This window comes from Manis javanica, chromosome 10 (assembly GCF_040802235.1).
Source record: "Manis javanica isolate MJ-LG chromosome 10, MJ_LKY, whole genome shotgun sequence".
Classification (NCBI taxonomy): Eukaryota; Metazoa; Chordata; class Mammalia; order Pholidota; family Manidae; genus Manis; species Manis javanica.
In genome coordinates, this window is record NC_133165.1 from 104,068,801 (window position 1) to 104,140,889 (window position 72,089).

The window sequence follows — 72,089 nt, forward strand, 5'->3', positions numbered from 1 at the left end:
CACATCTATAACCGCAATTCTAGCTCCAGTCATACATCTCATGTCTGGATTATTGTGCTAACCTACTAACAAATCTCTCCTCTCAGTCATGTTCCCAAGTCCCTTCTAATTTACTTACATTATTGCTTCTGAGTTTAAAATAGAAGTGATACCTATCTCCTTCTGCTTGTTCGATGACATCCCACTGCCTTTAGGATGAAGTCCAAAATATTCAGCATGGCATTTGTGGCATATACTGTGAATTGTCTACCCACAAGCTACTTCTCTCCTCTTCCATACCATCAGAATCCAATTTAAGGTCTGACCACCATGTGCCTAGACCAAGGTGATAAACTATGATTGTTCTAAGCCAACTAACAGTGATCTCATTCCTCTTTGGACTAAGGGTGAGCGTGTTACCCAGTCCTGGTCAATGAGCTTTCAGGGAAAGTCCACTGGTGCTTTAGAGAAAGATTATTTTCTTCTTGATAACAGGGAAGTATGTGAAAACATGGCCCATTTTCTGTGTGATGCTTGGGGCTGTGGCAGCCATTTTGTGACTGAGAGAGGAGGTATTAAGATAACTAACTCACCCCAGTTCACCTGGGACTTTCCCACTTTTAGCACTTAAAAGTCTCATATCCTGAGGGTGGGGTAGCTCAGCTGCGAACAGAGAAGGTGCTCTCTAGTCTGGCTTTTAGAAAAGCTAATAAATAATATAAAATAAATTTGTTGCCCTTCCAAAAAAAAAAAAGGTTCATATCCTGGAAAACTCATCAGTCCCAGAATATCACCCTAGGAAACATGCTGGTATTCTGAGTAAGAACGAACAAAATGATGCAAACACTTTGATGACAATCACTGAGCTGCTGAACTGAGTCTGAGGTTGCCTTTCTCAAGTCTTTGTTGTACAAGTTGCCTACGTGCCCTCATCACATGTTTTGCAGCTTGCAGCTGAAACTTGTGGCTGGAATACAACATTCAAGGTCTTTCTTCCCATGGCCCACCTTGCCATTCAGATGTGATCTCCGACCATTCCTACCCCTCTCCCACACACCCCCAATGTAGATTACTCACTCTCCCTGTGTTTACCATGAATCCTCATGCCTCGGTGTCTTTGTTAATACCATTTCCTTTGCCCAAAGAACCTTCTCCTCTTTCCATCACTGAAAATTTCCTTAACTTCCTCCAAGGCCTAGCTTACTGGGTTCCTTCCTTTTGATACCTTCCTTCCCCCTCTGACTCCCATGTTTTTGCAGTCTGAGAAACTCAGTGTTTATGTGTCTCTTGTCTTACATTTTAGTTTTTCAAAGGCAGGAATTATGTTTTACTTAGGAATATATTTTGGATCTACAGTCATAGATACAAAGCCCAGTACCTGCATGCTTGCTTATGGAGTGAATAGTAGTGCTTATGGGATGAATAACTAAGTCTATGGAATGAATACATTTATTTTGTAAAAGTAGATCTCATGGAAAGTGCAAGGTGTTGTCTTTCTTTTTCTAATGGGCTCTGCCCAAGAATCTTCCCTGGAGAACTCTTATTCATATTGAGATTATCTTCTTTTGAATTTATTCAACACCCATATTGTTACTGAGTCCATACTAGATGCCATGTACCTCTCAATATATTCTGACAATTATAGATGGCTGGCTACTGCTTAACTCTTATCTCCTTAATAAAAAAGTGCAGGAAAATGGCTTCCATTTCCTATGAAGGCACCTGATTCCAGTCCCAGTGCTCAGAATGACGTTTGAGTACCATAACTGTTGCCTGAGTATATGTAACAAATGCTGTAGCCTGCTATTACATCAAGAATGCCTTTGGCTGCAAGTGATAGAAAATCTACTAACTGTGGCAGACAGAACTAGCTGACTACTAAAGATTTGGGTTCGCCTCCTGTACTACAGAGTTTTTAAGCAGTTTTCTAGGCAGGGAATTCATTTCTCAGTTGTGTTGCATTGAGGTGAAGCCATTGGAATATGAACTGAAGTACATCCCTTCCCAGTCAACAAGGTCAAAGAAGCTTTACCCACACTCTCATCTCCTTCAGCAATGACCTTGGATGCTGCAAGCTGAAGATAGCAGCATCCCAAGCTGGAAAGAATCTGAATTCCTGAGTCACCAATTGAAGAACAACCTCCTAGTAAAGACCCAATTAAGAAAAGCTTCATTGGATTTTCTTTGAACAAAATCTCAACAATTATTATGTCATGACATTGAGATTTGAGGAGCTGTTTTTATAGAGCCTATATTTTTAGCCTATCCTGATAAACACAGTGGCCTAAAAAAATGGGATATCATTTTCTCATGTAATAGAATGTCTGATGGTGGATAGTTGCTGGTATTGCTGTTTAAAGAAGACTTTAAAGTCGCAAACACTTTTTATGCTTTTAGTCTACCATCCGTAGCTCTCTGCTTTTTTCTCATGGCGGTTGCTTTATGGTCACAAGACGATTACAGCTGCTCCAGGCTTTATATAATCATGCCAGTCAGGGAAGGGCCAAAGGGCCTGAATTTATTATTTTAATTCAAGTGGAAACTCCTAGCCAACTTCCCTTCCTGTGCCTTTTGCCAGAAGTAGCTCATGTTGTCAGCCTTAACTGCCACAGAGGCTGGTTAAAGGACTATTTACCTCTCACCACTTCTCTAGATGAAGACAACAGGGAAGATCGTGGCAGAGAAAGGCTCTTTGGACAGGCCAACCAACACCATCTGCCACAGCTTTTATTCTAATTTCCAACCATTTTATTTATAAAAATTTGTTGTTTCTTATATGAATTCCTGTTAACAAGATAGGATTTACTGGCCAACCTCTTAATGGTGGTGATTTTAAGTTACCAGATCTATTTGAAATATAGATAGGTCCATTGCATTAGTATTTCATAAGGGCAAATTCATCCAGGGCATGTGACAGGCATCAGGAAATGCCATCTTATGAATCAAGGCTGAGCTCCAGGAAATCCTTGGGCTCCTTAAACTCCAGGGCAGTAATGCTACTGCCGCTCCCACCGTGCACATTGCCACTTTGTACCTTTCCTTCTTCATTTAGTGCCTCCATCTTGCAGTGCCATTCCTGTGAACTTGGAACCAGGAGACCCAAAGTTAGTGTAGACAAGTCATTATTCCTCTCTGGACCTCAGTGTGCTCATCTATAAAACAAGTAGTTAGAGGGTCAGGATCTCTAAGGTTTCTTCCATGTCTAGCCTGTGATCCTAAGACTCTTTGGAAAGATGCTCATCCTTTGAGGCCAAGTTCAAGGGCTGCCTCTTCCACACAGCGTTCCTTGATTCCCAGCAGCCAAGTTATAATTCCTTCTCCCACGCTTCCACTATGAAATTAACTATAGTGCTTACCCATCATTTTACAATAAATGATTATTCACGTGTCTGGCCTCCAATCAAATTGTAAATTCTTTTGAGAGGAGACTCCTTTCATTCCCAGTACTGCTTAGCACAAGTGATTTCTGAGCAGTAATTGCTAAATAAAATACTAATAAATTAATTGGTTGATTAATCGAACAATGACAAAGCATGGGAAATATCATAATAAAATGCACTGATTCTCCAATGTTTCTTTAACCAACAAACCCTTTTTTAAAACAATTTCTCAAGCAAGAGCTCCCAGGAAGAAGAGGAGGAGCTGTTTGTTGGTTGAAGTTCAGATGAGAGCCTTGGAATCCAAGTGGACGAGCCTCCACCCTTCTAGGGACCCTGAGGCACCTCTCTGGAGAGTACCCACCAGGCTCCATGAAACATTGTCTAGAAATCTGCACAGGAGGCAGAAAACTGAGGAGTCAGGAGATATGGGCTCCAGTCTGAGTTTGGCTTCAGTTTGTCAAACTATTACTGTTGGCTTCAGGATTCTTAACTGTAAAATATCAGGAAAGGCAAATAGATGACCCCTAGGGGGCCATTTCCCTCTTGCTTTTTCCTGCGCTGCTCTCTCTAGGATTCTTTCTCAACACGTCACTCTCAGGAGTCCTTAGATGTCCAGTAGACTTGGCTCTCCACGTGAAACTGACTTGCCACCTTTGGCAAATGCCCACATTTGCTTTGAGCTCTAACATCCTTGAATTCTCATTTAAAAAAAAAATACTACTTGCGTGACTGATACTGCTACTCTGTAGCCTGTGACATTGGTAAGCAAATTAAGCCCTGAAGGTATGTGCCTAGAGACTCCATCCCCTCCAAAAAAAGTATATCTGGAATGGGTAATTGAAGGCTAACAAAACAACTGAGTCTTGTGATTTGAAATGGGTCATTAGCAAGAGACCTCTTTGGCGAACGTGAGAGCCATACAGTGCAAATATGGATATAAGCAGATGACTGCTTCTCTTCTACTAGTCGAGTTTGAAGGGTCCTGGGCCTGAGGGGATGGTGATAGGGCTGGAGGTTATGGCAAAGAGAGAAGTGAAACTTTGCTAGTGATTTTTACCCTGGAGATGAAAATATCCAGACAGGTCGCAGAGATGCCTCCGAATCTCCGAAGGTCCATCTTACAGAGCAGAGAAAGGACTGTTTCCATTTGGCTCTCAAAAGCAGAGCTAAGGCCCAGGGTGGCAGTTCCAGGGCAGCAGAGATTGTGGATGGTGGACCACATTCACCTCCCTTAGACTATTTTGTTTGGCTCGTAAGACTTTATAAAATGTTTAATATGAAGCTAACTTTAAAATCTTGAAATTTCACATAAAAATAAAGATTCCTATTGTCTCTTAAAAATTAAGGGGATCTGGAAATACTATCCTTTGGAAGGGTAACTGGGGTTACTGCCTTAGAATCCACATTTGGGGAGAGACACCCTGTTGGGGAAGGTGGTTGCACCTTAGTCATCTTTCTGGCAAGTCAAAGTTTCTTAAAATTATTAAAATCCAATTTTAGTTTCTAATACTGGTATTTAACACAATCCTAAAGTATAACCTCCATCCAAGTGTAACTCTTTGGCCAGTCCACATATGTGAGCATACCCCAGCCCCAAGGGGCTGGGACGTCTGGGAGCATATTTCTGCAGGGCAGTCATTTATTGGTGTAGAGTAGCAGCTGTTGCTTTGGAAGGGCATCTCTTCTCCAGTGAACCACTGTCCTCCAGGACTCCCTGTGTTTACCAGGCCATGCCATTCATTATTTTACCTGCCTCAAGTGTCTCAGTTTTTGAGCTCTGCTACTACAGGGAAATACATTTGGCCTTCATGTAAGGAAAAATGAATTCTTAACTATCTCAAATTTTGAAAAGTGGACTTGCTTTTAAAATGAGATCTTGAGTTTCCCCATCCCCAGAGGCATTCAAGGAAAGCAGAACCACCCTCCCCCATAAAAGGGAAACCAGGGTGGATTGGAAGTTGGTACAGAAGATGCTCTTTGAGGCCCCCTGCATCCTTAACAGGTGCAGTTCTATGGATAGCTGATAGCAAGAGCAAAGCAGGACTTGTTCAGAGGGGAGCTTGCAGAGAGAGCCTGAGCACTGAAAGAAAATAATTGGCACAGTATTTCAAGGTTGGGTCCAAAGCCATCTGGCAACTTTATCCAAAACAGGAAGAAAAATTTTAGTGCACGCTGGACTTGAAAAATAATCAGCCTTTACTCCAGGAAAAATAATGTCTTTCATTTGTTCCACGCCGTGTGGCTTGACGTGCGTTTTCACGTACATTATCCCGGTCCATCTTCGTAATTCTATGTCAGGAGAGCCACGTGGGTGTCATTAATCCAACCACACAGATGAGAACACTGAGGTACAGGGAAATTCATTCTCTTACACTCGACAGGTAAGCAGTGATCAGGACCTACAGCTCGGTCTCAGCACTCTTTGGCTTTTACTCTTCCGATTTTATCTCCTGACAGCAAATCTCAGAGTCATGAGGCTGAAGAAAGCCTCTAAGGGTTGCGAGCCACAACTTCCGTTCCTCATGAGCCTCGACTTGGGGGGTCCCACTGCCGGGCTACAGAGGCAGGAGCCGCTGGCGCTACGGTCCGGTGCTCTTTCCGTCGGGCTCTCTTGTATCTCTTTTCCTCCACAAAGGCTGATTCTTATTCTGCTTTGGAGGATGGACAGGTGGTCACCATCTTCCCCAGAACAGTCCTTCATAGACCTGAAGCCTGTTATTAAGCTCACTCTCCATCTTTTTCATCTCCAGACAAAATAATTGACTTAACCTTTCCCCCAAATGACAAATGCCCTCTTGAGTATCAAACACCCTTTTCATATAAATGGAGAATTTCAGAGTGCCCACTTAACAAACCCCTCTTCTTTAAAAGCTCCCCTTTCTGAAAGCAGTGGGGCTTTTAGCTAGGGAGTGCTTCAAGTAGCCCATTAAAGGTCTGAAAGAATCCACAAGAAATACGATTAGACCTCTGACCTCAGGTCTGAGCCAGCGCTTTGAAGGAAGAAGAGGAGAGTGGCCGGGCCTTGAAGTCAGGTCACTCTGCTCCTCTCACCCCATAACCCTGGGCCTGGGCCCCGGCTTCTCCCTTAGAAAGAGTAGAGGCAGGGTCCCAGGGCTCTCTTGGGAGCCTCTTCTGCTCTCTGACCTCTTCCCATTTCACATCCCAAAGCCCGTTGCTGGCGACACCTCAAGGAAGTTTCACTTGCATTGACAATAATTCTTGGATCACAAACACATTGCTTCTTTCTCTCCACAGAAAAGACTTGTGATGAGTTTCAACTCTTGTGCCCATACTATTTTTTCTTCTGCTGCTGTATAATAGTTCAACAACTAACTTTCTGGGCTTCTGTGCCCCTCACTATAAAAGAAATTAAACGTTACCCTACATTTGAGCGGTTACCGTGAGAGTCACACGAAATAACCTATGAAAGGTCTTCATGAACCGTGACGTGCCTTGTGAAATGTACAGGAATGTTAACATTACCATCTCAGCCACTCTTAAGATGCCCTCCTAGCCAGCAGGTCCCCATGGGGATGAAACAGACAATGTGTCAGTCAAACCTGGTCCAAAGCAGGACACAGGCTAACAGAGGCTCAGCTGACAGCTGTCTGAGTGGCTCCCTTTGTTCTTACACACCTGTCATCTCAGACATCTGACATCAGTGTAAATAAGCCACTCACAGAATTGCTTCTGTCACAGAGCCTGCCTATTTCAATTTACCTGCTGTGATCAGAGCCCATAGTTCTTGATGGCTGTTTATCATCTAAAGGCACAAAAGAAAGCCTCTCCCTGGGCCCCCTTTATTTCTACAGGCTGAGATGCCCCAGTGGCTGCTTATCCACAAATGCGGCATTTGAGACCCCAGCTTGCTCTTCCATCGCACACCTTCTCCTAGAAGTCTGATATCTGAGCCAGAGGCTGCTTTATTTTTTTTCTTTAGTTAGTTGGTCTAGAACTGGTGTTCCCCTTTGTGAAATATTTAGGGAGGACCCTATATCAGTCTGTAGAGGACCATTTGTAAGGAAAAAGACAATTTTTTTTTTTGATAAACCAAACCAGACATAAATAGCCAGCTCTTTGTAGATCTAAGTAAAGAGGAAATCTATTCTTACCTGTAGTAGACTGATTGCATGATTGAACCCGGTTCTTTATTCTGCTTTCATGTGATTTTGGAGTTCTTCCTATACAGGTAGAATTTATTTCCCTAACCCACGCGACTTGCTTCAATGAAAAGAATAAGGGAGAAAGGAGAGTATGCCTAGGTCTCGAGGGGCCTTGTGCATTTACATTTGCCTTCTTGAGCTTCTACCATTGCCAGATGAAGAACATGGCTGAGGTGGCTGTTGGGTCCCAGGAGCAGATTGCGAGGCACATGGAGCAGAACTGCCCCAGCTTAGCAGCCCCAGTCCCCAGTCCCCCTGAAGACACGTGAGAGAGGCCAGCCGAGATCATCTGACCCCCCAGATGACCCACAGTGAGTTATAAATAACTACTGTTTGAAGCCACTGTGTTTAGATTGATTTGTCACATAACAATTGCTAATTTAAACATTGCCAATGACAAATCCGTGAAAGATTCAAAAGATTTATCTCTTTCTGAAACAAACTTTATGTTAAAAAAGAAGAAAGTTCAGGAAATACGTTAAAGTTTTCCCTTATTACAGAAAATTTATTCATTATAGAATACTCCAAAAACAGAAGACAAAAAGGGAAATGAACCATCTTCTAATCCTGAAAAAAATCAACATCTGGTAGCATTTTTGGTGTTTACAGTCTTTTAAAAACTAAAATGGCTTTGTTACTAAGTTACTAAGTTTAAAAGCAATAGTAATAAAACACAAGGAAAACATCAAGGGACTTGAGTGAACAAAAATATAATATATCTGCATGTTTCAAAGAAATACTAGAAAACAAAGAGCAAGGGTAGTGGGAGCAAGTATTTGTAAAACATACGACAAAAATGTTACTATCTGAAGATAGTAACATTAATGTAGATATCATATAAGAAGAATGTGTGATCCTAAAAGCTAGATGGTTAAAGGACCCATATAAAACACCTACAAAAAGAGAAGTATAACTGGTAAGCATAATGTGGGAAAATGCCCAACTTTATAAGCTAGCAATGAAATGCAAGTTAAATGACACAAAAATGTTACTTTCCTTGTGGCATTAGGAAGCAAAATTTAAATCACACTTAGGGTGGGAGGTAGTAGGATGTAATAAATACATACACATTATTGATGAAATGTTAAATATATGTAACCCTTAGGGAAATAAATATGGCTTATATGCCTTCAAATATGCATACTTTTGACCCAGTAATTTCACTTATGGGAATCTATCCTAAAGGCATGATCCAAAACACAGTCAACGCTCTCTGTATAATCGGACAACACTAAGGCAATCCTTAAGTAAAATATCACATGCTCAAATGAGAGAATAGTATGCAGCTAGTGAAATAGGAAGCATAAGCCATTTTGAGAACTTAGTAAAATGACTTACATTTAATATTAAGTGAAAAATCAGATCACTAATTTATATATGCAATGTAATTAAAATTGCATACAATAAAAATCATGAAAGAAATATGCCAAAATGCATATAGCAGTTTGTTTTGCTTTGTTTTGGACAATGCAACAATGAACTGCTTTATAATTTGCTTCCATCTCTTTGTTCAATCCTACTGAAAAATTTTATCAGCTGAGTTCAGATATGACATTAACCCTTTGAGCATGTGCCTGGGAAGTGTGGCTCTTGATGCTGTGGTCAGCACAAATCAGGGAAAATGCTAGCAAATTACTCCCCCGACAGTTCTTGCTCAATGACACATATTAAGTTATTTTCCTAAAAATGTATCTTCCTCTGTCCTCAGGTATTTAGTGCCTGTTGTGTAGAGGGTTCTCTAGCACCACAACCTAAGGTAAGGATTCATGAGGAAATGATTTATAGAGGGAGAGCTCTTGGGTGGAAGGAGTGAGAAAGCAGGACAGGACAAGGGGAGAAAGCTAAGCAAGGATTCTGTCCCGGCTGGAGATGGGCTTCAGCCTGGTCCTGGGAGCTCTGGAGCATGACTTAGAGCTCCACGTCTCCATGCCCATCTGTCTTAGGTTCTGACTCCCCGCCTCATGCCTTTCAGGGTGGGTGTTTCTTGTTCTGTGAGTCCACTTTCTGGAGAAGGAGGCAGCTGTAGTACGTCAGCAGCCTCATGGTGGCAGCATGGGAGTGGGTACAGGGGATCTAGGAGGGGCACCAACCTCAAATCCCCAGCACCTCTCTCCAGTCTCTCCTGCTGCCCCCTCCCTGTTGACCTTTGTCTTTCTGGATCTGGACCCCATTCAGGGCTGAACTTTCTTTATTATTTGGCTCCCCATCACGTTCTGCCACATCTCTCTGACCCAAAGTGTTACAGTGACAACGTCTTATAAAATGCACACATGGACAAAGCTGGGACTACATAAGTCAGCCCACTATGTGCAGTTGAAACTGGGGACTCTGTTCACCATGGAGAGTCCCCAACCTGACAGCTGAGGCAGAATGGGCTGGGGTCCTCCGCCCAGCCAGAGAATCCTCACTTACACTTGAGTTCAGGACATAAGTCTTCTAAAGGCTGTTATCCCAAAGCCTGGGGCCACCTCACCTGGAACGTGATGGCAGCCACGTCAGCTAAACATAACAAATGCACAAATGTTATTTTCAAAAGCGTGTGAGTACAAAACCTGGGACTTCAGATCTACTAATTCTGCTGGTGAGTTTCCAGCCATCTGTTATCTCTTCCAGGAGCCACCATCTAATGATCTGTAAATATTTACTGAGGACTAAAAGGATGGGGGAGAGGAGAGTTTTTTAGGTCAATCAGTCATGAGTAAAGTGATGGGACTCCCTGGGGGAGCAGTGGATTCAGTCAACAGGAGATATTATTAAAGGAATCTCTTTAAAGTTTAAACTTATCATACACACACAAACATATCATGCCCACTCCTGCTATTTTATCTTTCCTCTCCTGTGTTCCAGTGTGCTGAATCTACTTGAAGTTTTTGCTCTTGAATTCTAGAAATCTAGCTACTGCTTGTCCTGCCAGGTAAACCTATTGAGAGAGTGACTCTCAAGGGTCTTTGCCAAGTTACATGGCCCTGAACATGCAATTTTCCAGACAGAATTAACCATGGCAATTATGCAATGACCAATGTAATTAATAGGATGATACTCTTTATTGATTCTTTTTATACTATGAACTGACATTGTGCCAAGTGCTTCACATGAATTTTCTCATTCAATTTTCCATCCACTCTATAAGTAAACTGTTATCATTATCCCTATTTTCCAGGGAAGGAAACTGAGACTTAGATTTGGTGACTTGCCCAAGGTTAAAAGGCTAGTTGGGAAATGGGGGAAGAGGCTAGTTACGTGATAGTGCAAACATTTGATTCCAAGTCCAGGTGGCCCTAGGACTTAAGTCTCTAGCCACTTTCCTACCATCACATGCACTCACATTTACTGTAAGTTTATTATGTCCCAGACATTGTGTTCGGTGCTCAATGTAAGTTATTTCATTTAATCTTCCAAGGAAGCACAGTAGGAGGGAGTGGCTGGATTATGGTACCGAAAGCAGCAGAAGAGAAGAGTGTGCAATGCAAGGCATTCCTGGGGTGGCCAGAGGAAGGTGCAGGCACAGGATCAGGGGCTGAGGGGGCTTGGGGCAGGCTGGGGTGTGAGGCATGAAATAAGCTGGAGTAAATGATTTGGGATGAGGACTGAGGAGGCTCTGAGTGTACTGGAACCCACCTACCTGTGCTATTGGGTGCATATGGACGCTAGATGGGTAGATGCAAAGGGCCAGGCTGCACCATCAGCACTGGAACGTACCCTGCTGGGTCCACCTTTCAGGTGGTCTCTCCTTTTAGGGATGACTGGATGCCGCACACCTTCACTGTAATTTCTTCAGTTGCATGAGAGCATGCCTGGAAGGGGCATTTGGTAAGGCCAGACCGATACCAATTTTGGGTCCACAGACCCCAAGTTCCTTTCCTGGTTCAGCCTCTTACTAGCTGTGGCATCCTTAGGAACTAATTAACCTCTCTGAACCCTGTATTCTTATTTGTCTGTGGAGATGGTGGTATCTACTCCACCAGGTAGCTGAGGAACTAAAAGGAGTGCTATATAGCAAGCATTTAACCCAATGTGCACTTAAAAGGCCTTTAATACATATTCACCTCTTGCCCTTTGATGACTCTCCTTTTCATCCCTTCTGTCCTTCAGTTGTTTCATGCACTTGATTCTGTGTCTCCAACTATGTTGTGAATTCCCTCAGGGCAAGAACTATGACTTTTATTGTCTTGGTTTCTTCATTCATACACTATGTACTATGTGTTACACACAGTTTACCCACAATTGCTATTATAGCTTTCATCACTCGACAAAAATAATGAATACTACATGATCAATTTTTTAAAAAGGTCCTTCACAGGCTTCTAAGTGTGAGGCTATGTCAAACTCAGTTTATACATCAGAAAACTGTTGCCTGGGAGAGGCTACTGGGTATGTGACATTGTCAAACGTTGGATCAGCACACTGAACAGTTAAAAGGAACCATCCCCAGAAGATTTGTCGTTTCCCTCCCTTTTGAATACATTGCCTTAACCTCCACCCTTGGAATCAATCACCCCTGCCTTTTACACATTTTGGTGGAGTAAATAGTTCAATCAGTTTCATATACCAGCTTGTCAAGTTTCCACATTAAAAAAATATTTTCCAGCTAACAGAGCAGCTCATGTTCACTTACAAAAAAAATATTTTAATAAAAACATATAAGAAAAAAGAAGATGTATTAAAAGTATTTCTAACTCCTCTGTGTAAAGGTAACCCTTGTTAAACTTTTGATATTAATCCTTCCCGATTTTTGACATGTATATTTGGGTATATTACATATGCCTAAAATAGGATTCTACTATGTAATATTAGTTTGTCTTTCACCATTCTAATTTCCATTTTGGATTCTATCCATTTCTATTTGTTTGTCAAAAAAGAAGAAGAAAGAAGAATTTTCATATTAAAGTTAAATCAAGCCTGGCTGTATTTATGCGACTTGAGCTCTTGGCTAAGGCTTAAGTCAGCAAGGGTCTGTCCTCATGGAGAGGAAGGTCTGTGTCCTTTCAACCACACACACCCCAGGCGTGAAGCCATTGCAAATACTATTTCTCTTATATTTTAGTTCATTCTATTTCTTTCTTCTTCTCCCCCTCTTTCTTGGCTCTTTCTTCTCTCTTGGTCTGCTGAGAGTTACGGACATTAGCAGTGTCACCTCAGAGAGGGGTCAAGGCTGTCGAGATCCGTGCTCTGGGCGCGATCTGCCTGCAGCCCTGGTGCTGACATGCACCGCAGCTGGCCCCGCTGTAGTGGATGGCGTACTGCACAAAACAAGGAGGCAGGCCAAGGACATTGTGTTCTGCCTATAATCAGATCCCATTAAATGGCGAATGCTTCAATTCAAAAGTTTTGAATAGGATGGTACTTTATAAAGAACTCCAGCTGGTTAAATTTAGAGCCTGAAAAAATTCCAGTCTAATAATACACTCTGGCTCTGAGCCACCACATCCTTTAGATGGGGAACTGGATGAGTTTTCATTCACTTGGGGTTGCGTCTCAGTGCTGACTCGGAGGCAGGCCCTTAGGTTCTTTGCTCACGTTGGCCTTGGTGGGACTGGATCGTTTAATGAGACAAGCAGCTTCTGGTGGGTCTCTGACTGATAAAGGAGCCGCATGCTTGCTGATGCATTGTCAGAGGCTGATTGTGCAAGAAATATTGCTATTTTTATAAATGGTTTGGCCTCTTCAGTCATCCACCTGGCATGTCTCCCCATGGCCCCACCAAGACACTCATCCACCCCTTCTTCTGTTTGTAAACTGTTTGCAAAAGCGAGTCCTCAGAAAAGTCTGTCCTCCCTTCATCTTGTTGTTGAAGCCGACAAGGAATTTCCTCTGGCCATGTTTATCAGCTTTATAGATATTTTCAGGACATTTAGGCGTATTTTCCTAGTTCTCCCAAGTCTCGTAACTTCCCAGAGCACATGGCTCATTCCAGACCCGTTTATTGCTTAGTTCTATTCACAAGTACAAGTCAGCCAATGTTTCAGAAGTGCCTTCTGTGGGCAGGGCACTTTGCCAGGTACCTGGGTGAAGGGAAGTGAAAGAAATTCCCAACCCCATGGCTTAAACAATTGCCCATGCCAAGCCCCTCCCACACCCCTCCAGGCTGAATTACTTGCCCAATCCTACACTTGCACTTAGATCGCAGTACCCACCGATCATTGTCTCTGAGCTAGGCACTGCAGACTTGCACATAGTTATCCCAAGTCTCCCAACATCCTTGAGGTGTAAGCATCATCAATCCCATTTTACAGATGAGCAAACTGGGGCTAAGAGAGTGAAAAATATGGCTGAGATCACACAGTTAATAAGTGGCAGAACCATATTCAAACATGAGTGAACTGACCCCAAGGCCCATGCTCTTTACCACTACATTATATTGAAGGTTCTCCCTACTCACCCCCAAGGACATACACTCAGCCTCAGAGGTCGGCTGGCCATTGAGACAGTCTATGTTGTGTGCCAGGGGGAAGGTCTTGTGAAGGTCATTGTCTTCTAGCAGAACTGCCTAGCCTGGCTGCTCAGGGATTTCCCAGGCCTGGCTTATGAAAGAAACTCCCCCCCACACACATGCACACACCTCCGGCCTTGCCTTCCATGGGTGCAGCTCTGCCTGGTGCTCTGGAGGTGTCCCTTCACAGAGGCCACTTGCCCCCAGGTACCTTGGCTCCTTACAGAATCGGGGCCCCTTCGTAAGATCATTGTTCGGTGAGGCTGGGAGGAGACAAAACAGAGTCGGGCTATCCAGGCTAGAATGTTCTGGAAGTTAAGAACTGGTGGAGGGGAGAATGCACATTTAACCTTAAACACTGCTACATGTTTATAGCATCTGAATTCCAACAACATAATATTACACTTAAAGTATGTGGGAAGCAGTTTAATGTCATGATTGCACACCCAGGGCCCAGGGTCAAAAGGAAAGGTCAAATCCAAGTTCTACTACTTGTGCCAGTTACTTAAACTTGCCGAACCTCAGTTACCCTGTATCTCAAAGCATAATAATAACACTTACTATAGGGTTGTTGTGAGGATTCAGTGAGGCAAGGAATGTACGGCTTCAGTGCACTTTGGGCACAGAAAATGCCCCTCATTAATTTTACCACTTGCTATGATTTTTGTTGCTGGTGATAGTCCAAAACAATAAACTGTGATGAATACTGGGCATTTTGGAGCAGGAAGGCAGCTGGCCTCTCCCCAGCCACAGAAGCCTCTGGAAACAAGCTGGGGGTGGGATTAGGAACACAGCTGAAATGAAAACCCATGGTCCCTCTTCTGCCCCCACATCCCTCAGCTTTTTCTCCGCCCCTTCTCATTCTCCTGAAACCTCGACCACCTGGGTAATGGGACAATGAAGGACACAGAGGTAAGAAAGGGGGACAGGCCACAGGAACCCCAAGTTGAAAGGAGGAATGCTAATGGGAAAAGGCTGAGAAGGTTGAGTCTGCAAAGCGAAGTGTCTTTTTATTAACTCTGTGCAAGCTTCAAAGTCAGCTTGTCATGAAATCACTGGGTGCTCCGTTAGAAGGGGCTTTCCGGATGCTGGCTTGAGCTCTCCAGATCATAGCAGCTTCAGGAAAACTGAAAATGGAAACTGGCCAACCGTGCCTCCCCATGGCCAGGCATCAGGCCTCTCTCTCATCCACTTTTTGTCCTTCACAGGGACCACAGAGAGGAAAATCCAATCAGATGGCTGCATTTCAAAATTGGCTTGGCAGTGATAAAAATAAACTCCGAAGGTCCACATATTTGATCAATTTACCTTTATCCTTTAATCGAATAAGCCTCAGCCCTGCAATCAGAAAGAAAAATATTTTGCTAAGCATTTCATTTCTCCAGTGATTCATCTACCTGTGGTCTCAAAGCCGACATGATGGGAATGAGGTATTTAATGCTGAAATAATTTTTATGACCACATCACAAGAGGCTGGAATGGCTTTTAAGGTACATCATATTTTAATCACAAGCACACACATAAGGCACACAATGCTTGAAAACTTCAGAGAAGCTTGAATGGGAGTGCCAGGATCATAATACCATTATCAAGAAAGAAAGAACTGGCTTTTTTTTTCTTCTTCTTTTCAGTTCGTAACTCCTGTGTTTTTGGTTAGCCTGATAAGCTTGGAGGAAAGAAAGTAACAAAAAGTACATTCACAAGGAGGTTTCAGCTCAGCAGACGTCCAAGCAGCTAAAATGGGTAACCTCACTGTCTTGTGTTACTCATTAGCTAGAAGGCAGGTCTCCTTTGAAAGAGCAGAAGAATTCCCAGAAGCCAGGGCTGTTGGCAGCACTTCCAGGGAGCACTCATAGCCAGTGCCTCCCGCTGGTCTGCTCCACACACAGCATCCCTGTCCTCGGGATGGCGATGCAGGGAGGGCAATAAAGCCATCCCTGGGATTCCTGATGCTGGGGCGCACATCACTCTGCCCGCAGCCAGTTGCCACTTGGGTCCAGGAAAACAGGAGGGAAAAGGCAAAGAGAAAGAGGTCAGAGAACAAAAAAGGTGGGTAAGAGGAAGGGGAGGCACTATGAAGAGATTTTTAAGCAGGCGGGATGATGCAGTGGGGAAATAATGAGCTTTAGCATCTGACAGACCTGGGTTCAGAGCCTAGACCTGCAGCTTCTTAACAGTGAGATCTTGGACAAGTTACTTCATCTGTCTGAGCTTCATCTCCTCAAACATAAAACAGGGGAAACTATCTGGCATATTGTGTTATCCTGAGAATGAATGAGAACACTTGTGCAAAGATTTTAGGGCAGTGCCTGAAACATAATAGTATATGATGAATACTGATTTTCATATTTCCTTTTGTCCGCCAACCTCTTTAAAGGTGAGAAAACAGAATAAAATAGAATGTGTCACTCAATTCAAATCTTGTTCCTCAGCTCAGAAACCCCTCCATAGTGCACCACTGCCTACAGAGTAAAGGCCCAGCTGCCTGGCAAAGCAGCCCAGCTCTGCCCATTCTGGCCCCAGGTTGGCATCATTGGCCATTATCTGGGCTCTTATACCCCCCTACCCCCGCCGACCATTCCACCATTTCCCTTCCCCTCTTTTACTTGTGTTGTTCTCCTCAGCGTGGGCTTCCTGTCTCTCCTCATTTACTCATGGAAATCCTGCACTTCTTTCCTCCTTCTCTTCTCATTTATTGGGCAACTACCAAATGCCAGACACTCTGCTGGGAGGCAGAAACAAAGAGAAAACAGACTGGCCCCGATTTGAGTGCAGTGACTGGGGCAGGGGTGGGGGAGATAGACTTTTCCACAGAAGCTTTAATAAAAGAAAGGGAGCAATGGATTCTACTGGAAGAGATGGGAATGAACAATAACTATGGACGGGAGATAGCACTTGAGCTGGGCTAAGAAGGTTATGTAGGATTATTTCAGCAAGGACAAAGGGGGAGGTCAGTGGGCAATATTTTGAGGAAGTGAAGAATCCTAAATCATACTCTGGGCCTAGAGGAAAAGTAGGAAAAAGCAAATAGGAGGGGATGGCTGTGGGGGTGGGAAGGTGGGGTAAGCAATTCCGAGGCAGACGTCATGGCGAGGATCTCATTCCACCATTTCACATCTGTGCATCCCTGGGCAATTCTTTCAACTTCTGAGCTTCAGTTTTGTCTTCTGTAAAGTGGGGAATAAAACTAGCTCCTAGCCAGTAGGATGTGTGAGGATAAAATAAGGTGGTCCCTGTAATATTCTTTGCAGTGACTCTGGCAACACAGGAAGTGCTGAGCAAACATTCGTGATTGTGGGGGGTTTTTTCTTCTTTTTTTTTTAAGTCTGACAAAAATGCCAGGTCCTATTCAGCTTTTCCTGACACTCTGAGTCAACTCTCACTCCTTTTCCCTCCATTTAGCATTATTTCACAGCCTTTTGCATGACACAGTATTTCTTTTTCTGCTTCTGTCTGCAACAGATGAAATCCCGTGTCTCGTTCATCTGGGGCATCCCCTGCAGTACAGAGCACCCTACTTTGGACATGGTGATTAATCCCTGAATGATTGTTGGCTGAATGGATGAAACCTCTCACAACTTCAAATGAATACTTTTTGGAAATATTAGAGCTGACAACAATCCTTCAGTCCAGTGTTTTTCAACCTTTTATGCATAATCCCCAGTACAAAAACAATTTTACATCAAGATCAAGTGTATATGTTTACATATACATTTATAGTTAAGGAAACAAAAATGTCATGAAATAATAATTACCCTTCCTGCTACAGTACATTACAATATGTTCTAATCTCTTCTTTTCAATAAACTTTTTTTCTTTTAGAAGAGTTTTTAAACTTACAAAATTATTGGGAAAGTATTACAGAAAGTTTCCACACATCTCATACCGTTTCCTCTATTATTAGCATCTTACATCAGAATGAAACATTTTCTACAACTAAGGAACTAATATTTATACATAACTTAACTGAAGTCCATACCTTATTCAGATTCCTTTAGTTTTTTCCTAGTGTGTTTTTTCTGTTCCAGGATTCCTTCCAGCAGCCATGTGACCTGAGGGGTCATGTCTCTTAGGCTCCCCTGGGCTGTGATAGTTTCTCAGACTTCCCTTGTTTCTGATGACCTTCACAGTTTAGAAGAATACTGGTCAGATATTTTATAGAATGTTCCTCAACTGTGGTTTGTCTGATGTTTTTCTTATGATTAGACTGGGGCTGTGGACTTGAGGGAGGAAGAACACAAGGTGAAGGGCCATTCTCATCACATCGTACCCAGGATACGTATCCCTTTATCTACATGACTTATGATTATTGATGTTAATGGGCCTGCATCACCTGCCTTGAGGTAGTGTTTCTCAGCTTTTCCCACCATCAAGTTACTCTTTCCCTTTCTATACTTTACTCTTTGGAAGTAAGTCACTATGTGCAGCCCACACTTAAGGAGTGGGCAGTGATGTTGTATCACTTTGAAGATGGAGTATCTACATAAATTATTTATAATTTTCCTGCATAGGAGATTTGTCTGTTCTCCTTACATTGCTTATTTATTCCATCGGTATTGATTCAGGGATTCTTTTTAGCCTTCGGGTTATAATTCAATACTACTTTTATTACCTTAATTATTTAGCTGCTTCAACAACTGTGGGTGAAATTTCAATTGGCTCCTGTACACCTTTGGCATACCTTTATTATTTATCACTGTGGGTTTTGTTTGTGTTTGTGTTTGTATTTGAGCACTTCTTTCTTTTCTGGTACTGCAAGAAATCATCTTGTACATTTCTTAGGTCACAGTCCTATAATCAGCCTTTTCTCCAAGGAGTCCTGTTGCCTTTTATTGGAGAATGGTCTTAGGAACTAACCCCTGGTCGTGAGGTTTGCTCACCGCCACCAGGGTGTCATTGCTTCTAGGCCGTCTCAGCTGACAAACAAGAAGATCCATGTGTGTATACTAACCAGTGTATAGATATATATCTATAAACATTTCTATATGTAACCATGTGTGTCTGTATTAAGCTAAACATGAGTTCTAACTGATGTCTTCAGTTTGAATTCAATACTGCGTGGATTATTCTAGCCTTCTCCCCTTATTTACCTGCAGTCTCTCACTCCAACAGTGAGAAACCCGGTTCCTAGCATCTGTCATCCACTTGCTTAGTTGTTCGGTTCCAGTATACGTGGAGAGTGGTTTGAGTACCGATATGCAAATTCAACTTTATCTGCTAGAGAACAGCGCTTATGCACACTTTTCTTTGCCTTTAGTCCTACCAACCCACTCATTTCCCAGGTTGCTTAGCTCAGCATTTTTCTCCCACCCTCTTGAATGAGGCATTCATACATTTCATATCTAGGCTTGCCACAAAGTGCTTGTCTGGGGCTTTCCCTCACCATCATTGTGTTTCCAGTCCCAAGTCTTAATCATTTTTTGTTACTACGTTGTTTTGTAAAAGCTATCCTCCAATAGATTTTTGAGAAACAGAAGATTTTGAAACAATGTCTTGATTCTACCTTTATACTTTTTCATAGCTTGGTAGCAGAATAATAATCCCCACCCCCAAAAAATGTCCACTTCCTAATCTCCAGAATCAATGAATATGTTACATTATATGGCAAAAGGGAATTTGCTGATGTGATGAAGATTATGGTCCTTGAGATGGGGAAAATATTTTAGACTATCCACAAGGGCCTAATGCAACCACACGAGCCCATAAAGGCAGAGAACTTTCTCTGTCTGAGAAGGAGAGGTGAGGGGGAGGTGATGGCAGAGAGATCTGAAGCATGAAAAGGACTTGAAGCAGTGCTGGCTTTGAAGATGAAGGAAGGACACTGTGAGTCAAGGAACTCTGGCAACCTCTGCAAGCTAAGAACAATCCCTCTGGCCAGCAGCCAGCAAAGAAGCCGTGATCTATATCCTAAAACTGAAAGGGACTTAATTCTGTCAACAATCTGAATGAGATTGGAAGGGGATTCTCAATCTTGAGCCTTCAGAAAAGAATACAATCTTGCCAACACAGTCTTTCAAGACTCAAATCTGAGTAACCAGTCAAGACTGCCATATTTCTGACCTCCAAAACTGGGAGATAATGAACTTGTGTTGTTTTAAGCTGCAAAATTTGTGATCGTTTGTTGTGGGATAAATGAAAAACTAATACATTTTATTTAGATAGAAAATATCTAGGTTAGAAATATTTTTTCCCTCTGAACTTCAGAGGTATCATTGCTGTAATATCTTCCAGCATCTAGTATTGTTATTAAAAGTTTCCAAGCCATTCTCATTTCTGTTCCTTTTTAATGTGATCTGTTTTTTCTTTAGATATTTTTTCCTTATTCCATGATGTTTAAAACTGTGATAACAATGTACCTTTTGTGCAGGCCTTTAGTTCATTTATTGCAATGGGCTTTGTTGGAAATTTTCAACCTAGAAACTCATTATTGTATCAGCTTTTGTTGTATACATGCCACCCCAAAGTTTAGTTATTAACAATGATTTGGTCTGGGTTCTGCTGAGCACTTCCAGGGATCTAGCCAGGCTTGGCTGATCTAGGCTGAGCTCAGCTGGAGTCACCTATCTGTGCCCCATCAGGGCACCCAAGGTTGTTTGTATGGTTAGCAGTAGTTAGCAGTGGTCCAGGAGCAAAAGTGGAAGTATGCAAAGCTTCTGGAAACCTAGGCTCAAAACTTCTGCCACATTCTATGGATGAAGCAAGTCATAAACTCAGTTTAGATTCAAGGGGTAGAGAAATAGATTCGACCTTTTTATATCAGTATTATGATCATTTTTGCATATCTTTAAGACCTTTTCCTATGTTTTCTTAATTTCTTCTCTATTAGTCTCTTTTTGGACTTCCTTCAGTAGCCCATTGATCTGGGGTTGATAGAATTATTTTATTTTCTTCTTATTTTATATCGCTGGCTTATTTATACTTTCTAGAAGATTTCCTCAATTTTAATTTCTATTGTTTTTTTCATTTCAGCTGTCAGAACTTTAATTAATAACTAATAAAGAGCTCTTTATTTCTTTTTTTTCTGAATGTTATTTTTTATACTAACTTGCTCTTTTGTCATGGATGCAGTGATTTCTTTTAGCTCTCTGACCATGATAGTATAGTCTTGTTTTACTTTAAAATTTCTGCTCCTTGAAAATTAGATTGTTTCTCCATGTCCTTCTTTATTTTCTCTGTGGTTTGGAATTTCATGTTAATGGACTTTCTCAAAAGTCTGGAGATCCTTAACTGTCTGTTCCTACTTAAGAATGAAGTACTATAACACTGACTGGAAGTACTGTGTGCATGAACAGGACTTGCCATGTGGGAGGCTTTCTAAGAGAGTTGTCTAGAGAGCCAATATATGCATTTAATTGATAGGACTCCCCAAACATCAATGTATTTAAGTGTTTTCTCTTGTACAGCTTGGTTTCTCCAAACTCTTTCCTGCCTTAGGGCCTTTGCACATGCTGTTTCCTCTATACTCTTCTCCCCCTCACCGTCTACTCAGAGCCTACTCATACTTTAAAACTAAGTCGAAATGTCACTTCATCAGGGATGCTTTTCAAAATCTTCCAGACTTTATTTTGGGCCCTTGTAATGAACTCTTACAACATCCTATACTTCATATTACCAGTACTTATCTTAGATATCATTTAAAATATTTTATGTAAATATCTATGTAATCTCTTCTCAACTAGGCTACAAGCTTCATGGGGCAAAGTCCTTGTCTGTGTTGTTCACTGCAATGTCCTAAGCACCTGGCACAGGACCTGGCATATAATAGCTACCCAATGAATATGTGTTAAGTGAAATGAACACATGTACATGCAAGCAAAACAATTTTCCTGACTTACATATCTTCTTAGTGGCATAACTAAAAAAATTAAAAAGTCCTTTTGTACCCCCTTCATGATTTTCCTATTTCTGAGTCCCCCTCTTGCAGCTCCTAATAAAGCCCCCCAAGGACTCTTGGGAAGACTGTTCTCATCCCAACTAACCCCACCACAGACAATCCTGGAAGGCCAAAGACTGCAGACATTTTGTAAACAGCCCCAGCTCCCACGGGCTCCCTTATTTTAGGGAGGAACCAGGGTTTGGCCTGTCCCCAGTATTCAAGCCCGAGAATGGGGGGCTATGGCATCTTCCTGGGGAGGCTGTCTCCCCACTTCCACCTTTCACTCCAGGGCGCTGGCACTGCTGGTGCCACTTCAAGCACTTGAATGTCTCAGGAGTGACAGAAAATGAAAAACTCCCTGTTGACAGATTTCTCCTTACCTGGCACCAAGACAACTCTCCCTCTCTGCTAGAGATAAAATGGAAATAAGTTTAAAATAAGTACCGTAATGACTTCATAAGTTCAAGAAGGTATGCAAGGCTCCTGGGCTGTCTGCTCTGAGAGCAACACCTCACCCGTGACTGGAAGGAAGAAGGTCAAAGCCAGCAACCTGCAGAGGGAGACTCCCCTGACTTGCCCCTCCTTCCATTCCTGCCTCAGGAAAAAAACCAAATGAGCAAACAAACACATTTTATCTGGTCAAGCCAAGGCATCCTGAAAATCTGATGTTAAAGTAAGGCAAAACTAAGAATAGTCCAGTCTGTGAGATTGCTGTAGTACCTCCTTTAAAATAAAGGGCTATGAGGACTGAATGGGACTCTGTCAAGCTTTCATGTTCACCCTGAGGGAACCAAAGTCTCCGCAAGCTCAGGCAACTTGCCAAAGGTCCCAACTCCCAAAGAGCTAGCGAGTTCCAGAGCCAAGAGTTAAATCCAAGCCCCTGAGAAATTGCACTATTTTATATTTAGGGTATATTAGTTAAGGAATTCCACTCCTGCTTAGAATGTTGAAACCCCAAGAGAACAGTGATCTCACCCTAATGAGGAAGGAAATGCTGCATAATTTATAAAATCATCACTTTTCTTCAGGCTCTCAGCTGACATTACAAAGCTACTGGGTGAGTTGCATTCCAACGGGAGGCAAGCCCCTCCAGGGGGAGAGGGTGCACAATCTGCTCACATGGGGAGGAGAAGGGGAGAAAGACAGGGCCACAGCTGAAGCTGGGGGAAACCAGCTAAGATGGTAACAGATTGTTAGAGGCCAACATGAGCTAGCGTGTGAGTTTGGGACAGTGAGGAGCCCAGACAGAGGAAGACGGCACTCACTCACACGTTCTGCTCTGCAGGCCTCGGTGTGTTCCTAGAAAGATGAGTGACAGGCTGGAGCCTGAGGGCCCCAGAGGGGGCACTGCTGGGCAGGAAGGGGACAGGCTCAAAGCCTCACTGATTCCCCAGACCCATCTCCTTAGACAGCAAAGTCAGAAGCTGCTGAGGGATCAGTGGAAGGCCTATTGTCCTCAGGGCCCAGACAAAAATCCATTGCTCTAGGTCAGGGGTAGAAGCATAACTCTTTGCCCTTGGGAAAGGAACAGGAGGGCACCACGGGCTCAGGTCGGGGACCTGGCACCAAGCTGAAGTCTGCTGCCCTGGAGGAGAGTGTATGTGATTCCTAAGGCTGCAGTAACAAAGTATGCAAAGTGGGTGACTTCATCAACAGCAATGAATTCTCCCACTGGTCTGGAAGCCAGAAGTCTGAAATCAAGGTGCCTGCAGGATTGGTTCCTTCCTGAGGCTCTGAGGGAGAATCTGTGCCATGCCCATCTCCTGGTTCGGGCGCACGCTGGAGACCCTTGGAGCTCCTTGGCTTACTGTAGCTCTATTCTTCCAATCTCTGCCTCTGTCACATGGGTCTTCCCTTGGTATCTGTGTGTCTGCATCTCCCTCTTCTTTCTATTATACAGACACCAGTCATTAGTTTTAGGGTCAGTCCTTCCTAACACAATATAGTCTCATCTTAACTAATTACAACTGCCAAGATCCTATAACCAAATACAGTCATATCCTAAAGGTCTAGGTGGACATGAATTAGGGGGCTGGGGAGACACTACCCAAGGCAGTACAGAGGACAGGAAACTTCCTGCCCCAGATCACCCGCAGACTACACCGAGTTGGGCTGCTACAGAGAGGAGAGGCAGGAATGCCGAGAAGGCCCCTCTCCCAGGGCCCAGGCATGGAGGTCCTAAGAACATCTGAGGCTGGGCCAGGGCAACACAACAGCCCTGGTCTCTACCAGGAGCCCAAACAGAGGAATGGGCAACACTGCGAAGGCCAAGGGCGTGGAGGGAGAGAAACTGTTACAGACTGAATGTTTGATTCTCCCCAAAATGTGTATGTCAAAGCCCTAACCTCAGTGTGGCTGTATTTGGAGATGGGGCCTCTAGGGAAATAATTAAGGTTAAATGAGGTCATATCTGATAGGAGTAGTCGATCTAATAGGTGACCTTATAAGAGGAGCCATGGAACTCTCTCTCTCTCTCCAGGCTCAGGCACTGTGGACAGGCCCTGTGAACAGAGAGAAGGTGGCCCTCTCCAAGCCCAGGAGAGAGGTCTCACCAGACACCAACCCTGCTGGCACCTTGATTTTGTAATTCCAGCATCCAGAACTGTGAGAAAAGAAATGTCTGTTGTTTAAACCACCTTGTCTAAGGTGTCTTGTTGTGGTAGCCAGAGTGGACTAATACAGAACAGCTCTGGACACAGGCAGGCAGGGCCTGCTGGGAGCTGGGCTGGAACAGGAACAGGGAGGAAAACACTCCATCCTCTTGCCCTACGATGGACCCCAAGGAGCAGCAACCCCCTGCAGGGGGACCAGGTGGACAGTCACTACAGTAAACACAAAGCCCAAGCCCAGTTGAATACCGGACGGGATTGATTCAACCACCCCTTCCCCAAGAGAGTTCTGGTTGTAAATCCTAATTTCCAGCTTATTGCTACACCAGGTAAAGAAGAAACAGAGCAACTTCATGGCTGTGTAGAGAGTGGAGATGGGATACAGGCAAGAAGACACAGCAGCAGCTCCCTCTGGCCCCCTGGGAATGAAAACATTCAGCCTATAACAGTTTCCTACTGCATTTTAGGAGAATTTCTTCTTTCAAGGGCAGGGCTCGCTTTGATGGCTCCCTACTTAGTTGTCCCTTGAACACTCTTCACAAGTCAAATGAAAACCAGGAATCATTGGGTCAATGGCAGTTGGGGAAAAACAGAGCCAGACACACTTATGTTTGTCCTTTCTCCAGCATTTTTGATATATCTCCAGTTTACTCAAATCTCTTCAGACTCACGGCTTTAGACGTCCGGCTTAATGCAAACCATTCAACACAGCCCTGCATGAATTATGGGTGATTTATTGAGATCACTTTAAGAATCTTAAGTGCAGGCACTGCTAAGATTGCTGAGGCCTAATGTCATGTGAAAGTTTTCCAAGAAATCCAGGTTGCAAAGGGCCCACTAGCCCAATGATGGCTTCTGCCGCGATTTCTTTTTCTAGTGATTTTCCTAGAAAAGGTCTAAGCTTTGTGCAGAAGTAGAGCTCTTACCACTTGCAGTAGAGCTGTAAGCATGAGCTGTCTGCATTTTCCTCCTTTTCTGCTCAGTCAGAGAGAGGTGAGGGTTCTAGCTGTAGATCGTTAGCTTTTTGGGATGGTTAACGAATATGGACTGGAAGTGCCTGGACCTGCTCGGTTCCAGATGACCTATGTCACCTAGCTTTTCTACCTCTTCAGCAGTAATACAACAGCACAGACTCTAGAGTCACACTGCCCTGGGTTCAAGTCCCAGCCCCACCAGCCACTAGCTTTCTGACTTTGGACAAATGACTTACCTCTTTATGACTATTGGACTGGTAGACAGATACAGATATACATCACTCAGAATACGTCCTATAAGCTGGTAACTATCACCACCTAAATTTGACCTCTCCTGTCTGAAGTCCCCAGTTCTTTACACATTAGATCCCTGAGTCAGCCTACAAGACCCACTCTGTAAAGTGACCCTTAACTCACAAACCATGTCCATTACCCTTTTTCTCTGTGTCCCCCCTCAAGGTGCTAATAGAAAGCCCTGCTGTGTTGATCCATCTGTAGCACCTCAAATAGCACAGGATCCAACTCATAGACCATACTCACTAAATGTTCTTGGAATAAATAAGTGAAGGAATAATCTCCCTCTCCTATAGAGGATGGGGAAGTGGGGAACTAACATTTATCAGGTGCTTAGAAGTGTGAGGCACTTAGCTGATTTCACCTATTATTCTGAATCATGTAGTAATATTGCAAGTGACATACTTATTGGCAGTTCACTTATTAGCTGGTCTTCATTAGTAGATCAAATGTGTTTGCTTATTACTGTATATAGCAAAACATACCACGTAAATGGTTAAGAGCATGGACTCTGGGGCAGACTGCCCTGGTTCAGAGTCAAGCTCTAGGGTGGAGGTGTCACTAGGGAGAGTTACTTAACCTTTCTCTACCTCCATTTTTCCATCTGTTATATGGGGATGATACATGGACAATAAGGATTATGTTATGTGTATAGTTAATACACATAAAGCACTAGTAATGTGGCAAGTGCTCAATAAATGTTAGCTGTATTGTTATATAGTGTTTGATACTTTTAATGAAATGATGTATGTATTGCAATAACATTTCAATAAATAAAATGTGTAGCTGACTAAATTTCATAGGTTGGGAAGAGTATTATTGTTAAATAGTCCCCCTTTGAGAAAAGAAAGAATGAACAGAATAGCCTGATGGTGGGCAGAACACTGAACTCAGACCAAGAAAATCTCATTTCAAGTCGCCGTCTTGCAACTTGCTGGCTTTGCCACCCTGACGTGTTCTTGACTTCTCGAAGCCTCCCTTTCCTCACCTAAGAACTTGGGAGAAGGGGACATCCTCTCTCCACACAGTGTAAAAATGAAGAGATGCTTCTACAAAAGGACCCACCGCAGCCCTTAAGACACTGGAGGCACATGGCACCTGAGATGATGGTATTATATTACATCTTTATTTCATTCATTTACATTTTCCCCAAAATATATTTACTCCACAACATGTAAACCTGGGAAAGTGGTTAAAAATAAACATGTATCATTTAGGGTTGGCAGTGTCTCCTGGGAAAACTCAGTGTCTGTTGCCTGACTGTAAGAGCAGTGGGTGGGACATCTATGGGTGGGGAGCCCAGGCAAGCATCTCTCAACACCAGAGGGACGGCTTCTGGTTGAAGATGGTAGAAAGAACTCACTTATTCAGTGTGAAAAGAAGGATTCTCTGTGAACAAGTTTCCAATCAGTTTGAAGATGTGTTGGTAGATGAAGCCAAGAAAGAAGTAGTCACTGCCCAGAATATGTCACTACAGGGACCACAGGGGAAGTGTTGAGCCATCCATCATCCAGGTGAAACACCTGAGACCCTTGGGGACAGCAAGGGCCAGGGATGGTGGGAGTGGGAGCAGGGGTTGCCCTAAAAGTCAAAGATCGCTATGCTGCACAGTTGTTTGAATTGGTTTCACTGCCTCTCTTTCCCACTCCCAACGCAGAGAAACCAGCAGCCTGGATTCCACCCCAGGCAGAAATCTGGGAAGAGCTAATGTGCCTGTTTTGGAATCGGGCAGCTCAGAATAATGTCCTTTACGTTGTGGTACTGGGCACTTCAGGCTGCAGCTGGGTCCCTCCCCATTCCTACAGGGAATATCCATCAGTACAAGTATGTAGAGGTGTTGTTCCAGAAAATGATTTCTTGAAAACAGCTCCACAGTTGAGGCAACCTGCAGTTGGTCCTAGAATACTCCACCCAGTCTTGTATGGGTGCCCATGGCTGTTAGGCTTGGGGAGAGCCGCAGAGGACACTGGGACATGGCAAGCAGTGTATGTTATTAAGCTTCATCAGCAAGGGGAAAACATTGGAAAATCTCATTGCATTGTGTGTTTCAAAATATGAACTTTGAATACCAAGTTTCACCCCAAAGCCTGCCTGACAAGTGAGCTGCTCTTCATTATAACTGAGCAAAACCCTATCCCTAAACTTATGACAAAGACATCTTTCTTCCATTATACTTTGATAGTTTGTAGAATGTTTCCACTGAAAATTTGATCCTGCTTTCCCTGTCTATCAGTTATCTATTTCCATAATTATGCCGTGTAACACTTTTCTCCAAGACTCGGCATTTTACTGTTGCTCGTGAGTCTATACATCCCCTCGGTGGTCCTTCTGGTCTTGGCTGTGACCCTTCACATATTTCAGGTCGCCGTGGGTCAGTTCTGCTGATCTTTGCAGGGCTCTTTCACGTTTGAAGGCTGACTGGCTATCGGCTGGTCTAGGATAGCTTGGCCAGACTGAATGGACTCAGCTCCACGTCCCTCCCAATTTCCTCCACTCAGCTAATCCAGACTTGTTCGCACACCAAGGAGATGGTTTCAAGAGAGTGTGTAAAAGTGTCTGAGGCCTCCTGACTCCCAGGCTTGGACCTGGGACACTGTCACACCCACCTGTTCTCCTAGCCAAAGCAAGTTCTATGGCCTAGTTTTCCCCTATTTAAAATGAGTTGGAACATATCTGGTCAGGCTCTAGCCTGAGTGTCTGTACTTCATATATATTAAGTATTCAGCCTTCCTGATAACCCTGTGGAGCAGAAACTATTGTTATCATCATTTTATAGATGATAAACCTGTTGTTCACACAGGGGAAAGAACTAGCCCAAGGCCTCACAGAAACAAAGGGACAGAGCTGTACCTTAAACCCAGGTGTCTGGCTCCAGGGCCTGTGCTCTGAACTGCTATGTTATTTTATCATTTACCATTTGGCAGTATTCGTTTGATAGCATACGAAGAGTCTCTTCAAGGCAACCTAGGTTTTTATCTGACCAAAATCTGAAAACTCTTCCAGCCTCCAGTCATTCCCCAGTTTCAAATCCTCTTTCACTGGTTTAGGTATTTACTACAACAGGACCTCACTTCTTGGTACTCAAACGTGTACTAGGTCACTAGGATAACAATAATGTGCCACAGACTGGGGGGCTTTAACAACACAAGTTCACTTTCTCACAGTTCTGGAGGTTAGATGTTCAAAATCAAGGTGTGGGCAGGGATGGTTCCCTCCGAGACTTCTCCCCTTGGCTTATAAGTGGCCATCTTCTCCCTGTGTCTTCACATGGTCTTCGTCTGTACATGTCTGTGTGCAGCTTTCTTCTTATAAGGACACCAGTCATATGGAACTAGGGCCACCCATATGACCTCCTTTTACCTTAATTACTTCTTTCAAGTCCCCATCCTTAAATACATTCTGAGGTACTAGGGGTCATATGAATCTGGGGGGACACGACACAGTCCAGAACAACCTCCTATCAAAATCCTCTAGGAGAGAGATGACAAGAGTCTAAAACAAGAGAGTGGAGGAGAGAGACTTATTAATCAATAGTCTTTTTCTAAACACTTCTAATGGCCCCCAGAAAGTCTCTTCCCCAAATGTCCTAAACAACTATTCCATGTGGCAGAGGGAAAAGGCCAGGTCAGATCAGTTTTTTGGCTTTGTGTCTAGAAATGAAGGACACTGGGATTTTCTGAGGACATTATTCACTTTTCACTCGGTAGTGTTGGCACCATGAAGACAGAAGCTGAGAGAAATATTATGAGTTTGGAGCAAAGTGAAAAATGAAAATGGCAAAGGGCAAAAGGAAAAAATAACACATTTCTGCCCTAGAGAGCAACCAGTGGAATTGAGAAATTACAGCCTGTGCCCGGCCCTCCCTGTTCCAGGGAAGGAAGATTCCAGGCCCCTCAGCAGAGCAGCAAATGAGGGCAAAGAACGTTCCAGAGACACATGTGCATTATGCTTATAGTGGACACTGATGGAGAAGCCCTCTGCCAAAGGCTCTTTTCATGGGAAAACAGAGTGGTCTTAACAGAAGCACCTGTCCCTCAAGGGGAGGTGGGTTTGCCACTTGAGGACCGCAGGTTGGAAACGGCCAGGTGGGGGTCCTGATGGGAATCAAGGGTGAAGTAGAGAAGGCAGGGACAGGGTTGAGCCATCTCTGAAGCAGATTTCTCCCAGAGCCAGTCCAGGGCTGGAAACTCCAGGCAGAGGGTGCCAGCATGAGCATGACCTGACCCTGCAGGACTGACAACCAGAACCTTAGGAGCAGGGGTTGAGGTGTCTGCCCTGTGCACATCAGTTCAGGAACCACTCCCTTCAAGGGAACTCTCCAGCTGCTTTCCAAATGCCTCTGCTGTAGCTGGAAGAACACTAGAGTGGGCATCAGAAAACCTGAGAGAGGGTCTTGATTCTGCCCTCTCCTACCTGGGTGATTTGGGACATGTTTCTTGACTCTTCTGAGCCTCAGGGTTCTCCCTTAGGAAATGAGAATGGTATTGCATGGCCTACCTCACTGCTTACAGAATTAAACCAAAAGATGTACATAAAAGCATGTTGTTCAATTCTAAAATGAGGAGGAGGAAACCGACTGGGCCTTGGAGTCAGACAGACCTGGGTTCAAAGTTGGCTTTAGACACTGAAAAGCTGGGTGATCCTATGCTAATCCTCTTTGGCTCCATTGCCTCATTCATTCATTCATTCATTCATTCATTCATTCATTCATTCATCCATTCAACAAAAATGATACAGAAGCCTAACTATAGGTCAGGTACCAAAAAATAGGAAGACCTGGGGTCTTTACCTTCACAGAATTTTCTTGTCTATAAAAAGGAAAAAATGAAACATTTGCCTTGTAGAATTGCCAGAAGAATCAAATAAGATTGAGTATTTATAATGCTCAGCCTCTTAGTGGCTTATACAGGATGCTCAATAAATGTCATTTCCACCTTCTTTCCCCAACAAAACTATCATCATTAACATGGGAAACTTCTTTTGATCAAGGCCTTGTAAGAAAAGAGAAATGGAATATGATTACAGAGAAAGACCAGTTACTTTCACAAATTAAAAATAGGTTTGGGCATAAGCACCTCTTGCTATGGCAGACTTTCATTTGATGCACTAGAGGACAAACAATTTAGAGGTTTCTTTTAATTGAAGTCAAAATTAATCAGAACAACTAGTGAGAATCCATTCAACATAATGTAATTCTGTTTGGAGACTGAGATATTATCTTTGTTAATGGACATCTGGAAGCCTGTAGGTGAACATCAAAGCCAAGGACCCATTCATCTTTCTGTCTGGCTGTCCCTTTATTCCTATCTTAATATACACTCCCAGGCAATACACATGTACATATACATGTACACACATGTGTGCACACATGCACACACACATGCATGGGCACAAATAAACATGCATGCACACACACAATTCCCAGGAGGCTAGTGTGTTCTCTTTATAAGATAGCATTTCATTTTGAGAAATAGTTCTTATTTTTGCTACTCTAATAAATGTTTATTGAATGAAGAAAGAGATGAGTGAATGAGTTAGCTCTTATGGGCCAACAACCAGCTCTGAAACATGCCTTTTGAAAAAAAGAAAATGTGTACCCTACACAAATAAATTTGGGGAAACCTGAATCCTTAATTACTACAGGAGATTCACAAAGCACAAGCACCTATAAAGCTTCTGAGAAGTTTCTAGTAAAGAAACCAGTTTGTCTGTTTTCTGGGGATGTGCTTATCATTTAAGCCTGGAAGTTCTTTTTCCTCCCCTAGGTTTATTGACCTGTAATTGATACATGACACGGTTTAAGTGAAGGTATAGTGTGTGTTGAGAAACCCGCTTAACTTTTCTAATACAGAAAGTCCCAATTTACTGGACCAAGGATAGCTCTTTTATGTACATGTTTGTTTGTGCTTAACACCCATTAATTTCACAACATCTATTGTTCTGGGAAAAACCGTTTGGGAAAGCCTGTGCTAGCTAGTTAGGTAGGAGCAGAGCTGCCTAGAGGCCAGCTGGGACTTGGCGATGTGCAACGCAGCTATGTCTGATGGTGAAGCTTACCCTGCCTATCTCTGCAGATCGCTGAGGCCACTTCCCGCCAGGCCAGCCCTAAAAAACTGGGCTCTGTTATAAGGACAAAGGAAGCCTCAATAAACTAAGGGCCATGAGACCTCAGAACGCTTTGATACTGGGGATGGGAAGATGACAGGATCCTGCCAGTTTCCCACCCCTTTTCCTCTCCTTACACAGCTTCATTCCTTCTGTCTCTGTGCTCCCTCCCCCTGTGCTGCTCCAGATCACAGAGCAGGGGGGAAGTTGCCACCACAAAGCTACCTCCACACCTTAGCACTGAAGTTTCAGGCCCCTAGGTTTGCCATCCATAGTGACTTCTTATAAGGAGGCTGCTGGACCCCTTTCCCCTCGGGGGAGGGAGACAGCTAGAGATTTCCAGACAGCCACTCCATGAGGGCCCAGCATTCTCTTCTCTGTGTTTTGCCCACCTGTGCTCCTAAACCCTGGCCATGCCTGAGAACCATTTTCAAATACTTGTATTTTCAAAATACTTGTCTTGGGCTTCCCAGCAGAGATGCCAATTCAGTAGATCCAGATAGGGATCTGTATGGTGTAAAAGTTCCTCCAATTTTGCCAAAGTATTACTCTAGAATCATCCATGTGCTGTTTGTGCCCTGGGTACTTGACACCTTCCTGACCTCTAAATCTCTGGTTCTTCTTGCCCTCTCACTTGGTTCCCCTCTGTTGTTTCTTGACCCATGGAAATATTTCTCATCTCTGAAGGCCCAGTTTAAATGCCACCTACTCCAGGAAGTTTCCCTGATTCTGCCTACTCGCTGGAATCAATGAGTTATTTCTTTGTTCTTCAATTACATTTTGCTGTCACTCATTAGAACTGAATCTTTCTTTCCCACCACATTTTAAGTTACAGAAGGCAGAAGATCGGTATTTTAAATAATGTTTTTCTAAGTAATATATTCTCATGTAAAATTTGGAAAATTATGACAACTAAAAAAAAAAGAAAATCTATAATTTCCCACATCAAAAATAGCCATAGTTTATGTTTGGGCCTATTCCCTCTAGTTTTTTTTTTTTTTTATCACTGGGCCATGTGTGGTTTTCTTTGTTTTTTTTCTCATAAATGGAGTCCTATATTACTTTCTGCTCTGCTTTCCTTCAGTTGATTTTATATGGAAAATATTTTCTTACGTTATCATTTCTTCAAAAGCATTATTTTACATGACAACATAATATCCCACTGCAAAAGGACTATACCTTATTGACTCATTTCCCAGTTGCTGGACATTTGTATCATCTTCTGTTTTTATTCTTGCTCTTAAAAATAACAAAGTGTGCTGGGTTATTTTTCATTTGTCTCTGCAGAGCCGCTGTTCACCCTGGGTGCATATGGACTTTGTCGAAGGGCTCCCTTGCCTTTGGCTGGGAGGAGGGTGAGGGTGGGCTATTTATTCTCACAGGTTGGCCACATAGACGCCCTCACTAAGCAGTTTCTCTCTCCAGCTTCTGGGAACCACTCACTTCCTGCTCTTTCAGGCCTTCAGCAGGCACTGGGGGATCTCTGTGGTGGCCCCCCTGTCCCACTGTCCCTTGTGCCCTCCCCACACCCTGCCCACACTTTGTGAGCAGGTGTGTTCTTTTCTTTTGCTTTGCTTTTTAAAAATTAAACTGCCCTCAAATTACTCAGTGTAAGCATGTAGTTTCCTGACAGGATCCTGACAGATGGCAGTTGACATTTTGCACCTAAATCTTTGGACTCAATTTCCCTCCTAGAGGTTCCAGATCAATTCTTAAAAGTGAATCAGTGGATAGGAACATGCTTATAGCACTTAATTTACATTGTCACACTACTTTCCAAGAATCAATTATGCCAAATCATGCTACTCCAAAGAGTGTTTGTTTCAGAACATTAAAAATTACCATTTTGAACCTTGAAAATGTCAGTAAGCAGAAAGCATTTTATGTTTTAACTTGCATTTCACTGATTACTAGAAAAGGTGAATTTTTTCACATATTTAAATTTTTCTTTTCTGAATGACCATGCCTAATTTCACCCTCTGTCCTGCATAACATTTACCTACCTACCTGTAGTAATAATCATAAAAACTATAATTAGTATTATCATTATCACCAATTTGGGCAACCCAACGGATGGTTGAACAACTAGACCAGCCAGAGACTAAAGACACATTACAAATAGAAAAATTAATAACACTTGTTAAATGAGATGCTTAGGGACCACATGCATTTTCATTCAAAAGAGTGATAATTGCATTATAAAAATTGTCACTAGTAGTATTAAATTCCTATTATTTTCCAGGTGCTGTGCTAACTGATTTACATTTGTTATCTATCAAACCCTTAACATGTGCTCTGATTGATCAGTATGTTTACTAACCTTTGAACGATTTCTGGACAACATTTCTGAAACCCAACTCCACCCAGAGTTTTATAAGCACTTGAAATCTAATCTCTCTCTCCAAAATACTTTTTACCTAATGAGACATGAGTTCCAACGAGATGTGGCTTTACTGATGCTCTAACATCCCTAACCTTTGGTTCCAAAGTTAAGCAAAACTGGAAATGTTGATTCCACTAGACAGATAAACTGTTCTTGGATATTTCCAATTTCACTTTATAAACACTAGGGGTTTGGAAGGTTTGCATAAACATCCAGTAACATTTGAATTTTTTGCTGCTTCAAGTGTCTAAGATTCATCTGTTGAGAAGAGATTTTTTTTTAGAAAACAACCACATTAAAGTCACTTCCAACTTCTCTTTTCAAGCTCTGCTTTAGAATGAAATGCAGAAATTTCTGGGGCAAAATGTGGCCAGTTTTGAGGTCTGGAAGCAAGTGCCTCCTGAGATAAGCCATAGTGCCAGACAGGCAGAGTACCACTATCATTCTGAACATGTCCTCCTCTGAATTCTTCTCCTTTAAACAGAGCATTCCCCCCACACCAAAAATTTCAGCCTTCATATTGTCTATTCTTAGACTATCAGGCTCACTCTCCTTATTTCACTGCTTCCTTCTTTTCCAATCTGGAAGGACGGCAGTAAGAATGCAGTCGGTTTTCTGTAGCGTTTGATCTGGCAGGGAAGAAAAAAGTGGTAGTTTTGCAGAAGGACCAAATGCTATTTCTGAGCTTTGTGGCTTTGCACAGATTTTTATTTCTGTAAGAGGTTGTGTCTTACGTATTACGGTCTTGGATTTCTGCTTGTTGCCATGGACAGCCAAGCCCCAGTTTTAATTTCATATTCCTTTGGCTGGTAATGATGAGTCTGACAGATGAAACAGGACTCAGAGACAACCCTCACTTCCATCACCGCTAAAATTGGCCTTCATCTGTTTTCAGAAAGAGCTGATTTTTTTTTTAAGTAAAATCAAAGGAGCAGGAAGAAAAGAATGGACCCCATGCCCCCATCCCTGTTGATGCCAGCATCATTCCCGGGGTGTGGGCATCCTCTAGGTGGTAGTTCCTCTAGAGGTGCAGCCTTATCCACCCCCAGACAGACCCACCTGTGCTAAATAAAGGATGCTCCATCTTCAGCCACTGGGTGTTCTAAGTCCAGCTCTCTATCCCTGTCAAGTCTGCAGATCATTCAGGCTTTAGGTTCCCAGAGGAGGGAGGAGAGACCGTTTATCCAAGGGAACGTCTGTAATACATGTTAAGTGGCGCGTGAGAGAGCCGTCTCATTTATTGGCTGAAACACGAAACGGAAAACATGTGCAGCTACACAGGGCCCCTACAGGCTTCTTCCCAGGAAGTGGAGTGATGAAGGATGGGGCGAACACGTGAATTCAGGCAGCCCACATGCAAAAAGCATCTGTTGGGTGGAAATCCTGGGCATTGGGATTGAAATTTATAGAGACAGATTAACTTCTAGTCTCTAGTGGGGATTCTGTTTCCCCTGCTATGGGAATAGATTTTTCCATTAAGCAAAAAGGAAACATTCTTCATTCAATTATATGTTTATTGATGCATTTAATGCACATTTAGCAAATGCCAATGTCTGTGTTAGGGGCTGAGGATAACTGAGGCATGGATCCTACCTTCAAGGACCTCACTCTCTAATGGGAGAAAGATGGATAAATGAATATTTATAATATAGAAGAGTCAGTGTGACTAGAGAAATGTACATAGAATTTGGGAGGAAACTGGGGGGGATAGCCATCGTAAACCAAAAGCATTGGATATTTACTGCTTTTAGCCATCAGAGATCCATTTCCCTTCCTCTTGATAATGTTAAAAATAAACATTTATTTGAGTATTCATCTTTCAGCCAACTAGCTGTACCTCCAGCCCAGGAATGGGTCCTGATTGGCTGAAGCCAACCATCACATCCCATATCTCTCTGAACAGAATCATTGGTTTAGGGCATGTAATCCAGTTCAAGTTGGTGTGATTCAGGAGGGAGCTGCTGGAAGCTTCCTGGAGTGAAGCTCTATTACTCTTTTAAGAGAACTTCTGAGAGAGCCAGCCCTCTTCCTGCAGGAGGGCTGTGGTCTCCAGGAACTTTTTAGTTCAGGAGGGGGTTTGGTTCATCCTTGGAATGGAGAAGAAGCCACAGAAGGTAGAGTAGAAATGAAAGATAATGTGGTTTGGTGTCATTGCTGAGCCACTTCTGCAAGCATTGTCTGGAGTCCATTGTACAACCTATGAGGTCTTCAGTTAGAAAGACTGATAAACGCCCTTTATTACTGAACCACTATGGGTGGAGTTTCTTAATACTTGCACCCAATGATAGTGTTTCAAAAAAGGAAAGAGGGAATTATATTAACAATAGCTAACAGTTACCGAGCACTTACAATGTGCCAGTATTCTGCTAAACACTCCATGTGATCCTCACAGTGATCCTAGGTGGTGAGTTATCCTTATGCCCATTTTACAGATTAGAAAATCAAGGAAGGTTAAATAACTTGCCCAAAGGCACACAGAGCAAGTGTTGACTATTATAGATATTGTTAGGAGGTCAAATTAAATGGAGACTTAAACATGTCCATTAGATTGAGCAATGTGAAGTACACAGGAGGCCTTAGAGAAAATGTTCTGGGCAAATTCTGAGAGAAAAATCTGGCTCAAGGTGAATTAAGATATGAATGAGAGCTAATGAAACAGATACTGTGTGAACAACATTTTGAAGAAGTTAGGCATGACTTATGGCCTCTCAATCAGTTAGAATGCTTTTGGAGGAAGTAATGAAAAATTATAATTGAGATGTTCTTAAACAATAAGAACATTTATGTTTTCACATTTCAGGAATCCCACAAGTAGGGCAGACTGGGAAGTTGGTAGTTTCATTATCTCAACAATATCATTAAGGATCTGTTTCTTCTTAAGTCTTTCTTGTTTTTTTGTGTTCCATAGTTTCACTCTGATATATTTAAGTGTGGACTTTCTTATATGTACGTATCCTGATTTGGATTTATCAAGCTCAATGAATCTAAATCAAACTTTTATTTGGATTTATCAATCTCAATGAATCTAAATCAAACATAATACATGTATTATGAATTCTGAGAAGTTATCACCCACTATTATAGGAAATCACCTGTGTCATGATCTAAGTTCATATCACCACCAATAGGCAGAATTTCCATTAACAATGAGATCAGTAGAAGTGTATTAAAACATCAACAACAAATCAGTAGCATCACAAATATCATGTCTACTGGAAAGTAGGTATGAATAGCATGTTTCCATCCCACACTTTTGTGTGCCTGGGTAAGAAATGTAAGTTATGTATCAGAGCTGGCAAGCACACAGCATGAGTGCCATTGTGTCTCCTCCTCAAGTCCATGGCGAGTATCACTCACCTATGGGAGCATTCCTTCCTACTGCGTTCAGATGTGGACTCTGGTCTTTGCCAGCTGTTCAGTTGCCACAACCAACTGATTGACATACAAGCTAAAATCTCCATGTTATCTGTAATCATTCTAACCAGAGAATAAGCGGGAATGCCTTCTCCCATTGCATGCTTTCAAGAGATGCCGGGTCACTGTCTTCTTTTTAAATCCAGTCATAGACTGAAATGCTACCAAACAACTGGGTATGGAGTACAAGAGGGTCTAACATGTGCTTGCCTCTTGGAAGGCAGTGTCTACCACAAGTAAAGCACGTAAAGCAGACAGGAGAAGGGGAACAGTGGTAAGAGTTGCAACACTGAATGAATTGCATCAAAAAACGATGAAAAATATAGATAAGGGAATGAGTCAGCGGACATTGTGAAGTCAAACACATGTTTAATTGAAATCTCACTCCAGTAAGAAGAATGGAATAAAACAGAAGCAATCTTTCAGGAACTTATGGCTATTTTCCAAAATGATGATGTTAATATACAGATTCAAAAAGTTCAAAAAAATCCAAAGTTTGATTTTAAAAAAGAAATCTAGACACATCATAATGAAAGGTTAGGAAAACAACTGGGACGAGAAAAGGATAACCCAAAGAAAAAACAATTAGACTAACAGCTAACTTCTTTAATTAACAGCAAATTGCTTCCAGCCAAGCTGAGACCATCCGATACAAGAAGTGAGGACCCCACCCACTGTCGTTGGAGGCCAGAAGTGAGCATTGCTGGGGCACGGTGTGGGGTGCAGGCAACTTTTGGAGAGGAGGTCTCCACCTAGTGCTTGGGTTCAGCTTCTTCATTTCCAATGTGGCAGAAACTCAGGACTCATCCTGATGCGGCAGACAAAGTGGCTACGTGCCCCTTCGGTGCTCACCCCCAGGTTCTTGGGCCAAAATCAGTCACCCTATCTGAAGCCATGACAAAACTTACATTGAACAGGATGCTGTCAATCAAGCCAGGAACCTGGTACAACAGACTCTAGCTAAGAGCACATGGCAAGGCCCTCCTTGTGATGAAGACTAGGATAAAGACTTGTAGGGACAGACCAGCATCTCATATGTCTGGGGCACAGTCAACTACTGTGGCGACAACAGCTTTGCCAGCAACCCAGTTACGGAACCTGGTTCCAGCCGTGGGTGTTCCCAAGTCTCTGCCATATGTTCTACATGGAAAAACAATGAAAATGCACAATAACTGAGTATCTGTCTCATCAAACACCAGACTCTGGAAGAACTCTTGCTTCTTCTTGCTCCCAGTGAGTTCTTCACCTTTTTCCTAATTTAAATTGTAGAAAGATTAAACTTTGACTTAAAAAAAAAAAGCCTGGGGATTTGCACAACTTGCTTCTGCTCTTCTGGATCCTCTTGGAAAGATGTATCATAGTGCAGTCAGCCTTCCTCTGGGGTATCTTGAGTTTGGGTCCTGGGCCCTGCAGCCAATGCTCTGTGGGATCTTGGAGAAATTCACAGAGGCCCACCCCTTAGTGTCTAACGATGGAAGGGAATAGAAAGTAGGGCAGGGTGAATGTGATAACTCCCCTGAAGAATGTGGGGGAACTCCCTAGCACTACGCACTGCTCTGAGATACTCAGAGTGAGCAAGGGTCAAACTCCACCAAAGGTCACACGGACATTTGCCTGGTGACCTGGGGTAATCAGGGGTGGGGGAGCAGAGTGGCGGCCTACACTTGATGCACTTTTCAAAGATGAATGGGAGCAGATGTGGCTCTGGTTCCCAGGAAAGGAAGCCTGTCTAGTGCACTCACCTCCTGAGGATTTGCCCAGCCTCCTCAGCAGAGGCCATTGGAGCTTGGGTGTGATGTTAAGAGCCAAATTCTAAATACCGTGAGCCTTCTCCAATTCTACAGTATTGGGAAAACATCTTGTACTTGCTGACCATGGAATGGCCTTCCACCCGAGAGGGACAGGCTCTGCTGTTCCCGGCTTCTTCTCACGTGGGTGTGGGTGTGACACATGCTCATACCACAGCTCAGGCACCACAGATTCTGCTGTCCTCTGACATTTAGTCAAAAGGGACTTCTAAGGTCATCCACTGATGCTTGACTTCTTTTCCATCATCCCCAGCAACTAGCCATGTGCCTTCTGCTTTAACACATCCAGCAACAGGAAACTCACTCCTTAACTTAAGCAGCCTAATTGCACATTTTGGGGATTTTGGAGCTTTTTTTGCATGTCGGATGGAGATTCCTTCCTTAAAATAAGCAGAAACTTATCTTCTTTAAGTTCTTTTCTTTCTGGTCTTAGGTAAAGTGACCATAGTATGTATTGTGCAAACCCAGTTTCATGCTTGAGACTAAACAGGGGCACGATTCATAATTACCCCTGGAAAGTCGAGATAGATTGGAACTCTCTTGGCCAAACAAGCCATAAGACTGCCCCAATCTTAGGTTTACCCTGTGGGCATCTAGAACAATTCTAAATCCCCTTCCTTAAGAGTCACTGACATTTAAAGGCCCTGGAATTACTCCCAACTCTTCTCTCCTCTAGAACAAATGAGAGGATGATTTCTTTAGCGGAAAGATAATTGGACCAAGAACAAGAAATAGCCATGATATGTGGGAGGGGGGTGGGTTGGAGGAGGGTAGATAGAGATACATCTGGAAGGGCCAGCTGCCTCCCAAGATCCAATGTTATGTCTTGGTATCCCAGAAAAGAAAGTAATTTGTTACATTCTGAAATGTGAAAGGTCTGTCAGAAGGACATGAGATCAGCCACACAAATTGTGAAATATAAATTGTGGTTTTATTTGTTCTGCAGAAGTACTAAAAAACTGCAAAGTTTTCATGAGGCAGTATAGCGTGGCAGCAGTCGATGCCAAATTTTGTCTGCAGCCTGGGGCTGAGCTGGCTGCATCAGAATTTGGTGGGAAGTGTATTAAAAATCAGATTCCTGGGCCTCAGCTCAAAATCTCCAGAGAGACACGTAGCATTTGCATTCTGGAATGCTCTGGAAGGAATTCTAGTGATGAGCCAAGTTTGAAACCCACCAACAAAATGGTCAAGAGCACCAGCTTGGTACCATATATTCATCCATTCACTCCACAAATATTTATTGAGCACCTACTATGTGCCCAACACATTGTAGGCATGAGAAAACAAGCAGTAGACAAAAAAAACAAATAAGGCCTTAATGTCGAATTTGTGCTCAAGGGCTAGTCTGATATTAGCTATGTGACTAAAATTTTCAATGCCTCAGTTCCCACCTCTATAAAAGAAGCATGATAATTATCTCATAGACTTGTTGTGATGTTTAAATGAGGTAAGATATGTAAAGCGCTTACCCTAGTAGCTGGTCCCCGGTGAGCACTGAACAAATGAGAGTTACGAAGATGAAATCTTTGGTGATGATGACATCAAAGACAAGAATGATGATAAATCTACAAAAGGAAAACAAAGACAGCTTATTGGTTGTATCCATGGATACATGGAAAGACTAGCTACGATCACAGCCAAGTTCTCAGGGTACCATGTAGCCCCCTTTCCACTGTGCCTTTGGGTGGGCTTTCTTCATATCCCCTGATCTCAAGTATAAAATGAGGGACCTATGTATGATAACAAATAGAGATGCCATCCAATATTAATGTTCTATAAATTCTGTTTTACTCAAACATGTATCAAGAAACAGTGTCCAGGCCCTTGCCACACTTCTGGCTTTCTCCTGGACCATTCTAGCTGCTGGTGTTCAAATGGACATGAGGTCCCAGAGAAATGTGTCATCCTAGGCATGCTCTACACTCAAAAATATATATAAGAGAAATAACAAGGAAATTAAAATGGTAAGTGGCTGAGCTATTACCCCTATTATTCTAGTTCTTGTGCATGGGTATGCCTCAGACTGGGCTCATGTCCCCAGTAATCGAGCTAACGTAGTGGCTCAGGAAGACAGATAGTGGCTCAGAGAGATAGAAGGAATGTGCAGATAAGACTACCAAGGGATGAGGCAGGGCCATTAGAGAAGGAGGCTGAAGAGCTGCCTATTTTTGCAGGCAACAGCTTTCACTCCTCCAAGGAAGTCAGCAGAGATTGTAATGAGAATATCTTGGCCAACGCCATGATTCACTGTCCAAAACTGGGCTGGGCCCTGCACACTGAGAGAATTTCACAGTTTTTCACATTATTCCCAAACCCCACTTCTCTGTTTAAGGGTGTCACTCAGGGTTTATTACAGAAAGGGTCCAAACGCCTCCATTCATATATCGTAAGGGGCCAGAGGCTTGGGAAGAATAGCAGCGGTGAAGGGGGAAGCCAGGGGCAGGGATAAAAGGCAGTTTGGGGAGAAATTAGCAGGAAAACTTCTAGGAGGGAAAGCTCAGCTCTCTCTGTTCACACAACCTTGGTTTGGAGCCTTGGAGAGAACCAAACACTAAAATGCAATGGAAGAACAAGAAGCTGAAAGGAAGCCCAGCTGCCAAGGGGCCAGTAGCTGGCTACAGCCCTACTGTGTTCAGCTGCCCAGGGCACCGTATGAGCCCACAGGATGCCACCCATACAGATTGGGGATGGGCAGTCTCTTTCTTCAAAGGGCCAGATAATAAATATTTTTGGCCTTGTGAGTCATATGGTCACTGTCACAACTCCTCAACTTTGCTCTCATAGCTGGATGGTCAGCTGAGATACAGGACATCACATATTTTTATTCGCTAAATCTGGTAACCTTATCTGTAGTGTGAAAGTAACCACAGACAACACATAAATGAATGGGCATGACTGGTTCTAGGAAAATTTTCTTCAGAAAAGCAGGCAGTGGGGAAGATTTGATGAATATGAAGGGCAGCCCCAAGAGGGTTGTAATGCAGTGATCCTTGCTGGCCAGCAGTACCAGCAAGGCAGCCCAGGGCTCAGATGGTGTGGCCAAGCAGAGCAGTAGCTTTCAAACATGTTTGGCCATAACCCCTAGAGTGAGATGCACATTTATATCACAATCAAGATTCACAAACCCATACTTCACCTCACCTACTGTGATATGCTCCAAGATATTCTATACTCTTAGATAAATTCTACTTAGTTTTTTTGAAATGTTGGTGGCAACTAATACAGCTAACTTCACAATCTTCTAATGGGCCTCAGCTCCTGGATTACTGGACTTAGAGCCAAGATATCTATCTGAGTTTTAGTCTCAGTTCCAACTTTTACCAACAGTTTATCTTTGGGAGAATTACTTCATTTTAGAGTTGCATCTGGAAATGGGAATCATAATGATTTTAGAATGACTTTTTATTTGCTAAATCTGGCAACCTCATTTGGAAAATAATGAAGGAGAAATAAGGAGACACATGAAGAATCCAGTTCCTCAACATGGTGTGTTTACCACTCATGGCAGCAGAGATGGTTTAGGAAGTGCACAGATGTATATTGTAGGTATTTATTTTAATTCCTTATGAACATATACACAATTTGAAATTTAACACATGAAAATACAATATATGAAATATATGCAACTTTAGCAGTGATATCCAGCTTCCTTTCCAAGTAGATTTATTGAAATAAATGATTTGAATTTATTTGTATTATTTATATTATTTTAAGTAAATGTATTAACTTTAGGCTATTTAAAGGAAAATACTAAGCAAATAATAGCATGTTATATGTGAATATGGCAAAATTTGTGTAGATGATGAGTGAGTCACGTTTGGGAAGCATGGAGATGATGCATGAGCAAATACAATCTAAAAGATGGTAGATGTAACAGGTGGCCTCTTGGAGACTTGAACTGAGTATCTGAATCACTGCTGATACCCCAACACTTAGAATAGGACTGGCTCACAATAGATACTCAGTAAGTGCTTATGTTGGATGGATGGATGGATGCATGGATGGACAAGGAAATGTATGAAACAATTAAACTCTAACCTTTTGGAGTCAGAAAGACTTAGTTTAGAGTTATAAAGGATGAGGCATGGTGTCAAAGGTGTCAGTAACTTCAGAGCCAGGGAGTGGGAAGGGGAGGCAGATATTTTTCCTCTGAGGTGTCCTCTGGATGCTAAAACCCTCCACAACACTACAGTTAGCAACTGAGCAATGGCAACACTAAGCTAAGACAGAAATTACTAAGCTGAGGCCAGCTCTGTTGCCCACATCAAAATGTCATTCCTGGACCTAGGCACTTACAGCAAATACCTAGTGAAGTGAGCATGACTGGAGATATCTAGAGGTATAAACGTCTGGAAATGTTGACTCGCATAAGTCTAACCTTCTAGCCATTTGCTGATGAGAAAGGCACTTTTCAGGAGCAGCCCACAAGTGCGGAGGGAGCACTTTTCTGAAAGACAAGAGACACAAGTGCGTCGGGCTCCCCACACAGGTTGGAGCTGCCATCGCAGGCCAGTCCCAGTGGGTGGAGAAGGGTGACTTACACGGCAAAGGCCAGCCCTTGTAATTCAAACACTCTCTACTTCTCTCCTGTCAAAATACTTTGGAAAGCATAATGTGTTCGACTTCACTTTTGCAATCCTGGCACAGACCCTTAGGCTTTCACCTGCCAGTGTCACCCTAAAGGATTTAAAGTGATACTACTTTTACCTCCTCCGTTTCAGGAAAAGAACCCAGTCTGCTTGAAGCACAGGGAGCACGGTCTCTACCAACAGAGAGGTGGTGAATTGCAGTTAAGGCACAGCCTCCGTAGGCAGTCGCAGATCCCTACCTGCTGGCATGTTCCTTCACCTCTCTGTGCCTCGGTTTCCAAGTCTGTAAAGTAGGGATAACATACACAGGGCTGTTGTGAGGATTATATGTGTTAATGAAGGCAAAGCATTACAAATGTTGCCGGCACATAGAAAGCACTAAATATGTGTTACCAAATACTATTCTGTGTTCTTACTTTGTACCAGGAATGTGCACTTCAAGAGTATCATTCAGTCCTCAAAAACTCAGGAATTATTCCTAGTTTTCAGACTACACCACTGAGGGTCCAAGGTTAAGTGACTTATCAAAATCTAGTAAGTAGAGGCAGGACCCAAATTGGGTTCAATTCCAAATTCCTTGCCTTCCCATCTTTCCCGCCATCTCACTCTACTGTGCTAATTACCTAATTGAATAATTTAAAAGCCGTTTCCATACTGTGTTAATTCAGCTTGGTTTATATTTTAAATGTTTCCACTTAACAATAAAATGAACTGTCCCTTTTTTCCCCCATTGATTTTTCTTTTTGAAGTGGAGTAAAGAGGAAAGGGAAGGGGACTGAGACAGGTTTCCCCAGGAGCCTGGGATTTTCCCTAAACAAGGGTACAATAGGTGGCCCTAGTGAGGGGAGGTAAGAGGAAGCCTCGAATGAAGTGGCAGAGAGCTGGCTGTACGGGGAAAAAGAAATGCCCCAAGGTTTCAAGGCCTATCTACTCAGGAAGGGATGGCGCCTCTGTCTCCAGGCCCGAAATGTGTCTTTCTTAGGAAAACAGCCTCCACTGCTGAAACGTCAGGCTGTGGTCTCCCGGGCTCCCGGGAGGGCACACAGCTCCGCGCGGGGTCATTCTGCCCCCAAAGGAGCCTGCCCTGAGCAGTGCCCTACCGGGAACTCCGCGGGGCTGTGAGGGTGCAGCCGTCGGGGAAAGAAACAGCGCCCTGCTCGCACGGGACTTAGGGTTTGATGGGCGAGAGAAACAACAAACAAACGACCAGCCACGTTGATCAAGAAGGAAACGAACAGAGGGCGAGTTGAGAGAATAGCAGGTGCCCCTCCGAGGGGTGGGGCTCGGAGGGGGCCTTCTAGGACAGCAGGACAAAGAGCCTTCAGGTGTTGGGGATACTGTGAGGACGCAACAACCGCGAGAGCAGTGAGGCTGAAGCGGCTCAAGCTGGGGAGAGCGAGCCAAGACGGACCGGGAGAGGGGCAGGCGGGGGCAGGCGGCCCTGGCAGGCGTTGGATGTTACACTGAGGGTTTTTGGAAGCCAACGTGGGCAGCTACCTTTGTACCTAGTGAGACATTCTTCCCAGCAATGTCCGAATTGCACTTTTGAAAGCTTTAGCTTGGTCTACACAGTCTTCAAGCTCTCATGACCTGACAGCATGTTTGGGAGATGGCTGGGGATCAAGGGTCATGCTTAGCTCGAACATTTTCCTCTTTAGACAGAGGTTCAACTTGATAGACAGTGACCGCAATGGAGAGAGTGAGGACTTGATAATACGCATGATTATTAAAACCACTGTGTTGTTTATGTGAAACCATCATAAGGTTGTATATCAATGATACTTTAATAAAAAATAAAATAAAATAAAGTGACTTGCACATGGAAAAAAAAGGGGGAGAGAGAGGCTCACCACCTTGGCTGACCTCAGAGCCCCTGGGGAGCTTTGTAAACATGCAGGTGGATGCACTCAAGCCTCCTGCATCAGAATCCAGGGCCAGGGTGGGGGCAAGAAGGCCAGATGACTTCGCTGCCCAGTCAGGGTGAAGACTGCTGCCTTGCCAAGTTCCAACTTAGCACATCAGCCTCATAAACCTCCAGCCACACCAAAGACCACGTCAAAGAAGGTGCCCAGAGAGAACGGTTTTCCTTCTGTTGATAATGAGTCAACCAGAGCGTTTCTCCCCTGCCCCATTTACCTGCGGCAGGCCTCTTAGGAAAGTAAACCTCTCCATTTGTCAATATTTACTCTGTCTGCTGCCCTCAGTGGAAGAAGGGAGAACTGTTTTCACCATCAAACTAGTGTTTATACAAAGGCTTTGTAGGCTTTCTCGGCACTATGGAAACTCAATCACCCAGTTAACCTGTGCCCTTAATGAGGTGGTAACTTTTCTCCCACCATCCTCTCCATCAGGGCTGACAGCACATGGATTGTCAGCTGATAAGAATTCAGGTTGGAAAGGATTTCCCGCAGAACCCTGGGGAGACAGATGCTCAAAGTGTAACCCATTGGGAGAGGGTGAAGCCTACCCTGCTCATTCTGGAGGGCCGTGCTGGTGGACTCCCCATGGGACCGTTCAAGAGACTTGTGAATGCCCAGGTTCTCGTAAGAAGCCAGTATTCTTTGGCACTCGGAACACTTACCAGCACATTACATTTGCTCCAGTCAGTAGTGCACCCAGTGTTAACTTCCAAGGTGGGGCTCTGCTACTGTTAGATCAAAAGAAATTGTGAATCAAGTTGCCAGGCATTGCTCAGAAGCCATGCATTCCTGAGGGGCGGCTGGGTTCGGCTCTCAGGGGAGAGCAATGTTTGCATCTGGGACACCAGCCAGCTTCAGCTGGGCTTCAGTAGTCTCAGTGACAGCCACACAATTTTGGACATCCCAGCCACCTGGGACAGAAACTGAAAAGCCATTTGCTGGGCTCAGGAAGAAAAACAAATCTGATCACTGCCTTTGTCATTTAGAAGAGCCCTTGGGCTTTATGGGTCAGTCTGAGAGGTGACCAGCAGGCACATCTAAGAAAGAGCTTCAGGGGCCACACATCCTCCATGGAAAGTATAGGACACGCTGCTCTGGCTCCGACCATGTGCCCAGCCCCGAGCCGGACACCAAGTAAACCCAGGCTGTAACGGTACAGCAGCTCACAGCCCATGTGCTGGAATCACAGCCCCTGGAGGGGCTCAGATTCCTCACAGGAGGAATGGATGGATCTGAGTGAGGCTAGCTCTCAGTGGGAAAAGAAAGAGGGGTGGGGGGAGGAAAGGGAAGAAGGCAGGAAGGCAGGGAGGGAAGGAGAGATGAAAGATGGGTGAACTTTAATGTGCACCTTACTGTGGACCTTACAAGCTCTACAAGTTGCAACTCCCTGAAAGCTTCCAACTGAACCCTGTAAGTCCTGTTAACTTTGAAATGGGGGTAATACTAGGAACCCATTAGAGGACTGTCCTTACATAGAATGAATCTCAGTAAGAGTAACTGAAATATATCTAGAATTGTCCGTGCATGTGGTAGGTGCTCAGTTAAGTTTTTATTATTATTATTACTGCTAGTAGTAGTTTGATTGTCTCCATTTTACAGATGAGGAGACTGAGGCTTGCAGAGATTTGGGGATTAGCCCAAGGTCACGTGGACAATGAGAGCATACAGCATCAAATGTGAGGACTTTTTGGCTCTAGAGACTGAGTTTCGGCCAGTCTACAAAAGGCCTGCTCTGCACTGTGGGGGTGTGAGGACCGCACTTCCTTAGAAAGAGTCTGGGGGCCTATGTGGGGGCTGCTCTCGGGTACCTCAGCTGGGGAGTACAGCCGTCCTGATGCTGTTTCATCTGCCTCCCGTGTGGAGTTGGCAGTGCTCCATAAGGCCTGCCAACCTCTCCTGGCCTCTGGAAACAGGCAGCCCCCTGAGTCAGCAATCTGAAAAAGAAAAAGGAAGTGTCTTAGTCTGCTCAGGCCATCCTGACAAAATACCACAGACTGAGTGGCTTGAACAACAAAGGCTATTTCTCCCAGTTCTGGAGACCAGGATCAAGGTGTTGGCAGGGCTGGCTTCTCCTGAGACCCCTCTTGGCATGGAGACCACCTTTTCCCTGTGTCCTCACGTGGCTTCTCTGTGTGTGTACACTCCCCGGCATCTTTTTCTTATAGTGACACCAGTCCTGTTGGATTAGAGCCCATCTTAATGACTTCATTTGAATTTAATCAGCTCTTTAAATAAAGACCTTCTTTCCCAATGCAGTTATATTCTGAGGTACCAGGGATTAAGGATTGGACATATGAATTGTGGGAGCGTGGGGCAGGGGCACAATTCAGCCAACACCAGAGAGACAGTGAAGATGGAAGCCACAGTCTTTTTATGACCTAATCATGGAAGCTACATCCCGTGACTTCTGCTGAGTTCTATTCTCTAAAAGCAGGTGCTGAGTCCAGCCCACACCCAAGCAGAGAAGAATGGAGCCCCAACTGTTGAGGGAAAGAATAGCAAAGAATTTGTCTTCCTGTTTTTAAACCCCAGAGGGAGAGGCAGGGGACAAGGCTTTATGAACTGGCCACAGCTAAAGATGACTGGCGGTTGGATCCTGTGGGATCATCCCGGGAGAGCCATACATCCTGAGTCTCAGGACTATGTGTGGCAAGGAGAAAAGAAAGAATTTATCCACCAGTTCCCATCATTAGTTGGTCAATGCCCCTCAACTGGAGGCATAATCAGCTTAATGCCATAAATTTATATTTAAATGCAAAACAGTTATCAGACCTTCCAAAGAGTTGAAAAGTCTTCAGGTTGCTTGAAGTCCCTTGGTGTCAACAGGGAAGCCCAGGCAGAAGGTGAGAGGCCCCCTCAGGGGCCTGAGGCCAGGCACAATCAGGAGGCACCTGCAGGAGGCTGGCCAGGGCCTGGCAGAGCTGATGGTCACAGTGGCACCAGATGGACGGATGCAGCCTGAAGAATCTGAAATTTTGCGTAGCAGGCTACAACATGAATCTGAAATTCAGCCAACCATTGACTTACAACTTTATTATTAAAATATTAGCAGTTGAAACGTGAAGTTTTGACTTTAGAGTGCTGGTCCAGTAATTTCTCAGCACCACCCACTCCGGCAGTCACTATATAGACTTTAAACTGTGAAAGTCTCTATACTTTTAACTGTGGCAGTGGGAGAGTAAGGCTCTTCGTGGCCGGTAAAGGGGCTGCTCACACGGATGTTGGCACCACATGAGGAAGTTGCTCTCCACCCTGATAAGGATGGACCAACGAGAGCCTCCATGGCCTCAGAGCTAATCTGGACTTCTGTAAAGTCTGGTCTTTAACAGTTTGACCCACCAGACCAAAGTGCAGGTTGAGTGAGTGTCACACTGTTTTCTCATGGGCTCCTATTTTCTTCACGTCTAGGGGAAGGTTTATCATAGGCATTGTTACACACGATCTTGGAGTTTTTCCCTTTTTAGGAGGCAAAGTTGGCATTTTAGTTTTTTTAAATTCCTCTTCACAAGAGGTGGAGCATTCTGAATAAAACTTTTTCTCAAAAGACTCATGGCCTAAATGGGAAACAAAAATCAAAAAATTAAATCTGATTCTGAGAGGCTAGTTAAGTACTGTTACAAATACTAGCATACCAAATAACTTTACAAGCAGGATCATTCTAGTCTAATCTCCATTATCTCTATTATCCTGTCATGTATTATACAAACTTCATAAACATTTATTGGTTCAAAAAGGCTATTAATGTGTTTTTTAAGTTATCTAATTAACCCACTCCCTTTAAAATATCTATATTAGCATCACACTGTCTCCTTAATAATTCTTTGGAAGGTCTGATAACTATTTTATATTTAAAATCCTTAGCTTTTATTGCCATTATTAATTATTATAGCACTTTGCAATAACAAGTATCCATTTTGCTCTAGCAGGCTGATAGAATTTCAATATATAAAGCACATAAGGAGAATCTTCATTCCAGGATATACCCAGCTTGTGATCCTCTATTTGAAAATGATTCGTCAAGAATGAACAATAAATCCAAGCGAAGTGGCTATTCCACAGGGTGGGCGTGCTATAACCTGCAGGGTCACAGGGTGGCAGCTCACACAGACACATCCATGTGCCAGAGACCATGCTGCAGTAGGCACTCAGCTATCTCTCCAAGGCAAAGCCAACCATATGCAGGCTGAGCGCAGAAGCCAGCTGGCTGAAGGAATAGCAGCATATATAACGTGGTATTGAAATGATCTCTTTGCCCATCCTTGCAAACTAAATTAGAGCCTGTTGAGGGCCAGGTGTGTGTCTGACTCCCTTCGGTATCTCCACCTCCTGGAGCAGGCCTGCCTGTCACGTAGGTGGTGGCCTCAAACTGACTGTGCCCACTGCAGGTTTCTGAGAGGTCGGCTGCATTCTCTGGGAAGCACCAGCTTCTCAAGCCCTCCTATGCCCACATCCTCAGGATGCTTCCAGACCCTGCCTCTGTCTTCTGCTGGGCCCAGATGGCTAACCCATGCCATGGTGTTCAGCCCTTGGGACCCAGCCTCCTGACCTGTCATGCTCGAGGCCCTGGCACTGCAGCTGTCCCATTACCAACCTCCAAGGGGCCAGGCAGAGTTCAGGCCTCATCAAAAGCAGAAGTGAGGTATCTTTGCCATGAGGTCAGAAAGGAGTGTATTCGTTCTGAGTTCAAGGAGCAATAGAACCCATCGGATATGTTGAGATTAGATAGAGATATAGATACAGAGATTGGGAGGGAAGGAGGCAGAGAAGGAGGGAGGGAGGAGTAAAGAGAGAGAGAGAAAGAGAAAAGAATAAGGAGTTGGCCCACCTGATCACGGAGGCCAAAATGTCCAAGACCTACAGTTGACAAGCCGGAGGCCCCGGAGAGCTGACGGTGCAGCTCCAGTCCAAGTCCAGGGGCCTCAGAACCGGAAGAGACTATGGTGCAAACTCTCACCTGAATTTGAGTCCAAAGACAGAGGAAGACCGAAGTCCCAGCACAAAGACAGTCAGGTAGAGAAAGCAAGTTCTCCCTTCTCAGCCTTTTGGTTCTTTTCTATCTGTTCCAAAGCTAATTTCATCCAGAAACACTCTCAGAGACACATCCAGAATATTGTTTAACCAAATATCTGAGCACCCCATGGTCCAGGCAGACTGACACAAAATTTACCATCACAGAAGTCAGGCTGCCTGTGTTGACCTTTGCTCCCAGGGAAGTTAGGAGTCCTATAAAATCCTAGCAGTGTGGGAAGAACATGAGTTTTGGCACCAGTCAAGACTGAGTTTGAATACCACTCTCCCACTTAAGATCTATATGGCCAAAAACAAATTAACCTCACTGAGCCTCAGGTTCTTCATCTGTCAAATGGGGTAATCCCACCCATCTTTCAGGGCTAACTTGAGCAGTCAGTGAAGTAATATATATTGAGTGCCTAGCTCTGCATCTTACACCTACAGCGGGAAATGCAGTTCCCTCTCCCCCCTCCCACTGGCCTCCTCTCAACCTTTTGGTCCATGCCTGGCGAATCTTCCTGCTTGCATCCAGATACCACATGTCCTTTAAGGTCCTCATCCCCCAAGATGCCAGCCCAGGAGCTCCAGCACCCCCGTTTGTGAACTTCTGTAACATTCCATCAGTAGCACACAGCGCAAGGCACATGCGTGTCTCAATGTCATCTTTATTGGCCCAATCAGATCATAAATTCTATGAAAGAGGCAGCTGTATCTTAGACAAAACTGTTCTCTCTCCCTGACCCCAAAACATACCCACAACACAGGACTCGGCATGCTGAAGTCTCTTACTGAAGGCCGAACTGAATCAACATATGTAACCGATCACTGGAAGATAATGAATTCTTATAGTAAAAGATAATCGCCCTTCATCCCAACATAGTCAAGGAATGCCTGCATCTCACAGCTCTGAGCACCAGGGTGAGCAATGAAGTGGGTCAGATGTCACAGGGCCATGCCACGTGGACCATGTAAAGGCCACACAATGTCCAGGAGGAACCGAGATGTCTTACAGGCATCATGTACCAGAAAATCTTGGTGACAAAAAGTTTCAAATTTAAACCCGTGCTGCCATTTTCTGTATAGTTTTAGCAAATGAGTTAAACTCTCTGTCCCTCATTTATAACATGGGGGTAATAATGGCCATGCCACAGAATAGTGTGAGGTTTTAATGAAATAATGGGGAAATGTACTAGGAGCAGAATAGCACAGCACAGCTGGGACTAAGGAATCTGGTTCAAATCTCAGCTCTTCTGCTCACCTGCTAGGTGATTAGCAGGGAATTTGCTTATCTCCTTGTGCCTCAATTTCCTAATCCATAAAAATGGAGATTAAAATAGTAGCTACCTCCTGTGTTGTAACATTGAATGAGATAATGCATGTAAAGTTCTTAGAACAGAAGAACCTGGATCAGAGTAAAGCTCAAAAAGTATTAACTGTTATCTCAGAAAGGGCTTACCTTGGTCCCTGGCATTTTGTGCACACTCAGTGAGTGGCAGCTGTTGTTAGTTTAATGGCTGGTTAGCTGAGGAAAACAGGAACCTCATTCAGAACACAACAGCAAGGCCTGTATCCTGAGTAAAAGCTGAATTTTGCAACCAAGGAAATGTTGTAGAAGCAGAACTGACATCTTGCTCAACCACCATTATCAGTAAATATACACAACATGTTCTGCAGTCAGGAGGGCAAAACATACAAACCTTGTACCCTGAAAGTAATGAAAAATCTTGCCTGGTTCTGGTACCCCAAATAAACAAAACTTTGAGCATTTCCCCATTAGCATGGACCCCTAGCAAAATCAACTATCTTCCTGATTTGTGCAATGCTAATAGCCAAAGATTATGTCCAACCTTCCTGCACATGCTAATCGTGTAAGAATGCTGCTGTTTCCCCACCACGAGCACACTGACGTATGCCTGGTAACCTTGATGAGCTTGTGGTTTTTGTTCTTTAAATGCCTTTGTGTTTTTTAAATGCCTTTGTGTTTTTAATTTCCAGAGCTAGTCCTATTAAAAGTCTGACTCCCTTCACTTGTTGCAAGTGTACTTCTCTTCTTTCCTAAACTTTTGCCTCTGAGTCTGCCACTGACCGTTAGGAGGCCAGTGGCAGCCAGTTCATTACTCATCTTTTCCAGTTCTGAGGTTGCTGACCGGGATGCTACCATGGATGAAGCTTTTATTAAAGAGTTGGCAGCCAGTGTTGGGAGTGTTGGAAGGAGCGCAATGGAGGAAGGTAGGAAGGTTCCAACCTGATTCAGCTGCCCCTGGATGAAATGGTTTACCTTCTGCACATGGTGGAAGATGATGTGGAGGAACATGTGTGCTCCTGAATGAGGAGCTGTGCTCACACAGGCATGGAGCTACATAAAAGCTGTGTTAATCAAGACTAGTTAAAGATGGCCCCATCTGGATTTCAAATCATGGAATATGATTTACTTGTTTACAAATAAATACAAATATTTATAAATAAATACCTTTGTAAAGATATAAATAGATGAAATGCTTTAAATATTAATATTTATATAAATTTAAAGGGATATATTAACATGCTAAGGTGTATTATAATATTTACATATACTGTTGATGTATAATATTGGTATTAATGCAATACAATTAATATACTACACCAATAAATATTAATTAAATGTATATTTATAAATAGGTACATTTATATATTTATAAAGTATAAATACAGAAATACATTTTTATAATTTTTAATATAAACTAGGTCAATAAAGTTTATTTAAGGCATTTCCAATTACAATTCAGAGCAATTCTTAGAGATTTTAGTTTAATGATAAGATAGAATTATTTGTAATATATATATACATATATATATATATTATGTCTGTAACTGAACACCAACTGGATACTTTGAAAATACTTGAGAGTATTTGAAGATAGTTCTTCTCTTAATAGCTTAAATATTACCCATAGGATTTGCCTTAGTCTGTTTGGGCTGCTATAACCAAACACCATAGCTTGGATAGTTTATAAAGAACAGAAATTTATTTCTTACAGTTCTGGAGGCTGGAAGCCCAAGATCAAAGCACTGGCAGATTTGGTGTCTGGTAAGAGCCCACTTCCTGGCTCAAAGACCCTGGCCTCCTTTTCTCTGTGTCCTCACATGGAGGGAGGGGAAAACTCTGGTCTTTTCAGCCCCTTATTAGGACACTAATCCCCTCCCTGAGGGCCCCACCCTGATGACCTATTAACCTCCCAAAGGCCCCACCTCCAACACCATCACATTAGGGATTAATATCCAAGGGCTGAATTGGGGGAAGAAGCACAAATATTCATGTTATAGCAGAATTATTCACTTTTCACCACTTCTGGAGAAATAGTTTCCTATACAAAGTTCAATTTTAATGCAGGGCCCTGCTTGAATAATCACCAAGACCAAATTTGTAGAGCAACAATAACATTAGCTGACATTTACTGAAAGAGTAATTTCTCAATTACTCTGTGCCCAGCACTGTGCTAAGAGCTTTATCTGCATTTTTGCATTTAGTCTTTCATTTCCCTAGGATATACTACAACTGGGACTCCCTTCAATTTTATATGAGGAAAGTAACTTGCTGAAGATTAAGCAAAGATTTTATGGCTGAGTAGGCATTTGAGCCCCAATCTTTCAGACTCTTGAATTTGAGCTTTTGGCCATGCTGCTACACCATCCCCAGGGACTGATTTTCTATCCCTTCTTTCACTCATCCAGGAAATGAAGTCCTTGAGCACATACTGTGATCAGGTATCATTCTAAGTGATAAAGAAAACGAGTGGCAGAGAATGAAGTAGAGAAGCAACCCTCATGGAGCTTACGTGTCGGGACGGAAGTGACAGGAGACAGAGAAATATACAAATAGGAGGGTACATAATGTCACATGGTAATGAGTGTCATGGAGCAAACATGAACAGGGATACTGGTTGAGGAGTGGGGTACCTTTTAAACCAAGTCAGCAGGCTTTCCTATTAAACAGAGACATGGAGGTGATGGGGTGGACCTTGCAAATCCTGTTCTTAAGGGAGTTGCATTTCAGGCAGAGAGTTCAGCAAATGTAGATGGCCTGGGGTGGAAGCCTGGAGAGCTGTGCTGGGAGGAGCTAAGGAAGTCACTGTGGCTGAAGCTGAGTGATGGAGGGAAGCGGTTCTTCAAGTTGTGTCCTTAGACCAGCAGCATAAGCATCGCTAGTTTGAAAAGTGCAAATTCTCAAGCCCAATCCACATCTGTGGCAATAGGAACTCGGGTGAAGCCCAGCAGTGCATGTATGTGAACTTATATTTTTGAAGTAACAAGATTCACAGAAGGATTGCAAAGATAGGACAGAGAGTTCCCTTTTACCCAGCTTCCCTCGTGTTAACATCTTACACAGTCATGACACATTTTTAACTAAGATTAACATTGGTACAACACTACTAACTAAACTGCAAACTCTTTTTAGATTTCATCAGTGTTTGCAATGTGTGGCTTAACAAGCCCTCCAGGAGACCCTCACTAAAGTTTGAGGACCACGGATCTGGGGCAAGAGCAGTGAGAAGACAGACAAACTGGGGGAGGTCCAGAGCCTGTAGGGTCCTCCTATAGGCAATGGTAAGGTCTTCAGCTTTTCCTCTGGGTGAGATGGGTTTTGGCTCAAATGATGTGACTATCCTATTTTAAAATTGGAAAGGCTTTTCCTCACCCCATCTCTAGCCCTTGCCCCTGATCTCCCACCCTGCTTTAATTTTACAATGTCTGTTTATTTCCCCTTACTTATTACTAGTATTTTATTATTCTGTCTCCTCTCCTAGCTCTTCAAGGGCTGGCATCTTTGTCTTACTCACCGATATGTTCCCAGCACCTAGAGCAGCTCCTGCCCCCACCCACAGCCCCATAAGCAAATATTTGTTGAATGAAGAAATGACCTAGAAGGGAAAAAATGAAGCAAAGAGGGAGTGAACTATTCTGATACTCATTTTGAAATGTTCGTTCCTATGTACTAGGTGACGAAGCACCCATGAACTGAGGATGTGGAGGGCAGAATGGGCAGGACACAAGCAGGGAGACCAGTTAAGAGGCTTCTGCAATGATCCAGGGGAAAGAAGACGGTGGCTTGATGTCATGTGAGTGAATATGAGGTTTTGTGTCTTACTCATGTGGGTTGAACTGACATTAACATTACAGCCATCTGAAAAATACACTGTTTAAGAAGAGCTCTGGAGAGTAACTTTTAAGATCAATCAACTTCTTATTTTAAGAATAAAAAGTAAACTCCTAATATTTGGTTATTTTTAAAGAATTTCCTGTGCACCTGTAAAATGCCCAATTTTTATTCTCCATTAAGATACGCAGAGTCTATTATTAAAGCCTTGATGTTTAACTTGACATCAAAGCAAGGAGGCTAAGATGGCCAGATCTCAAGTTCAAGAATGTTAAACACTATGCACAATATGCCCCAGACTTAAAATTCTTTCATTAATACTAAATAGCATCATTCACTAAGGACATACTCTTTCTTCCAGAAATAGGATGAGGCTGTGGGGGTCACTGAGATAACATCCCAAAGGTAGTATGACACTTTAGATGCAAAAAACAGCATGGGGTCCAAAGTCCAGAGCCTGACTTCTAAACCTAGTTCTGTCTTATATTAGCTGTGTGACCTTGGACAAGTTACTCAACTGCTCTGTGCCTGACTGTCTTCACCTTATCATCACTAACAGTAGTGCCTGGCACTTTGCATGCATATCACAGTGCAGAAATTTATGATTTTCATTTTATCAAGGAAGGCTGTCATTGAGTTGCCAACTGCCTGGATCTCTGATGGGAAGATAGCAAATCATTTCCAGGAGGTCATTTTGTTCTTGGAAGAATTCTTCAAAGTCCCCTTTTGGTTATGTGGTTGTAGGACAAGAAGAGCCCCATTGCTCTGGAGGAAAGGCTCAATAGGACAGTTTCATGGCTTAAAAAATTCACTTCTCCCAAGCCTCTTCCAATTTTGCATAAAGGCAAGGAGACCACTGAGAGGAGATTGGTGGGGCTGACTACTTTTTTTTTAAGTTCCATGCTAGAACCAATCTGATGATTGGATATGGACTTGACTGAGGTCAGCTGGCAGGAAAGGATCCTCCCAGAGGCCTGGGAAGGGGAAATGTTATGCATTGTTACTGACATAAGTAAACATCAATAATCGGTAATATTGGAACTACTTTACAGTTTGTAAAGCGTTATCACAAGCATTGATGTTGTCTTCACAATACCATGGTCTGACCTCATTTCTCAGCATGAGGGAGCCGTGTCCCCACCCCCAGTACACCTAGGAGAGATTCGCCTGTGATTCCATCCAAGAAATGCCCTAGTGGATTTCCAGCACCTATAGATGCAGATACTTCTCCACCCCACATCTTGCCCTCAAGTCGTTTTTCTCAACTTTGTAATCACCAACCACTCATTCTCAGCTGTAATTGTTTTGAATCCCATCAACTCAATTTATGGCTCACTCTGTCCCTAGCTTTTGCCCTCATCTACCTCCTGGCTGCTACTTTCATCTCTCCTCTTTAGCCTGATGATGACTGTATATTCCAATCCTTCTAGGACCTTCTCTGCCAACTCACCCCGGCTCTCAAAACCTTCCTTTGGTACATCATCCCATAAGCAGCTCCCCACACCTTCAGGGATGGAACCTGGGAAGTTAAATTCATCTGACAGATGATGAACCTGCCAAGACCCATACAATCAGCCAGACTGTGTCCCCTTGATGTGAAGCCCAGCTGTTGGAACCCCCCCTACACCTAGCTTCACTCTTTTCCCCCAACAGTTCACCTTTCACTTATAAGGATATTAGCAACATCCCAGCCATGCAATGCATTTAGACAGACATGGGCTATTTCACTCAGTAGAATAGGATTTCATCACATTCTTATCTCCTGGGGTGACACTCCACCCCACAATTGTGGCCAGAGTGGTTCTTTTTTGGAGGATCAGGGAGCAGCAGTAATAAGGCCATTCATCCTGACCCCAATCAGAACTGTCAGAGCCAGGAGATGTGGCTGCAAAAAGGCCAGTGAGTAACCCGAGCAAAAGAAATGGCCCCAGGGGGCCAGAATCTGCCAAACAGCTGACCAGTGAAATCTAAATTGGCAACAAGACCCAGCCCCATTTCAAAGGGGAAATTAAAACCAGGCTTTCCAGGCGGGCAGGCCCTAATCAGAAGGGAGGGGATGCCTGTAACCAAGACAACATGCAAACACCAATTTTTCCTTTCTCTTCTCCTCCTCCCCAGTGACCAACTTCCAAGCAGGCCTCCTACACTTGCATATCTCAGGGAGAGGTGTCAAGAGAGGATAAAGACATCTTATCATTCCCTGAGAAAATCCAAAATGTTTAGGATGCTCCCACTAGAGAAAAGAAAAAAAGGTAAAGAAAAAATCACTATAGTTGCTTGATCAGCAGAGACTCACATAATAAATATAGGAAAATGTTTAAGCCTTCCCACACTGAGATCATGAAGACCCTTCTAGAAGGATTAGAAATTCAAAATAAAGTTATGTAAAAATAGATAGTCAACACTATTACAATGATGTAGAATGTTGCAGTGGGTGGGATGGTTTTACTTACATTACTATCTTGTGAGGTAGAGCTCGGCTCCATCTGCATGGGGAGAAAATAAGGCCCGAGCAGTTTCAGTGACTTGTCTAAGGTCTGGAGCATGGCTCAGAGCCTTCAACAATCAGTCCTTAGTAAACACATGTTAAATGAAGGAACGCAGTTCATGTCAGAACTGATCTTGGATTGAAATTGTCCAAGTTCCGTTTCTTGCTGTCTTGCTCTATCCTGGCTGCACTGGATCCCTATAGGAGCTTCATTCTTTCATCCATCAATTCAAGGACTCTTCAGTGAGGCCCTACTATGTGCCAGGCCCTATGTGAAGTATTAAAACCAGCAGTGAGGGATGCCCAAGCCCTCATGAAGCTCATGCCAAAATAGTGGGGTAAGGGTAGAGAGTAGATTGGAAGAAAAAAGTAAACAAGATCATTTCAGATTGTGATAAATGCTCTGAAGAAAATGGTGATTTGTCAGGAAATAACTAAGCAAAGGTGCATGGGGGACTATTTATGGGGACCTCCAAAGAGTATCATGGCCATACATATACATATGGTGGGGTTCTATTAACCAACATTTCTGATACCTATAAGCTTCACTTTTAGAGAGCTTAGATTACCATTAAAATACTGTTTGGATGGATATTTTTAATAAATATTGTGCACTTCACTGCTTTATTAAGCATGTGAGTAAGGTCTGGAGGGCTATCAGATCTGTACTCAATGATCACACTAAATGATGACTCACTTTTTTTCCATTTGTCCACTCCTGTTTCTTAGTGGAGCAACATCAGTAGAGCCACACTCTTGCTCATCAATTCTGAATTATGACCTAGAGAAAGTAACTGTTGATACACTAAAGACAATAGTCTTTGTTAAAATTATTTTCAATTATTCCCAAGAAGGGGAAGGATGACAAACAGGAGAAGTTGCAGGAGTAAATCATTTATTTCTTGAGCAAGTTACTTAAGAACACACAACTAGTAAATAACAGAACCAAGACTAAAACACCGCATTCCAACCAAGTTCAGGGCTCTTTCTCATTTAAACCATAGGAATCTGTTCAGCCTCAGTACACTCATCCATAAAAAGAATTGCCCTAAATGATCTGAGGTTCCTGGTGGCTTTACAACTCTATGATGAAGGACTTCCACTTTCAGCCAAGTTGGAAGAAGAGGAACTGGATTCACCTTCTGTCAGAAACAACCTAAATCATCAGACAAAATATATAAAACAATGCTTTCCAAGACAATGTGCATCAAGCAATGAAAACTGTATGGAAAACAAGGTGAGCCATTGATTCCCATACTTTACTATCTTGAAAGAGTTTCCAGGCCATGGGGCAGAGAGAGGGAATCCAGGCAGTCCCTAGTGAATTTCCTGAATTGAAGGCACAGAGCTGAGAATCCAGGGAGACTTAGGGAGATAGGGCAGGACAGAGTCCTGGAGAGGAGAGAGCCACACAGAAAGAGAACTCCAAAAATCTACAGAGGGCTCTTCTTAAGTATTCAGCATACACTTGATCAGTGCAGCCATGTGAGAAAATTACTGAGGCCATGGAAAGAAGTACACAAAAGGGAACAGTATAGACTATTCACACAAGGCAGAGAAGAGTATCTATTCCCAAGAAACTGGAAAACTTCATAAATCACAGGCAACTGGGTGGAGTGCTTAGAAGGATCTTGCCGCAGGACTAGGGAATAGAATAGTTAGCCTTAGACTAAATGTTTCCTGGTTTCCTCCTAATAAGCATAAAAGGAAGATATGAAAAGATCAAACTATTTCCAAGTAATTTAACTGTGTCCAAGAAGAAAACTCAAGAATATTCATAGGAATACAAACATATCCAGCAACCAAGAAGGTGAATTCACAATGTCTGGCATCCAATCAAAGAGTAGTAGGCACGCAGAGGCAGAAAATTTGATGCACAAAGAGAATAATAATCAATCAATTGACACAAACCTAGAACTAACACTAATGTTAGAATCAGCAAATAAGAACATTGAAAGTGATTGTAACTATATTCCATTATATATTGTATGTTATAACAGTTAAAAAGAGGCATGGAAGGTTTATAAAAGACCAAAGAGTACAAACTTTTAGTTATAAGAAGAATAGATTCTGGAAACCTAATGCACAACATAGTAGCTGTAGTTAAAATAATGTATTATATGCTTCAAATTTTCTGACAGTAGATCTCAAGTGTGGTAGTGGGAAATTAGGGAAAAATATTTTAAGAAATAATAGCAAAAAATGTTCTGAATTTGATGAAAATTATAAATAAACAGATTTAAGAAGTTCAATGAATCCTAAATATAAGAAATATGGGGGAAAATACATTAAGGCATATTATAATCCAATTGCTCAAAATCAATGAAAAAGATAAAATATGAAAAGTGACCAGAGAAAAAAGCATATTATATACAAATGAACAAAGAAAAGGATGACAGCAGATTTATCTTCAGAAGCAATGAAACTGGAAGACAGTAGTACAACATAAAGTTTTGAAAGGAAAGAAAATTATCAGCCTAAAATTCCTTCTCCAGCATAAATATGTTTCAAAAACAAAGATGAATACAATGGAATATTATTTGGTAATAAAAAGAAATAAAATACTGATGCATGCTACAACATGGATGCACCTTGAAAAACATGCTAAGAGAAAGAAGCTTGTTACAAAAGACCCTACACTGTATGATTCATTTACATGAAATGTCCAGAATAGGCAAATCTTAGAGACAGAAAGTAGATTAGTGGTTGCCTAGGGCTGTGCAGGTTAGGGGGAGGGAGGACTTGACAGTGACTGCTAATGGGTACAAGGATCTTTTTTGGAGGGTGGTGAAAATATATTCTAAAATTAAATTATGGTGATGGCTGCACAGTTCTGTGACTACACTAAACACCACTAAAGTATACACTCTTAAGGAGTAAACTATATAGTACGTGAATAATATCTCAACAAATGTGTTTTCAAAAAGGCAAAATAAAAACTTTTGAGGACATATAAAGATGAAAGAATACATCACCACCAGACATATACTCCAAAATGTTAAAGGAAGTCCTTTCTCAGATGGAAAGAAAATGATGCCAGATGGAAATATGGAGGTACACAAAGGAATGAAAGCACCGGAAATGGTAACTACATGGGAATATATTGTGGACACTTTCCTGAACATTCACCAGAGGCACAGTTTTCCATCCTAAGTATCCACCACGATTATTTAAACCTGATGAGATGGGGAGGGAGTGGATGACAGGATCCAACACACAGTGAGGAGCTGACTTTACATAGGAGTAAAGACACTTCTTCCAGAAAGAAAGGATATGTGTGGATACCAGTAAATTGCAAAGGAGATTTTTTTTTCTTTTTCTTGGACCACAGGTAAGAGGAAGCATGGGATGGCAAAAAGAGAAAAAACCAGTAGTCAGATCTCCCTTTCTAGAGTCAACTTCAAAGAAAAAATCAATAACAGCTTGCAAGGATTTTTGTGGGTAACCCAACTTAGACTCTTAGACTCATAGATAAACTACAAAGATTGTCCTGCTCAAGGCTTCAGGTAGAATTGGGCTTGATGTAAGTAGTTATTTAGAAGAGGCTGAGTGGGTGAAACATCTAATTGTATCTAGGTGTTTTATATCTTTAAGTGGAGAAGTCTGGTAGGCACCACCATAACCAAATGATCAAGATTAGATAATCAGTCATAAGACAAATGGATATCATGAACCCCTGAGGAGCAGTGAGAAAAGCACATTACTTCTGTGGTATTCTCACCAAAATGAATCACTTCAATCAATTTTTGAAAAAACATCAGAATATCAAATCCAAAGAGTCTAAAAAATAACTGGTCCATAGTCTTCAAAAATGTCAAGGTCTTGAAAGACAAGGAAAACATCAAAATCTGTCATAGACTAGAGGAGATTAGGGAGACATGACAACTAACTGCAATATAGGATCCTGGATTTGATCCTAAAAGACAAAAAAGAATTCTGGGAAAACTGGTCAAATTTAAGTTAGAGCTATGTTTTAGTTAAAGCTTTGTTTCAAGGTTAATTCTTGATTTTGATCATTGTACCTGGAAAGTAAGGTGTTAATTTAGGAAAAGTTGGATGAAGGGTACACTGGAACTCTGTCCTACTTTTGCAACTTTTGTGCAAATAAAACATCATTGCTACCTAAATTTTTTTTAAAGCTGTATTACTTATCAGGTAATTAGATGGTCAGCAACTTCAACCATCTGGAAGAGAACTGAAAAAGTCTCTGAGCACAGGATAATTAGTCATCACCAAGCCATGCAATGATATAACTACACACCAGGTTGTCATGGGACCTAAACTAGATCATGGATGTAACATGCCTAAGATGTTCTCAATAAACAACAGGTCATCTTCCCTTACACAGGCAGCCCTCATCCAAAAGGTAATAAGTTTACAGTGCATCAGGAAGTAAAATACCTAGGTTTTTTGCATTTCTTCTCCCTCATTCATTCTTTCATCAACTATTTATTGAGCACTTACTAACAATTATACTCCACTCAGCCACCTTTATGTGAAGTTGCAAGAAGTTTTAATTCTAGTTCTCTTCTAAACCAAGACACAGCACATTTCTTCTGTAAAGGGCAACAGAGTAACATTTTAGTCCTTGAAGGTCATATTGCCTTTGTCTTAACTACTCAGCTCTGCTGTAGTAGCACACAGCCATAGAAAACACATAAATGAGTGTGATTGTGTTCCAATAAAACTTTATTTATAAAAAAAGATGGTGGACCACTGTTGGCCCATGAATTGTAATTTGCCAGCCTCTGTCTCACAAATTCAGGAAATACATGAATATTTCCATCAGCCTAATTTGGAGAAGACAGTCTCACTCAAAGCTCCAAAATAAACTTCTCCAATGTAAAACAGAAATGCAAAATAATTTAGTCTTCAAACTAGGTCATAGGTAATGGGCAGATTCTTCAGAATTTCACATTTTCAGTTGGACATTTTCCTTTAGAAGTTTCTTCTTACATATAAAAATATTAAAGATGACTCAAACTGTCAAGCAAAGGCTTGCACGCAACCAGAAGTTCACTTCCAGATGCCTTCCTGACCCTTAACCCTATTTTGGATTGCAATTCAGCATCTGTGACTAGTCTTTGTTCTTAGATATTATGCTTTAAATGCAGCTCAGGAAAGCCACAATTACAGATTCCAAATGAGCAATATCATCATTGCTTTTGAAAGGGGTTGTTTTAGAGAGTGTGGAATGGCTCTGGAAAAGAAAAGAGAATGCAACAAACCAATCTGACATCTAAAAGTTTCCTTTGTTCTGGGGAGGACAGCCATTTCTGGAATTTACATGGATGACACAATTTGGCGCAACTGACCTGCTCAGAGAGTCTGAACTGTTCTTGCTGCAGGAAAAAACGGGGCTGCCTTCCTGCTGCCTAAGCCTTGATGTCCAAGGTGGAAATATGACCCTGTTGCCATTTCTTCCAGGTAGCAAGTGCTTCTCTGAACCTCAGCTTCCTTCAAGCAAGTGATTTATCATGATATTAAATTGTTACCTTACCTTGGATGCCATACATTTAATAGGAGAGGCAACTTTTGCTACAGTGTGGAAAAGCAATACAATTTTCTTCAGTATATACTCCCAGGGCATGTACTAAATGTTAGGGCCCGCCCCATTTAAATATTTAATTAAAGTAAACCCTCCCCAAATGCAAAGGCATTTTTATTCTGAGCTTAAAGTACATTAGACAGACATCCATTTCATAGTAACTGAAAGCATAGAACTCTTAGCCATGCATTGAATATTGTTTAATTCTGAACATCATACATAAAGAAGACTTTAGACAAGGGTTTCCCAATGTGAGCTGTTTTGCAAGGTTTCAGTAATTCCATGGAGTATCAGTTAGGCATGTATTTGACTGCATTTCACAAAAAGCCAACTGTCAGTAGCTGAAACGAATAGTTTTGTTTTTATTTCATGTGACAAGAATTGCAAGGTGGCAGGCAACACAAGACAATATGCCTCAGCTTAGTGATACCACCATAGACTCAGTATCCTTCCTTCTTGTCTCTCAGTCAGATTAGTCTGTTGGCTTCTCACCACAAGGCAGCAATTTGGCTGCTATATCTCCAGACATCACATCCATATTCCAAGTATGAACAAGAAAGGGAGCTGAGGAAAATTTCCTGAAATGACTTTCCCCTTTTATCAGTGAAGGAAAAATTATCCTAGAGGCCTCCCTATACCCCCAAGATCCGCATATAGACTTGCCTGTACATTCCACTGGGCATTTATGAACTCTTGAGCAGTAGAGAAACTGGAAAGGGAATGTGTTGGCTTTCCAACCACTATAATAGAGGGTGGCAAGGAAGAAACAGGTGGATGGTTAACAGATTAGCCAACTCAATTTGTCAACCACCAGAGGTTATGTTTCCCTGTTTGTCAATAATAAGGAGTATTCTATTATTAAAAAAGAGTAATTTTTTTAAGTTTATTATTATGGTAGCTTGATTGTTATTGAAGTCATTGCTTTTAACCCAATAAAACTGTTGGTGTTTAAATAAATGTCATTAATTTATAATCGCCTTTACAATATGCCCTCTATAGCAGGAGTTGGCAAACAATGGCTTGGACCAAATCAGGCTGCCACCTGTTGTTGTAAATAAAGTTTTATTGGGACACAGCCACACTCATTCATTGACTGTTGTCCATGGCTGCTTTTGTGCAACTATGGCAGATTTGAGTAGTTACAATAGACTATAAGACCCGCACACCTAAATACTTACTGTCTGGCCCTCCACAGAACAGTCTGCTAACCTCTGATTGATAGGTTATACCCTAGGGGAACCTAGTTCGTCCTGTAGAATCTCAGCTTCCTCTTGAGGGTCTGCAAGACTGATCAAAGAATTTTTAATGACAATAACATTCCCATATGGTCCTGGTGATTCCAGCATTGGCAGCTAGAGAGACTGATCTGGCCCCGTGTCTTCTGCACGGCGCCACAGGTTTGCCTTTGTTTCAAATGAACTCTTTTTAGGTTCCCATTAAAAATAAGATCTTACATATACATCACCTACTTGGAGAACAGGGTCTTTTAGGAAAATCCTTGTTCTTTTGTATTTGACTCTTCGAAATACCAAACAATGAACTCATTGGCTCAGGGATCACCATCATAGTTAAACCAATAATAAATTGTCTTGCTTTTATAGACTTTGCAAACAAAAACTTATTAAGAAAAAATAAAGCTCTTATAAATCAGGGCAAATAAGACAAGTCCGTAAAGTTACAGAAAGCTCATAGGAAGCCAGTTCCATTTCTCTCCATCTCCTTTAAGAGCAGGACGTACCCACCCCTTTAATGGACCATAATTCATCCTGACATCCTCTGGAACTTAATTAATGGCCACCCTTTCCTAATGAAACATTAATCTCTCTGATATTAACTGTGGCTGTTCTCAAGTTCTGGCTTTGAACAGAAATCCAACAAGCTTGGATATGAATCTCCAGAGTGCTGAACTGCCTTTACCACCCACATAAGGTAAAAGCCCTGGAGGGACCCAGATGTCCCTTGGCCTTCTCCAGAACCTTCTGCCTGCCCTACTTTCTAAGATACTGACTGCATGGCAGGCTTTGCAGTGGGTCAGCAGTTGTGGCTGGCTTGGCTTGGCCTGCCATGCTAATTATACAAGCTATACTTACCTAGAAAGTAAAGATGGTTTCTGATGAATCTGACTACCATGATTACAAATTCAGTTCCTAAAAGTAACCCAAAATGTGGGTTCCTTTCTTCTTTTTCTCCCTGCCCTCCCCCAAAAGCAATGCAAATGCATAGAGAATAAAAGACATAGAAAGAAATGTGGATGAAAGAGGAAAGCAAATCCCTCTTGTCTTTGGCTGGCCTACTTTGTGTTGCACATACAGTAGCCCGTGTCATGCCATCTGCCCGACAGCCCTGTGAGGTCAGGCCTTACTTGGCTGGAAAGTAAAGTGAGAGGCCATGTGACTTGTCCACATTTCCAGAGATGAGTGGCTGAGTCAGGCATGAGTGCTGGCCTATCGGATTCCAAAGGCCACCTTGGGATCATTAGGTGACGAACTCAAGGAGAAAGAGCCAGGATAGTTAAGGTTGGCAGAGAGATGGAAGGCACCTGGGTCTCTGAAGGAAAATGGAACAGTACAGATTTGCCTACCTTCACATTTCTTACTGTACAAGGAAAACAATGTCTAAGTTTGAAACCATTTTAGTTGGCATTCTGCTGTGTGTAGCTGAACACGCGCAACCAATATACCATGTCTGCACTGGAGCAGTTTCCTCTGATTGCGTTGGCCCTGTACCTCACCCCTTCCTTAGCAGCCGTGGGAAGATTGGAGACAACTCCACCCATCCTCCAGACACAGCTGAAAAGTCACTTCATCCTTCAACTCGCCTTGAAGCTGCACCCACGATTAAGGTGGCCCACCCTGTGCTCCTGCAGCACTCGGCATCCTGTCTGTTACATCGTACTTCTTGCATTGTATCGCAGGTACTGATTCATGTGTCTGCCCTCCCACCAGACCATGAACTTACTGAGAGCACAGATCCTCCTGTATACCTCTAATGCCAGGCACAGTAGTGGGCACCCAATAAATGTGGAAGGAAAGAAGGGAGCGAGAGAGGCAGGCAAGGAAGAAAGGAAAGAGGGACAGAGGGACAGAGGGACGGAGGGATGGAGGGAGGAAGGAAGGAAGGAAGGAAGGAGGGAAGAAGAAAAGGGAGGGAAGGAGGGAGGGAGGGAGGAGGACGAAGGGAAGGTAGGAAAACAATAACCCTTTGAAACAGAAATGTCCAGATACTACAGTTCAGTGATTAAGGGTATGGACCCTGGAATCTGACTTCCCAGGTTTAAATACCTGCTCTACCACTCACCAGTTCTATGGTTCTGACAAGTTTTTCAACCTACGTGACCATGTAATTTAATATCCACACTGTTGAGCATGAAAGGTGAGAGCAAATGTTACAAGCAGGGAGAGGATGAGACAGCAGGCGTACGTGGGGACAACCCCACACGGTGCAGAACAAGCAGTTCCCCTCTAACCTCCTTGACCTCAATTCCTTCATCTAGAAAATGGTGATAATAATAGAACCTGTTTCATAGGGTCATTGTAAGGATTGAGTGGAATATTGCCTGTGTAGTTCTCAGAGCAATGCCTGGGGCTTAGTAAGTACAGCGTAAATGTTAGCTACCCTATTATTATTAAAGATACGAAAGCTGAGGATCACGAAGGCTAAGTGACTTGCCCAAGAACACTCAGCTGGCAAGTGACAAGTCAGCCAGTCACCCCGAATCACCAGATTCAAAAAATCAGTACTCTCCCCATGATGCCTCATCCATTTCTAGACCAGTCCAGGCACTCTCTCCACTTAGCTGCACCCCCACAGACCAAGGCCAAGGGTAGGGGACTGTCCCTGCCCTGGCTGCAAAGGCAAGGGGGGCAGGCAGTGACTGTGGGAGCCTGCCTCTCCCATTCAGCAGCTCCAGGACTCTTTGTACCCCAGGCCAGATGTTCTTTGTCCTCCCAGGGACCACTTCAAAAAGGGAAAGGGAGCTGGTCCTCAAATTCCCTTCCAGCCCAGGTTGCTAAACTCGTCCTTATCTGCCCCTGACCCACTCTACCTCCCCTCCCTGCCCCGTCAAGTGTTCTGTTTGCACAAGCTGTTCTCCTGCGGGCTGCTGATTAGACACTAACTAAAGAGCTTCATCTGACACCATTGTACGGGTCTAGTGCCATGGGCCTGAGCCCTGATTTACTGCACATATGTTAGCTCTCAGGTAATTGTTTATCTGCCCCTGCCTCTGATTAGATCACAAACCCTTCAAAAGCCGTGAGAGTGTTAAGAGAGTCTCAGTAAAAGCTGTGACCGCTGGAGGATGTTTGTCTCTTGGGAGTTAAGAAAAGGAGCTTTGGATTCAGAGCTGAATTTGCGTTCTGGTTCAAGAGCTGTATAACCTGGGGAAGCAGCCTCTCCCAGCCTCAATTTCTAATCTATAAAATAGCAAAAAGGAGGGAGTTAATGCACAGCGAGTCCACAGCACATTGCTTGGCATTAGGAGCTGCTCCAGAGTCTTTCAGTCATTGCTCTTCTCACCTTTCTCACTGGGCCAATGGAAATTGTTTCCTACCAGCCAGTGAACCACCTATGTCTGTGGGCCTTTTAACCAGCCTTGTAAGCCTATCGCTGGGGCCCAGAAAGGCAGTTGTCCTGAATGCATAAAGAGAGCCAGGAGTCTAAGGGTGCTTGGCTATGAGGGCCTGAAGCTGAAGCAGGTCAGGAATATCTGAAGAGAATCCAGATCCAGGTCCCACTACCTCCAAAGCTTTGTACCTCATTCCCGCCTTCCCCACCCACCTGGATACCTGCATTTCTCTTGTTCCCATCAGCTTCAGTCACTTAGAAGGCTATGAATTATATTGATCAAGGAGCAACTACTCAGTGTAGCCCTCAACACCTGGAACACCCTGTCAGTGCTACCCCAGATGTGTTCACATCTGCTTTATCCTGGGTTTATACATCTATCCCAGCATCTGTGTGCTTCACTTCTATTTTATTTTATTTATAACTTTCTTTAGGGAAATATGCTTGAGCCAATTTTTCCATGTCTGCAGAAAGCAAAAGTTCTCAAACTTCCAGACGCCTCTAGCCAATGGCTGACGGGCTGGAGTAGCCCAGCGCCCTTACCAAAGGGGCAACTTTCAAGACAAAATTTGTATCCCAGAGTTCCCCAGAAAAGCAGGCTGAGACCAGAACTCTGCCTGAAATTGCCCCGTAATCAACTTTTTTCTCTTCTCTGCCCTGCTTTCCTCACCCCTTTTCCAGTTCCTCCTGGGAGCACACCCTTCATAAACTGTGCACACAGCGTCATCTCAGGATGCTTTTGGGGAGCCCAGCACACTCCCTTCTCCTGCCCCTGCCCATCTATAATGACGGTCCCCCTGGATCTCCTCTTCCGTTCCTGACCTGCTCAGCTCTGCTCCCTTCTCTTCTGACTCTTGACCTTTGGATGTACCCTTTCTTTATGATTAGAAAAAATGATGGTAACATATCAAATAATTGAAAAGGCCAGAATCCACTCCAGGTCTGTCAGATTCCCAGTTCACGCTCTTAACCCCTCAGATGCTCACTCTTTAAGTTTTGTCTTTGTAGTTGATCTCTGGGATCCTGATTGTAGAATATCTTCCAAAGATTCTAATTTGGATTCACCTCATAGGACTTCCCCCATTTGAATGCTTTTAAGTCTTTCTATCTCTACTCTCTGATCCTTTAGAACCTAAGGCCTAGCCCTGTCTGCCCCATCCACTGTCCCAAACTGGAAGACATGATATCTTTGAACTTGATTCATCCATGCTCACAGTCTAGAAAATATTTATTTAATGCATTCTCTACACAGGTCCTATTTGAGACACTAGGGATACATGGTCACTGGGTTGGGGAAGAAGGGAAGGACTTAAGGACTCTTACTCTCTTTTCTGGTTTTTATTTTCTATAATGCCTTTTCCCAGACTCCACCAAGAGTTAAAAACAACATAAAAATAATGAGATTTGGAGGTGGGGGACAAAAGAACCTGATACTCCAAGCAAAATTCTAGCTGTGTGAAACTGGACAGATTCATGTAGGGTGAATCTCCAACAGTGGTTCTCAACCTGGGTGCATCCAGGAGCTATTTGGCAATGTCTGGAGATAATTTTTGGTTGTCCTAACTCGGGAATGGGGTTCTGCTCTAGTGGACAGGGGCCAGAGATGCAGCTAAACATGCTACAATGTGCAGAACAGCCCTTTGCCACCCGCCCCCCGCAAAAAAAAGTTTTGGCCCAAAACATCAATAGTGCTGAGGTTGAGAAACTGTTTTATAATAATAGTTCCAAACCCACAAAACTGATGTAGAAACAGATGAACAACTCACTCCCTCTAAGACTGAGCCCTCTTTTCCCCCCTCCTCCCACAGCATGGAATACCAGCACAGTCTCAGATCTGGGATTTTGCTGGAAAGCCTGAGGCCTGGCCTCACCCTCCACCGCTTCCACCCCTGCCCAAGAGAATTGCCCAAATTCACAAAGCAACTCTTCTCACTTCAAAGGAGATAGTCTGCTCTTTTCGCAGTGACAGAGATGAAATAGGTGCTTATCACCCTAGCATATGTTTGGGAGGCAAAGGCCTTTTTTCTTGTTTTAAGAAGATAGAAACCACAAAAAGATCATATAACAAGTATGATGGCAGCCAGATTTCATCCTGTGCTTTACTGTACAAACCAAGCTGCAGGCATTTGCCTGCATGAAAAACAACAGCAGGATTGAGCCCAGGTGTGCTGGATTCGGGGCCTCTGTGACCGAGTCCACTTTACCCCTTTCCCTAAGCTATGGCGGCACTTTCAACAAATTTCACTTCATGTTTCATAATTAATTCGAACTTGTCCAGACTAAGAAACCACGGGCATGGAACCAGCCCTTCTTGATTAGAGTCTCAACTTAGTCACTTGCTCAAGCCACTAGCCACAAACAACTATTTAAATCTAGGTTCATTAAAATGTTTTACAAATCAAAAATTCATTTCTTACATCACACTTGCCACATCTTTAGTGACCAATAGTGCCTGTGACTAGTGACTACCATGTTAGACAACATGGTAAATATAGAATATTCCCATCAACACAGAAAATTAGGCAACACTATTTTGCCCGATAGATGACATTGGACAAAAAAGTCCTTGAGCCCTCATTTCTTCAATGGAAACGCAAAGATGATATTTCTTGTCTTGTCCTTTTTCCGGGACCATTGGGAAGGTAAAACAAAGTGGTATGCATGCTTTGTCAAACATAAAACAGTATGCAAACCTACGGACTGTGATAAGAGCCCAAATCAATCCCTTTACCAAAGATGGTCAGCCTTGTTTTGTCACCAAGAAACCAGAATGCTTTTGCCCAGACCTTTCGTTTCTGAACATATACATTTTGCTCAGTGAATAACTTTAAGGTGAAGGAGTTTTGCAGGTATGTTCTCCCCTCCTTCATACCTAGAGTCTCTGCTGCATAAATAGTAAACCTACTGGTCCATTCCAAGAGTTTCACAGGTCGCAGATTTTCCCTTTACCTGCTTAGGAAAATTTCACTATTGTTTTTCATATCTTCTTCCAAAAAAATCAGCCCAGCTCTTCCATCTCTCTTGGGGCATTGGAGCAAGCTCAATCTCTGGACTTGAGGGAGTCTTTGAATTTTCTTATTCGGGATCAACAAAGCCTTCCAAATCAAACAGAAGGAATAATTCCTGTTAAGCCCTGAGTAGTCTTTGGCGTTTGCTCTGCTGTCAGCCTGGACACACTCCACCCCAAGAGCAAATCTCTGTTTTTACTTAGGCTTGTCCTGATCTGTTGTAAGTTATAACTCGATGAAAGCATTATAAGGCAATAAGAGTGTGCATGTCAAGTAATTGGTTAAATTATGTCTGGGAGGGCTCAAAGCATGCCAGCAGGGCAGCTCAGGCCCTCCTGAATGTGGCATTGGAGCCTAGAAGGTTGAGCCATTCCCAGGCCTCTCAGAGGCCTCTGTGTTTTTCTAATGGTAA

The 72,089-nt window shown here is 43.0% G+C and overlaps 1 long non-coding RNA gene across 5 annotated transcripts; it reads right to left on the bottom strand.

Moving 5' to 3' along the window:
• Positions 1-14,316: 14,316 nt before the first annotated feature.
• On the bottom strand, positions 14,317-51,033 carry LOC118970308 (uncharacterized). 5 transcript variants are annotated; one of them, XR_012121559.1, is made up of 8 exons: positions 50,749-51,033; positions 47,732-47,857; positions 46,586-46,651; positions 44,123-44,287; positions 40,885-40,980; positions 35,253-35,389; positions 17,932-18,172; positions 14,317-15,290 (listed from the first exon to the last, which is right to left on the bottom strand). It is a non-coding gene; the product is annotated as an uncharacterized lncRNA (long non-coding RNA). The 5 variants fall into 5 exon arrangements; XR_012121556.1 differs by having other exon boundaries at positions 17,932-18,074; positions 50,749-51,027; XR_012121557.1 differs by having other exon boundaries at positions 17,932-18,074; positions 44,244-44,287; positions 50,749-51,025.
• Positions 51,034-72,089: the final 21,056 nt, after the last annotated feature.